The 71,574-nt window shown below is 43.8% G+C and overlaps 2 protein-coding genes and 1 non-coding gene across 6 annotated transcripts in view; 2 read left to right on the top strand and 1 right to left on the bottom strand.

The window, feature by feature from the left end:
• Positions 1-24,519: 24,519 nt before the first annotated feature.
• On the bottom strand, positions 24,520-37,747 carry Znf286a (zinc finger protein 286A). 4 transcript variants are annotated; one of them, XM_004663105.2, is made up of 6 exons: positions 37,672-37,747; positions 37,174-37,380; positions 35,774-35,862; positions 31,808-31,922; positions 29,478-29,570; positions 24,520-25,789 (listed from the first exon to the last, which is right to left on the bottom strand). In XM_004663105.2, exons 2-6 carry the CDS (start codon positions 37,226-37,228, stop codon positions 24,558-24,560), a joined length of 1,584 nt encoding a protein of 527 aa, XP_004663162.2. In that variant the 5' UTR covers positions 37,229-37,380; positions 37,672-37,747; the 3' UTR covers positions 24,520-24,557. The 4 variants fall into 4 exon arrangements, with proteins under 4 accessions (XP_004663162.2, XP_044986629.1, XP_044986628.1 ...); XM_045130694.1 differs by having other exon boundaries at positions 37,288-37,522; positions 37,672-37,726; XM_045130693.1 differs by having other exon boundaries at positions 37,174-37,522; positions 37,672-37,726.
• LOC123453864 lies at positions 32,800-32,911 on the top strand. Its single transcript, XR_006633041.1, has one exon. It is a non-coding gene; the product is annotated as a U6 spliceosomal RNA (small nuclear RNA).
• An 18,433-nt stretch (positions 37,748-56,180) lies between the features above and the next one.
• Positions 56,181-71,574, top strand: part of Trim16 (tripartite motif containing 16) — a 22,618-nt gene continuing 7,224 nt past the window's right edge. The window contains exons 1-3 of the mRNA XM_004663068.2: positions 56,181-56,739; positions 63,308-63,403; positions 69,298-69,531. Coding sequence (XP_004663125.2) covers positions 56,233-56,739; positions 63,308-63,403; positions 69,298-69,531 — 837 coding nt within the window. The 5' untranslated portion in view covers positions 56,181-56,232. The remainder of the gene's footprint in view (positions 56,740-63,307; positions 63,404-69,297; positions 69,532-71,574) is intronic.

Consider the following 71,574-nt stretch of genomic DNA (forward strand, 5'->3'; position numbering starts at 1 on the left):
ACTCATCCTCACTGGAGGTCATTTCTGATGCATTAATACTCTTAGGTGGATTTATATTGTCTTGCTTTCTAGTGTTTCTGGTGTTATAATGTATATATTTTTGCATCTTGGATTAAGTTAATGCTTGGATTTTCTAGCTAGCTAGGTATTCTTAGCTGTATCAATTGATCTGATGTTATATATCTTCAGGGTAGGAGTTTAAGGTGTTGGGTATGGCTCTTAAGACTCTCAGAGTATCTACAAAGGTGTTCCTAGGGGTTGAGTTTGCCTGCTATGGAAGTATTCATGTAGGCTGAATGGAATAAAATATAGGTAGATTCTAAAATTTAACTAAACACTGTACACATTCAATCAAAAACAGCACCTAGTATTTATGTAAGAGTAGGTATTATAACAACCAGATCCTCTATCAACATAGAGGTTAAGATTTTTGGTCTGTTGAGGGATCCAAGTCAGCTTGCGACCAAGTGAGACCCTTCCCTGGTATAATCCCAGTTACCTTTTTGGATGATTTTGGTCTCAGTCAAGTTGCTGGCTGGGTCATTGGGATGCTGTTCTGATTTCTGTAGCTGGACACTGGCTTTTCATGTGGGGCAAACTGAGCTTGGCAACTGTGGCCCTGAAGATCGGCACCCCTGCTGCTGGAACTGCTACTGCTGCTGCCGCTGTTGCTGCTGCTGTAGCTGCCACTGCTGGATCCCCTGCTGCTCCCTCTGAAGCTGCTGCTGCTGGAACCTCCACTGCTGCCGCTGAAGCTGCTGCTGCTGCATCTGCTGTCTGGGCCGCCGTTTCTGGTGCTGGAGCCGCTGATGTTGCTGCTGGACTCTGCTCCTGCTTGGGTCCTGCTGTCGGCTCACGTTGGTGTGGCTGGGTCCCAGGAACGCTGCTCTGTTTGCTGGAGCTGGCCACAGGCAGTGGGGGAGGGGAGGGAGCTGATGCTGCTCTAGTTCTCTTGCTGTTCCACGTGTTCTTCTACCTTGTGATCTGCTCCTCCATTGTTCACTGTCACTCTCCCTTCACATTTCTAGAGTTTGCAGAGGGTTCCAGTGCAAGTGGAAGCTCCCCTCTCCTGGCTTTTCCTGCTGCTCAAGCCAAGCCTGGCAGCTTTCTGGTGCGCTGCCGTCACCATGGTTGGTGGACCTGCCGGGGCCACTTTTGCCGGCCTGTGTGGGCACTGGATGCTCTGGATCTCTTCTACTTCTCTGCTGCTGTTTCAATTTCCTATATGCCTTGCTTTTTAGTATAAGTGTGTATTTTGTTGAGGGTTTTTTTTTTTTTTTTTTTGTCTTTTACCCCCTAGGCTGCTTTGGCATGGTACCTATGCTGCCATCTTAACCGGAAGTCCCTCTAATTTCTTAATATAGGCACATAAAGCTATAAATTTCCCTCTTAGGACTGCCTCCATTGTGTCCCAAAGGTTTTGTTCACATTATCATTTGACTCTATGAATTTTTTGATTCCTTCTTGATTTCTTCGTTGACCCATTAATCATTTAGTGGTGTATTGTTTAGTTTCCATGACTTTGTGTATGCTCTATAGCTTTTCTTGCTATTGATTTGTAGTTTAACCCCATTGTGATCAGATACAGTGCAAGGAATTATTTCAATTTTCCTCTATTTGTTAAGATTTGCTTTGTGTCCTGATACACGGTCTATTTTAGAGAATGCTCCATGTGCTGCTGAAAAGAATGTGTATTCTGCAGCATTTGTATGAAATGTCCTGTAGATATCTGTTAGGTCCATTTGTTCTATGAACTAATTTAATTCAGATGCATCTCTGTATGTTTTTTGCTGGCATGCCTGTCAATTGATGAGAGTGGGGTGTTGAAGTCAGGCACTACAACTATGTTTGGTGTTATCTGTGACCTTAGTTCTAATAGGGTTTGTTTGATGAAACTGGGAGCCCCCATATTAGGTACATATATGTTTAGGTTTGAAATGGCCTTGTGTTGGAGTGTTCCTTTAATCAATATAAAGTGACCTCCCTTATCCTTCTTAACTAATGTTGGTCTGAAGTCTATCCTCTTAGATATTAGGATCGTGACACCTGATTAGTTTCCCATTTGCTTGAAATACCGTTTCATAACCTTTCACCCTAAGATAGTGTCCATCCTTTGTAGAAGGTGAGTTTCTTGGAGGTAACAAATTGAAGCATCCTTGTTTTTGTTTTTTATTTTCTTTAATTAATTAATTAATTAATTATTTTGAGAGAGCAAGAGAGAAAGAGGGAGAGAGACAGAAAGATTTTGTCTTCAAATATTCCTTTAGCCTGATTTTGTTGTGGAATGTCCTTATTTCTCCATCTTTTTGAATGGATAGCTTTGCTGGATAAAGTAACCTTGCTTGACAGTTATCTTTCAGAACTCAGAATACGTCATTCCAAGCCCTTCTGGATTAAGAAGTTTGTGTTGAGTAATCTGATGTGATCCTGACAGGCTTGCCTGTGTATATGTGTCTTGATTTTTCCTTCTAACTGCTTTCAATATATTTTCTTTGAATTGTGTCTTTGGTAGTTTAGTTATAATATGGTGAGGAGAGGTTCTTTCTGGGTTTTGTCTGTTTCATATTTGAAAGGCTTTCTGTATCTTCATTGTCATCCCTTTCCCAATTTGGGGGAAGTTTTCTTCTATGATTTTGTTGAAAATGCCTACTATGCCTTTGGAATGAAATTCTTCTTCTACTATACCCTGAATGTTATGTTTGATCTTTTCATTGTGTCCAAAATACCTTGAAATTCCCATTCATACCTTCCTATTAGTTTGTCTTTCTCTTTGTTGGATTGTATTAGATCTGCCATCTGGTCTTCTAGTTTAGATATTCTGTCCTCTCCTTCACCCCTTCTAATGATGAGATTTTTCTACAGAGGTTTTTATTTGACTTACTGGTTTTTCTTTATTTTTCCTAGTTCCTTACTCATGTCTTGTACTAACCTCCTTATTTCATTAAATTGGTTTCCTGTGTATTCTTTGATTTCCTTTGTTTTCTTTGAGCATATTTATAATCATTCTTTTGAAATCTTTCTCAGGCATTTCCTCTAAATCAGTCTCACTGGAGGTCATTTCTGATGGATTTATAACTTTTTTTTTTTTTTTTGTTTCTTGAGGTCGGGTCTCATTCTAGCTCAGGCTGACCTGGAATTCCCTACCTTGGCCTCCTGAGTGCTGGTATTAAAGGGGTGCGCCACCATGCCCAGCTTTTGGATTTATAATTTTTGGTGGATTTATATATATTTTTTGTTTCTTGCATTATAATGCAGAGAGATTTTTGCATCTTAGATTAATTTAATACGTGGGTTTTCTAATTATCTGCAGTATTATTAGATGTATCAGTTAATCTGATGTTATATATCTTTATAGTAGTAGCTTAAAGTGCTAGGTGTGGCTCTTAAAAGACTCAGAGTAATTACTAAAGTGACCCTAGGTGTTGAGTTTGCCTGCTATGAGAGTATTTTAGTAGGCTGGTTGGAACAAAATACAGGCAAATTCTAAAATTTAACTGAACAATACACATATTCAATGAAAACCAGCAGAGTATTTATGCAAGGGTAGGTATTATGATGAACGGATCCTCTATCAAAGTCAAAGTCCCCAAGGATGTGTGTTGCCCCACACCCTCAATCCTGTCAACTGGGAGGCTGAGATTTCTGGTCTGTATGGGTTCCAAGTCAGTCTGTGACTGAATGAGACCCTGCCACAAGGAATGTCAGAAGAGGAGACAAAGGCATTATAAATCAGGAGGCAACAAATAACAAACCCCAAAAATAGCTTATTTAAGAATGGCAAATCTGACTGCTGCAGTCAGGTTTGCATTGCTGGTAGACATCACCTAACCAAGAGCAGCTTGTGAGAAAGAGAGGTTTATTTTGGGAAAGCTCCACAATAGCAAGGGAAAATGATGGCATGAGTAGAGGGTAGACATCACCCCTTGGCCTACATAAGGTGGACAGTAACAACAGGAAAGTGTGTCAAACACTGGCATGGGGAAACTGGCTATAACACCCATAAGCCCACCCCCAACAGTACACCCCCTCCAGGAGGCGTTAATTCCCAAATCTCCATCAGCTGGGAACCTAGCATTCAGAACACCTAAGTTTATGGGGGACACCTGAAATCAAACCACCACACTGACCATCTATTGGATTTAACGTATAACTTACCCTGACATGGAAGGTGCAATTAGCACTTCCAGTGCAAGCCTTCATACCAGGCTTTTTTGGGGGGGGGTACTGACCTGGTGTAATCCCAGTTACCTTTTGGGATAGCTCTGATCTCAGTTATGCTGTGTGTATGCTTGGGTCCCTCTTTGCTGTGCTGTGGGCTCAGGTAGGCCCGCTGGGTCAGTGGATCACTGCTCTGATAGCCTGTGCTAGGTGCTGTGGAAATGCATTCCCTTCCCCTGGTCTCTGGTGCTTGCTGGCGCTTGCACTGGTGGTGGGGTAGGGGAGGTTGTGGATGTTGGCTGAAGTTCTCCCACTGGTCCTCATGATCCTCTTCCTCATGAGCTGCTCTGCTGGTCTCTGCTATCCTCCCCTTCATGTTTCTTGAGTTCGCAAGGAGGCTGGTGTGAATGGAAAAATCCCATCATCTGGCTTTTCCTGTGGCTCAGACCGAGCCTGGAGACCATGGCTGCAGGGATCTGGTGCTGCTGCTGGAGCCGCTTCTGTCTGCTTCTGTGGTCTCTAGATGCTCTGGGTCTCTCCTACTTCTCTGCTGTTGTTGATAGTTTATTATATACCTTCACTTTTCAGTAGAAGATAGTGTTTTTTTTCTCCCCTAGGCTGCTTTTGGTGTGGTTCCTATGCCACCATCTTTATTTAAAAATTTTTTTTTTGTTCATTTTTATTTATTTATTTGAGAGCGACAGACAGATAAAGAAGCAGATATATATAGAGAGAATGGGCGCGCCAGGGCCTCCAGCCACTGCAAACGAACTCCAGACGCGTGCGCCCCCTTGTGCATCTGGCTAACGTGGGTCCTGGGGAATTGAGCCTAAAGCCGGGGTCCTTAGGCTCCACAGGCAAGCGCTTAACCGCTAAGCCATCTCTCCAGCCCCCTATACCACCATCTTAATTGGAAGTCCTCCTACTTCTCGTGATAGCCCTGGCCAATGTAAAAACAGATATTCTGGTGGTTTCTGTCTGGGTGTTTCCAGGTTCTTGGCGTCTTACTTAAAGGAGTGAAGCACACACAAAGAGCAACAAAGCAACTGTGCAAACAGCGTTGTAGAGTCTTCTGCAAGGGAGCAGCAGGCTCCCCGAGTGGTGAGGACACCCATGAGCAGATGACTGCCTGGGGTGGTGTGTGTGTGTGTGTGTGTGTGTGTGTGTGTGTGTGTGGTTTTGCTTTTGCTTTATAAGGCTGTATTTTAAAAATTCCAAGTCTTTCTGGTATATATATATATATATATATATATATATATATATGTATTTTTTTTTTTTTTGCACCAGCAAAAGGCATCGATGCTTTTATTCTATTCTTGCCAACTTTAGCCCAAGCCTTCTGAGCTGCAGTCATTTGGCTGTTTTCCTTTACCACCTCCAAATCTTTAGTGATTAACTGAGTGGAATCTTTGCCTGTATGGCAAGTTTAGCTTCTTTGATGGAGGATTTGGCAATGAAGCCAAAGGTTCTGGAATTCATTAATAATGAAATTCATTAGTGATGTTATTAAAGACCCTGACCTAATGAATATAATATTCCTTATTACTTAAAACCTGTTCATCAGAGGAAAATGTGGCTGACTGTACCCAGGCTCAAATAACTGATATTATTGGCTGTTTAATAGTGCAACAGTTTGACCTTTTTTCCCCCCAAGCCATGTAATGTCTCTGCTTTGCTTTATTTATAATTTCCTGTTGACTACTTCTTTTTCCTCCATCACATTCTTTCTCTCTCTCTCCCTTTCTTTCTTTCTTTCTTTCTTTCTTTCTTTCTTTCTTTCTTTCTCTCTCTCTCTCTCTCTCTCTCTCTCTCTCTCTCTCTCTCTCTCTCTCTCTCTCTTCCTCCCCCCCTCCCTACCTCTCTCTCTCTCTCTCTTTCTTTCTTTCAAGGTAGGGTCTCACTCTAGCTCAGGCTGACCTGGAATTCACACTGTAGTCTCAGGGTGGCCTTGAACTCATAGTGATCCTCCTACATATGCCTCCTGAGTGCTGGGATTAAAAGTGTGTGCCACCACACCCAGCCCTGGAGAACTTTCATTTCAAACAGTTGCTGTAGTAAATAATTCCTCTACACGAACAGGAACAAACTGATATTAGAAACATAAGGACACTTTCATCTTCTTTGAAACATGCTGTAACTATTCTGGGAGCAGGAACATGTGTTCCTGGGAATGGGCTGAATCCCTGAAGTCCACACCCAAGGCCATGTCCCAGAGGCAGCTTCTGGGTCTAAGACAGGTGGCCATCTGCTGGACCAGGGCTTCCTTTTATGGCATCTAGGAGGATAAAGTTAGTTGCCAGGGGCAGTGGAGAGGTAGTCTTTCTGCTTGGATCAACAGGTTTGCACTATTTAAACTTTTCTCCAGTGTCATTTCCTTTCCCAAGATGCATCTGAGTTTAATCACTTGTATGCCCAATCATGTTTAGGCAAAGGATGGTGACTGTGACATCCTCCCTGAAAGTTTATGAGAGGCCAAAGTATCCCTTTCAGTACATTTACCCACAACTGTTTCAGGCTGGATTGCGCCCCCACCAACTTTAATACCCATATATACTATAATATATTTGAATGGTAACTAACCTCAAAAATGCTTTATTTTATGAAATTGGTGCAATTGTCTTGGGTGCATACATTATTTGAATTATAATTTCTTCTTTTTCTTTTTTGAAGTTGGGTCTTGCTGTAGCCCAGGCTGACCTGGAATTCACTCTGTAGTCTGAGAGTGGCCTCAAACTCACAGCGATCCTCCCACTTCTGACTCTCAAGTGCTAAGACTAAAGGCGTGCACCACCATGCTTGGCTATAATGTCTTCTTGCTTGTCTGTGCCCTTAAACAGTATCATGAGATCTTGCTTATCTCTTTTTAATAGATTTGGTTTAAGGTTGATATTGTCAGATCTTAGAATCTCAACAACCTGATATTTTCTAGTCCATTTACTTGGAAAACACTTTTATCATCCTTCCACACTAAGCTAATGTCTGTCATTAATAGGGAAGTGGATTTTGGAACATACAAATAGATGGATCTTACCTTTTCATCCACTTTGCTAGTCTATTTTTTTTTTTTTTAAAGGTAGGGTCTCCCTCTAGCCCAGGCTGACCTGGAATGTACAATGTACTTTCAGTGTAGCTTTGAACTCATGGTGATTCTCCTTCCTCTGCTTCCCAAGTGCTAGGATTGAAGGTGTGTGCCACCATACCCAGCTATGTCCCCCCCCCTTTTTATTGAGAGAGAGAGAGGGAGTGGGGGGAGAGAACAGGTGCTCCAGGACTTCATTGTGCACACCCTTGTATGCATGTGTGCATTGCATGCTTGTGTCACTATGCAGCTGGTTATGTGGGACCTGGAGATTTGAACATGCCTTCTTAGGCTTCGCCAGGAAGCACCTTAATCACTAAGCCATCTCTCCAGGCCAGCTATGTCTTTTTAAAAAATATTTGTTTATTTATTTGAGAGGGAGGGAGGTGGAGAAGGAAAGGAAAGGGAAGGGAAAGGGAGAGAAGAAAGAAGAGAGAGAGAGAGAGAGAGAGAGAGAGAGAGAGAGAGAGACAGAAAGACAGAGAATGAGAATATGGGTGTACCAGGGCCTCCTGTCACTGATGCATGTACTACTGTGCATCTGGCTTTATGTGGGTACTGGGGAATTGAACCCAGGCCATGAGGCTTTGTAAGTAAATGCCTTTAACCACTGAACCATCTCTCCAGCCCTAACCTAAGTCTTTTTTTGAGGCAAACCCAACAGACTGGCCATTTTTGTATGAGAAATGAGAGAGAGAGAGAGAGAGAGAGAGAGCGAGCGCATGCCAGAACCTCCATCCACTGCAATTGAACTCCAGATGCATGTAGCACTTAGTGGGCATGTGCCACCTAGTGGGCATGTGCAACCTTGCACATTTTGTGCATCTTGTTTGCGTGGGACCTGGAGAGTTGAGCATCATCCTTAGGCTTCGCAGGCAAGTGCCTTAACTGCTAAGTCATTTCTCCAGCCCTAGTCTATGTCTCCTGATTGTTGATTTGAAATTACTATTCATTTACTGTTGAATGAGTAAAGTATGAATTAATTCCCGTCACTTGGTTGATTTTGTAGTGTCTGGTGTTTTCCTATTCTCTTCCTTAACTGTTATTCAAGCATGTCTTACTCATTCCTGTGGCCTTATAGATGTGTTTGTCTTTCTCCTCACTCTAAAGAATTTCTGTAGGGTTGGCTTAATGGTCAAGAATTCTTTTAGCCCATTTTAATCAGTTTTTCCATTCAATTATGACAGAGATGTCTTAAATAGTCTATGTTGGCAGTTGTATTCAGATATTGAAACACATTATTCAAAGCTCTCCTCAATTTTATACTTTCTGTTGAGAAAACTACTATTATTGTGATAGTACTGCCTTTGTATACAACTCTCTTACTGCTTTCAATATAATTTATTTTTCTGTATATTTCCTGGTCTAGTTATAATATGGCAAAGGGAGGCTCTTTTTCTGGTCTTAACTGATGTTGTAAATGCTTCCTGCATTGGCAATATCTTACCTTAATTTTTGTAAATTTTCCATTATTATTTTGTTGAAATCGAACCCCAGATGTTTGTGCCACCTAGTGGGCATGTGCCACCTTGCACTTGTCTCACCCTTGTGCATCTGGCTAATGTGGGATCTGGAGAATTGAACATGGGCCCTTAGGTTTCACAGGCAAGCGTCTTAACCACTAAGCCATCTCTCCAGCCCAAGGTTAGATGTTCCGTCCTCTCCTTGACCCATTCCACTGGTAAGGCTTTCCAGTGTGCTTTTTATATGACTTATGGTGTTTTAAGTGTGTGTATATACATACATACACACACACACACATACACACACACACGCATATATGGTTCCACTTTGTGCATCTGGCTTTATGTGGGTACTGAGGAGTTGCCCACAGGCCATCAGGATTGGCAAGCAAGCATCTTTAACCACTGAGCCATCTCTCCAGCCCTGATTTACGGTGTTTTTCATTTCCACTATTTCAGTTTAGTTTTTTTTTTTTTCAGTATTTCAATCTCTTCGTCTTTCCTATCTCATATCAACTTTCTCATTTCATTCAGTTGTTGTGTTATGTGCCCTGTCAGCACTGTGCACCTCTGTGACCTCTAGTCATGATTGTCCAGTGTTCCTAATAATTTTGATAACGTAACGTGAAAAATGAAAAATTTGAGTTTGCAGTGTATAAAATACAACAATTGTGAACCAGTGGAAATTGAATAGAAATTGTGAGCATCTGAAGATGCTTGTATACAAGACCCCTTAAGGAAAAATGCCTCCAAGATTGAAGCTGGGCATCCCTGGAATAACTTCTAAAGAAACAATAAATGGTCTTGGGCTGGAGAGATGGCTTAGCGGGTAAGCGCTTGCCTGTGAAGCCTAAGGACCCCGGTTCGAGGCTCGGTTCCCCAGGACCCATGTTAGCCAGATGCACAAGGGGGTGCACACATCTGGAGTTCGTTTGCAGTGGCTGGAAGCCCTGGCGCGCCCGTTCTCAATCTCTCTCTCTCTCTCTGTCACTCTCAAATAAATAAATAAAAAATGAACAAAAAAAATTAAAAAAAATAAATGGTCTTTAATTTTTGGTACACATGTTAAGTCTTGTGTACAACTGAAATGTCTGTGTACTGTTTCTCAGCACCAATAAAATTATAAAAGAATTTAAAAAGTCCAATATGATGAAAACATCTGATTAAAAATTTATTATTTGCAAGTAGGGAGAGATGGAGGAGGGGGAGAGAGAGAAGGAAGGAGAGGGAGGGAGACTGTGGGTCCACTGGGGTCTCTTGCTGCTGAAAATAAACTCCAGATGCATACATACACTACTTTGTGTATATGGCTTTATGTGGCTACTGGGAAATCGAACCTAAGCCCTCAGGCTTTGCAAGCAAGCACCTTTTAACTGCTGATCCATCTCTCCATCCCAAAATAATCTAATTTTTTTTTGAGTGAGTGAGGATACCACACTTTAATGAAGAAAAGTAGTTTTAAACCTAGGTCTGATTTATGAATGATATCTATTAAGCCATGAATCCATAGGGAACAGGCTCCGGCAGCTCAGGTTCCTTTCCACTAGTTCTCACAAAGTGCGCTGCTCTGGGTGGAGCAGGCTGCCGCTTCAGCTGCACCCAGGTTCCTTTCTCTTTGGCCTTCTCCTCCTCCTTCTTCTTTTTAAATTTTTGATTTTTTGAGGTAGGGTCTCACTCTAGCTCAGGCTGACCTGGAATTCACTATGTAGTCTCAGGGTGGCCTCGAACTCATGGCAATCCTTCTACCTCTGCCTCCCAGGTGGTGGGATTAAAGGCGTGTGTCACCACACCCGGCAACTTCCTTCTTCTTCTGATCATTTTTCTTCACCTGTTTCAGGAAGCTGTCTCGGCTCATAGAGTGCTTAATATGCTCAATGTGCACATTAATTCTCTTGGCAAGAATATTGCCCTTGACTTTTGTGTTCACAACAATGCCAACAGCATGCTGAGTGACACTGTAGACTCTTCCAGTCTTCCCATGGTAACATTTATGAGGCATTCCTTTGCCCATTCCCTTGATGTCTACAATATCACCCTTCTTGTAGATTTGCATACACGTGGCCAATGGAACAATCCATGTTTTCTGAAAGGCCTGGAGAACATGTGCCGGGTGCCTCTCCTCGTCCCCTTTGTGTTTGTCATTTTGGCAAATTACTGGAAAACGGCGGCTCCGGCCAAAAAGCCCAAAATATTTAATTTTTTGATAGAATTAACTACCCTTGGAGTATAAGCCCTTCTCTTGGCAATAAAACTTACGGTGGGGGGCAGCACGTGTGGCACTGGGTCCCGAGATGGTCTAGTTGGATTCTTTTTTTTAAAAATATTTTTTATCTATTTATCTATTTGACAGGGAGAGAGGGAGAGACAGAATGGACACACCAGGGCCTCCAGCCACTGCAGACAAACTCCAGACATGTGCACCCCCTTGTGCATCTGGCTAATGTGGGTCCTGGGGAATCAAACCTGGGTCCTTTCTTTGCAGGCAAATGCCTTAACCACTAAGCAATCCCTCCAGCCCTCTAGTTGGATTCTTTTTAAATTTTTTTTTTGGTTCATTTTTTATTTATTTATTTGAGAGCGACAGACATAGAGAGAAAGACAGATAGAGGGAGAGAGAGAGAATGGGCGCGCCAGGGCTTCCAGCCTCTGCAAACGAACTCCAGATGCGTGTGCCCCCTTGTGCATCTGGCTAACGTGGGACCTGGGGAACCGAGCCTCGAACCGGGGTCCTTAGGCTTCACAGGCGAGCGCTTAACTGCTAAGCCATCTCTCCAGCCCTCTAGTTGGATTCTTGAAAGAAGAATTTAGATAAGAAAGAGCAAGGAGACAGACTCAAATGTCTTTTTATGGTATTAAAAACTTTTATTCTATTTTGAGTTTTAAAAAATTTATTTGCAAACAGAGAATGATAGAAGAGAGATAGAGAGAATGAGCATGCCAGGACCTCCAGTCATTGCTAACAAATTCCAGATGCATTTGCTACTTTGTGCATCTGGCTTTACATGGGTACTAGGGAACTGGACCTGGGTTGTTAGGCTTTGCAGGCATGTGCCTTAACCACTGAGAAATGTTGAGACTTTTATGATATCCGAGCTAGCTAACTGATAACATATTTGAATGTTTATAATTCTTGATTTTTTTCATTTTAGGGTGTTGTAGCATTGGATTCCCTCAAATCAGATGTAACTTAAAACTTACATTAAATCACTCATATCATATTATGCATAGATTTAACATGTTTTTTGGTTTGTGTAGTAATAGTATGTGTGGTGTGTGCTAGATGCTCAAGTATATGCAGATACACATGCCCTGTGCATGTGCAGTGCATCAGAGGAAGACACTGGATGTACTCCTCCACTGCTCTTCTGCCTTATTTCCATGAGACAGTCTCTCTAAATCTGGAGCTCCCCACTCTTTGGTTAGATCAGCTAACCAGAGCCCCAGAAAATCTTCCTATGTCTGCTCCCCTCAGTGCTGAGGTAACAAGCATGGACAGCCATGCTTGGCTTTTTATGTGGGTACAGGGGATCAAACTCAGGTCCTCATGGCTGCAAAAATGTTTTTTAATCATTGAGCCATCTCCCTTCCCACAGTGATACTTTTTTGTGTGTTTCTTTTTTCCAGGTAGGGTCTTGCTCTAGCCTGGGCTGACCTGGAATTCACTATGTAGTCTCAAGGTGGCCTTGAACTCACAGTGATCCTCCTACCTCTGCCTCCCGAGTGCTGGGATTAAAGGCATGTGCCACCATTCCTGGAACATTGATGCTTTAAATTTTTTAAAAAAATTATTAATTTAGAAGCCGAGACAGCGAGAGTAATAGACAGAGACACAGAGAGAATGGGCACACTAGCTGCTGCAAATGAACTCCAAATGCATGTACCACTTTGTGCATCTGGCTTTACATGGATACTGTGAAATCAAACTGTTGAGCCATCTCTACACTCCCACAATGATGCTTTTTATACAGACTTCTTCCCTCTCCATTACCCCTTCTGAGTGGTGCTGTATGTGGCCTGAAGACTCAGCCCTGCCTGGAGAAACTACTTCCCTCCACTACATAATCTTCATGCATGGGCTGGTAAAGAATATCACCACTCAACAACTCCAGCAGCTGCAAAGCCCAAATGAACAATCACCAATGTAACTGGCTTCCAGAATGATCCAGAGATATTTATGCTTCATCTTTCTTTATATCTCAAAATATGTTCAGGTGCTGGAGAGATGGCTTAGAGGTTAAGTGTAGGGAGCCAATGCAAATGCCATTACAAGATGGCACTGGCTTCCTGCCAGTCTTGAGGTAATCAATTCCTTATTTAGGCAGCGCCTTGGCACCAACCTCACTTGAGGTTGCACATGCGCTTGACGCACCTTGTCCCGAGCCTATCCCGTGGCTCCGGTGGGCAGGTGAGCCTGTGGCAGCCAACCAACAGGCGCCCTATAGTATTCTGCCCTATAAAAGCAGCTACACTCCTGCGCCCCTCGCCCCTCGCCATCAGCTTTCCTGTTAACCAAGAGGCTCTCCAATAAAGTGTGATCAAGAAGGATCTTCGTTTGCTGGTCGTTCTTCTCCTGCTGGTCAGGGGGTTCGCTACAAAGTGGTGCCGCAATCCCGGGACGCCGGGTGCTTTGTGGTCACTGGGCGAGGGGCCGAAGAGGATCCAGAACTTGACACACGGAGAGGAAGATGTCGGTAAGTCATCACCAGTCATAATGTTTTTTCACTTAGATCCCTACCTGATCCTTCTTATTTTCATTCCTGTGTGGTTTATTGTCCTTGTCATTTGCTGTGAGCGCAACATGGGCAATTCTCAGGGTGCGAGTTTTGTGACTGTTGACTTTGTCCAGCCGATAAAGGAATTGCTTAAGCAGAGGGACATTAGGGTCTCCTCTGCAACAATTAAAAAGATTGTTAAAGACCTAGATACAATTGCGCCCTGGTTTGCAGTCTCGGGGGAACTTTCTTTCCCTACTTGGGAGAAATTAGGTAGAGAATTGGAGGCAGCAAAACAAGAGGACAGAATTGGTAAGGGTACACTGCCGTTTTGGTGGCTGATTCACTCTTGCTTAAGTAAAAAAAAACACATGGAACTTATTAGAAGGGGACGGGAAGTTCTCGCAAGGCATCAGGATAGCCTTTCTGAGTCAGATTCAAATGGGGAGTCAAAAACTAGGCCTAGAAAAAGAAAAAAAATAAAAAAGAAGGGATTAAACAAAGATAAAAGTTTAAAAGATGAGCTCAGAGAAACAGGTGAAATCTATAATTCCCCCCCCCCCACCAGGGGGAAAAAGGAGCCTTTGACAGGCTCTACCCTCCCATTGAGGAGCTTACACATTTAAATGTACTTGACACAGATGAGGAGGCTAGCTCCGATTCTGCAGAGGAGGAAGAAAAAAAAATTATTTAAAGGGGAAGAGGAAAGACAAAAGGAGGCCACCGCCTGTTATAAAAGGGAACAATATAGGTCCCCGCCTAGGCGCCCTCTGCTAACAAAGGGGCCTCAAGGCCAAGGGTGTGGTCCTTTACAGTCGATAGAGCCTTCCGCACCCCCACCCTATAACTCCCCTGGGGACACATGCCACTTCATTAAAACAAAAACCTGGTCTCGGCTGGCCTCCGCTTTTCCCGTTTTTGAGGACCCAGTAACTCAACAAAGGAGACATGAACCAGTTCCCTATAAACAACTAAAGGATTTGGAACAGGCTGTCAAGGATTTTGGACCAGGTGCAGATTATTCCGTTGCGCTATTGCGCAGAATCATTACAGCTCCTTTGACTCCTACAGATTGGACAGAGTTGGCAAAGGCTTGTCTTTCAAAAGGCCAGTTCCTTGAGTGGAAATCTTTGGTTACAGATAATGCTCAGACACAGGCTAGACAAAATATCCAGAATGGCCATCCGGGATGGACAGCCGACATGCTCCTGGGGCTCGGCCCTCACATGGGTGACCAAGTAAATTTTCCCATAGAGGTATATCAACAGGTTAATGACATTCACTATCGAGCATGGAGAGATGTCCCCAATAAGGGGGAAATAGCTGGCAACCTGACAAAAATTATACAAGGCTCAACAGAACCTTTTGCAGATTTCGCTGCCAGATTGATGGAGGCTGCTGAGAAAACTATAGGTACTGCAGATCATACCATGCCCTTTGTGCTCCAATTGATATATGAGCAAAGCACAAAGGAATGTCAGAGAGCTATAAACCCAGTCAGAAAAAAGGGAATTGAGGCCTGGATCAAAGCATGTCACGAAATTGGCGGGCCACTGTCTAATGCAGGCCTGGCCGCGGCAGTTCTTGCTGCCACAAAGTCTCAACAGACTCAAAATTCAAAAGGATGTTTTAAATGTGGACAGCTTGGGCATTTTAAGCGTCAGTGCCCTCAGGCCAGGGAATCTGTCCCCCTAGTCAGGGAGGGACCAAAGCAGCGACCACCTGGTACTTGCCCAAGATGTAAGAAGGGTAATCATTGGGCTAATGAGTGTAGGTCAGTGAAAGATATTAATGGTCTACCTATACCTCCCCTTCAACGTGTTCAGGAGTCAAAAAACGGAATGAGGGGCCCCCGTCCCCAGGGCCCACAAATTTATGGGGCACTCCAGGCGCCAGTCCCAACATTGGGCCCGCCGCCATCCTCCCACTCAGAAGAGCCACATCAGGCTCCGCAGGGTTGGACCTCTGTGCCGCCTCCGGACTGGTCCTGACCCCTGAGATGGGTATACTAGCCATAGAGACTGATGTCCGCGGACCTATACAAAAGGATACCGTGGGCCTCCTCTTAGGATGTTCATCATAAACTTTAAAAGGATTGCTTGTTTTCCCTGGAGTCATTGATCCTGATTATATGGGCACAATTAAGATTCTCTGTCATTCCCCTTATGGGGCTGTGTCTATTGCACCAGGAGATTGTATTGCTCAATTGTTGATTTTGCCTTCTACTCATTCCTCATTCCCGGCCCAGCAGAGAGAGAGGGGAGATGGATGTCTTGGGTCTACTGGGATAGACTTGGCTTGTTTATCGCTAGAATTAGATCAGAGACCACTTTTACAGTTGACCATAGAGGGAAAGACATTTTCAGGCCTGGTTGATACAGGTGCAGATAGAAGTATAATTCAAATGAATTCTTGGCCCAAGTCTTGGCCCCTGCAGAAATCTTCTCAGACCCTTCAAGGACTGGGATATGCAGAAACACCCCAGATGAGCGCAAAAGAACTAACCTGGTACACCGATGAGGGACAGAAGGGAAAAATACAGCCTTTTGTATTGGCAGTACCAATCAATTTGTGGGGTTGGGACATTCAGTCCCAGTTGCGCCTCCATCTGACTAATGACTATTCGGAGGCTAGTAAAAATATGATGAAAATACAAGGCTTTGTCCCAGAACAGGGACTGGGAAAATTCCTCCAGGGACGTCCAGACCCAATCATCCCAAAAGAAAAGTTGGGCCGCTCTGGATTGGGTTTTTCCTAGGGGCTGTTGAAAACGCCGCTTCCAAGAGAGTCCAGGTGCCCATTCCTTGGTTAACTAACAAAGCCATATGGGTCCCTCAATGGCCCCTATCACAGGAAAAACTGGAAGCAGCAAGAATCTTAGTCCAAGAACAGTTGAATCTTGGCCATCTAGAGCCTTCTGTGTCCCCCTGGAACACCCCAATATTTGTGATTAAAAAACAATCAGGCAAATGGAGATTGCTCCATGATTTGAGAGCGGTTAATGCCCAAATGCAGATTCTGGGGCCTGTTCAAAGAGGCCTCCCAGCCCTTTCTGCCCTGCCCAAGGGATGGCCTATCATAGTTTTAGATGTTAAGGACTGTTTTTTCTCTATACCGCTTTGTCCCCAAGATAGGGAACGTTTCGCTTTTACCCTTCCTTCAGTCAATCATGAGAGACCGGACGCACGTTTTCAGTGGCGTGTGCTACCGCAAGGAATGGCTAACAGCCCTACTATCTGTCAGCTTTTTGTAGATGCTGCGTTGGCCTCTGTCTGCCAGGAGTTCCCTTCTCTTCGCATGATTCATTATATGGATGACATTTTGTTAACAGCCCCCATATTGGCTAGCCTACATTCCTCTTTTCAAAGAGTTATTCAGGCCTTAGAGAATTATGGCTTGACCATTGCCCCTGAAAAGATTCAACAGACAGATACTGTTACTTTTCTGGGGTCTGTCATTAGCCCTTGTTCTGTGAGGCCACAAAAGATGTGCATTCGCACCTCCCATTTACATACTCTCAATGATTTTCAAAGGCTACTGGGAGATATTAATTGGTTATGAGGATTCCTTCATGTGCCTCGATCAGAGCTGTTGCCGCTCTTCTCCATCCTTGAAGGCAACCCTGATGTTTCGTCTCCTCACATGCTTACACAATCAGCCCGCGAGGCGCTTAATAAGATCGAAGAGGCACTTAATAAAGCACACCTTGATTGGTTTGATCCTTCAAAACTGCTTTTTCTATGTATTTTAAAAACTAAGGATGTCCCTACAGGAGTGATCTGGCAGGAGGGGCCCCTGTTGTGGCTTCATGGAAACTCCTTGGGAGCCCGCACTCTTCAGTACTTTCCACAACTGGTAGCTCGACAGGCTTTTTTTGGGGCTTAAGTATTGTTTATTACACTTTGCAAAGCTGCCTGACAAACTCATCATCCCCTATACTAAGGAACAGGTAGAAGTTTTGTCTGGCACTGTGGATGATTGGAGCATTCTCATGTGTGCTTTCCCAAATGTCATAGATAATCATTATCCAAAGAGCCCTATTTTGTCTTTTGTTGAAAATAATTTAGTGTATTTTCCTAAAATCACTGCTCAAGAGCCTATTACATCAGCCCTTGCCATCTTTACTGATGGTTCAAAGTCTGGTCGTGGGGCCTACTTGGTACAGGGCTCGGAGCCTATTGTAAGAATGTTTAGACCTGATTCCCCTCAAATTATTAAATGCCTAATTGTTTTGGAGGTCTTTCGGACATTCTCTACTTCTTTTAACTCGTTCACAGATTCCCTATATGTAGCTAATGCGGTTGCTGGCCTAGAGATTGCCGCTTCGGTTCGCTCTACTAGTCTAGTGTCTAATATTCTTTTACAACTTCAGTCTTTAATTTTGCAGCGAACTTGCCCTTTTTATGTAACTCATATTCGGGCGCATTCGTTGCTGCCTGGCCCCTTATCACAGGCTAATGACCTCGTGGACCGGGCCACTAGGCTCGCCATGATTTCTCTGAAAGATACAAAAGCTTCAGCTACTAAATTCCATAGATTATATCATGTTCCTACAAACACCTTGAGAAAAAAATTCTCCATTTCCAGAGATGAGGCATGAGACATTATAAAATCTTGTCAGTCTTGTGTCACCTTTTTACCCTCACCACATGTGGGCGTTAACCCCTGGGGCCTATGTCCTGGAGACCTTTGGCAAATGGATGTGACACATCTTCCAGAGTTTGGAAGATTAAAATACCTACATGTCTCAGTGGACACTTGTTCAGGCGTTATTTTCGCCTCTCCATTGGCAGGTGAAAAGGTCTCTCATGTCAAAACTCACTGCCTAGAGGCCTGGGCTGCTTGGGGAAAGCCACACCGCCTAAAAACTGATAATGGCCCAGCGTACTCATCTGGTGGCTTTCGAGCCTTCTGTGCCCAAATGCAGGTTGCTCATACCACTGGCCTTCCTTACAACCCACAAGGTCAAGGTATAGTAGAAAGAGCCAATAAAAGTCTAAAAGCTCTTTTATTTAAACAAAAAGGGGGTATAGCAGAAAATGCAACTCCCAAGGAAAGAGTATCTTTAGCTCTCTTTACCCTTAATTTTTTAATCTTGGATAATAATAATAAATCTGCAGCTGACAGGCACAGTCAACATGTGATTCAATCATCCAGTGAGATGGTGATGTGGAAGGATGTCTTAGATAATAAATGGAAAGGACCGGATCTTGTTGTAATAAGATCCAGGGGAGCTGTTTGTGTTTTTCCACAGGAACAGGATTCCCCTCATTGGGTTCCAGCCCGGCTGGTGAGGACAGTCAAGCGATCTCCGGAGGAGGGTCCAGAAGACAGTAAGGTCCATCAGGGCGGAGATGATAAAGGTCTTGTGGACAATCTTCCTCCTGTGCCTGGAATCCATTAAAGGAGAGCCACGTTGGGGTATTCTGTCAACCTTTCCCAAACCTATGCCGGTGTTCCATTCTGCCACAGTCTTCCCTCGCTTCTTTACAACTCCATTTTCAAAGTGGATTTTATGTGGAACAAATGGCAGCTGCACAGACTTTACACCCTTTGTACTGTTACAAGGAGGACTTGTAGCTTGCAATAATGTGCCCGGGACCCTCCATACGGAGAATCAAGTAGAAGAGGATGTTAATGACATTGGACGTGGCTGTGGGAGGAATACTTCTTTTGCCCCTGCGCCGGCATGTGTTCATCCACCGTTTCTGTTCGTTCTTAGTAACTTCTTTTTCAGTAATTGTACCAATGATTCCTGTTACTTGTCTCAATGCTGGAATGCCAAGGTATTCAAGAATGCTATGGTCCTTAGGGTGCCCCGGTGGGTCCCCGTGCCTGTAGAGGCCCCCAGCACGCTATCGCTATTCAGACAAAAAAGAGATTTTGGTATCACGGCAGTGGTGATAGTGGCTGTGGCCGCAATAGCAGCTGCTGCCACAGCAGCCGGTGTGGCCATGGCCACTTCGGTACAGACTGCTGAAACTTTGAATAGTTTGGCCTCCTCCACTACCGTGGCCCTGGAGACTCAGACAGCCCTAAATTCCCATCTAAAGAGTGTTCTCTTATTTTAAGAAATGGATAGGAGTGGGAATGTTCCTGGTGTGCTGCCTGGGAGGATGCGTACTTTGCCTAGAGTCTCAAAATAGTTTGGTTTGCCACTTGCGAGCCCAGACCAGGAGGGACAAGATGGTCATTTCTCAAGCGCTCGTTGCCTTGGAAAGTGGTTCCTCCCCCCAAATTTGGCTGTCAGCTTTAAAAGGCAAATAGCTCCCCTGGCCCTTGCACCCTCAGGGTCTCAGAGTACCCATTGCACGAGGATGGGCAGGGATCTGGTAGCTTTCGTTTGACCGCCACCTTTGCACTCTCAGGGGATCTGTCCCATTGCACTGAGGAAGGGGAGGTTGAACTTCTTCCCTTGAGCGGTCAACACATCATGAGGTGCAGACCTGATCAGGAAGGTGGCTATTTTTTCCTGAGCTATGTCATAAGTTAATAAAAAAGGGGGAACTGTAGGGAGCCAATGCAAATGCCATTACAAGATGGCACTGGCTTCCTGCCAGTCTTGAGGTAATCAATTCCTTATTTAGGCAGCGCCTTGGCACCAACCTCACTTGAGGTTGCGCATGCGCTTGACGCACCTTGTCCCGAGCCTATCCCGTGGCTCTGGTGGGCGGGTGAGCCTGTGGCAGCCAACCAACAGGCGCCCCATAGTATTCTGCCCTATAAAAGCAGCTACACTCCTGCGCCCCTTGCCCCTCGCCATCAGCTTTCCTGTTAACCAAGAGGCTCTCCAATAAAGTGTGATCAAGAAGGATCTTCGTTTGCTGGTCATTCTTCTCCTGCTGGTCAGGGGGTTCGCCGCAGTTAAGGTGCTTGCCTGTGAAGTCTAATGACCCACGTTTGGCTCCCCAGATCCCACATAAGCCAGATGCATAAGGTGATGCATGTGCAACGTCATGCATACGCACAAGGTGGCACAAGTGTCTAGAGCTTGATTTTAGTGGCTAGAGGCCTTGTTGTACCAATTTTCTCTCTATCTCTTGCTCTCTCATAAAAATATGTTCAGATTACAATTTTAAAAGCAATGTACAAAGGCTTCCGACATATCCAAATTATTTTTATTGACAGCTGACCTTAGACAGTCAATTTAGTTCGCAGGTTCCAAACAGCATTAAAATGACAAATCATTGAAAAACCCCAAGATTTGTGTTGGAATACAAATAGGCAGTTAGGTTGAATTCAGGCATATAATGGATGAGCACTGCAATACAAAGGGCCAGAGTTCCTCATGAAACTATCTCAGAGCAAACCTTTTGAGACTCTAGAACAGTAGACTGTCCCCACTTAAATGACATTCAGGGGGAAAACAGTCAAATTTCCAAGAAAACGGAAAGGAACAGCATGGATGGAAGCACAAGCAGAGAGAAGTTGAAGCATGTTTCTAAGATAGGCCAGAGAATATCTCTAATCAGTAAACCAAAGATGGGGGATAAACACTCACTCCTAAATAATTTCTGCTGACTGATGCTTAACCACTGATGCCTTTATGTGTGTGTGTGTGTATATGTGTGTGTGTGTGATGCATATATTTAAAAGACATAATAACTTCTCCCTATTTAAGAAGATAGAGAGTAAAAGCAAATAAGAGCTCACATGAGCATGTGGGAAGGCATGGGTGGATGGATCAGGCTGTGTGTACAAAATCCTTTATAAACATTTATTTACTAACACAGTGTAAGCAGCTTTTCAAGGTGAAGTAAGTGCTAAGTGCACATGGAAGAAATCAAACTCAATTTGAAAAGCCCATGGTTTTACTTCATTAGTCAAATTCTTGCTTCTAAATGAATTTTGTTTCATCCAGGCTTTGGGCATACTCAAAAAGTTAATAACTGCAGAATTTTCTTGGTGATGTAGAGTGACATCTAAGGTTACAAATACTTTGATACATCATTGGTTTTCAATTTTTTTTTTTTGACCCCATTTCTCTCAATATTCTGTAACCTTAAAAATAGAGGATTATTAGCCGGGCATGGTGGTGCACGCCTTTAATCCCAGCACTCGGGAGGCAGAGGTAGGAGGATCACCGTGAATTTGAGGCCACCCTGAGACTACATAGTTAGTTCCAGGTCAGCCTGGATTAGAGTGAGACCCTACCTCGAAAAAGAAAAAAAAAAAAAAAAAAAGAGGATTATTGAGCTCCCGAACAGTCCCACTTGGTGTGTTCATCTACCCTGCTCTGCTTACAAGTTTGGCCTCAGAAGCAACAAGAACAGTTTTGGTACCTGGTGAAGAGGAAGTTTACCATCCTATTTAATTTCTTACTAGTTTTTAAAAAGATTTTATTATTATTTATTTGCAAGCAGAGAGAGACAGAGAAAGAAAGAATGGGTGCAAGAGGGCCTCTAGCTGCTGCAAATGAACTCCAGATGCATGTGCCACTTTGTGCATCTGGCTTTATGTGGCTATTGGGGAACCAAGCTTGGGTTATTAGATTTTGCAGGCAACAACTTGAGCTGCTGAGCTGTCCCTCCAGCCCGCTTACTGGTTTTATCTCGTTACCTCACCCTTTAACATGGGTGTTCTAGCTCAAGGGCCAGCAAACATATTCACTGAAGAGCCATAGAGTAAATATTTAAGAGTTTAGGGGGTGATCCTCTCTTGGCCAAATGTATCCTTCCAAAGTTCCAATGCTGAAACTTCATCACCATGTGATGATAATAAGTGTGACTTGGGGAGTGATTAGATCATGAGTAGAGTCTCCATGTAAGGGATAAGTATGTTTAGAAGTGGCTGAAGAGACTAGAGTTTTCCCCCTCTCCCATGATGACAGAGCTACCTTCTATAAACAAGGAAACAGCCAGTCACCAGACCGTGAATTTGCTGGTCCCTTGATTTCTAAGACAAAGTTGACTTTCCTGGATTTGAATTTTTCCCTCCTATTGAGCATTTGGACCCTAGATATAAATTTCTCTTGTTTATAAGCCACTCATCAAACTCGTGAAATCTGTTTGTAGCAGCCACAATCTCTGCAGTAGCTATTCATTCTGATGTTGCACACAGAAGCAGGTGGGTAATACGCAAATGCATGAGTGTAGGTAAGTTTCAATACTACTTATAGAAAACGTTGCTGCCCTGACTTGATCCAAATCCAGAGCCTAGTTTGTTGAATCCTGCTCTCTTCCATTAATTCTTAGGCAGTGAAGGAGTTGAGCTCTGTCTCTTGAGTCAGAGTCTTGACCTCTGACCGCTAAGCTTTTCTACCCAAATTCATCTCCTTTGCTGAATTTCTCTATTCACTCTAAAATCTCTTTGAGAAGGATCCTGTCTCTCTAGTTTCCCATCATTGCTGGATTAAAAATCCATTCACTCTTTAAGAGTGTGTGCTCCAGTGCCATCATGTCTTTAAATGCTATACCTCTGATTTTCTTCAGTCACAATGTTCAAAGGTCTACTACTTAGAGGGAATTGTAAGAAACAACAGGGATAGAAAGGGCAAGAATATGAACTGGCTTGACAGAATTTAAGTGAGTAGAAATAAGAAATACATGATTATCCTTTCTTATCACTTTCTATAGTTTCATATTACTTGTAATTTGGCATAGAATAACAATGAAAAAATTGACACTTGCAGCAACATACTAAATACTTATTTGAACTTTTGTTTTTTGTGCTAACAGATCACTGTGGTTTCACACCTGGTCCACTTTCTTAAGAAGTCTGGGATAAAGAACTGACCTATGGAGAGTAAAAACAACAAAACAATGTGAGCAGATATGAAGACCAGAGAAACTTGAGAAGAAAAGTTGCTTGTCCTCAGCTAAGGCACCAGAAGACCGTCCTGTGAGCTTTATCCATACATGACAGGGCAGAATACCAGGATTCTTCACAGTTGTTCCAGTTTTCTCCTTTACTGGGACTCTAAATAAAGTAATGCATTGAACCTGCCAATTTTTCATATCTGTACTATTCCTAGGGATTTTTCTAAAAGTGACAAAGCATAGCTTATAGAAATCTAATTAATGTAGAGAAATGAACTTTCCCTGTTAGCCAATGATTCAGTCAATGCTAAGAATAGGAAAAGACTTGATTAAAAATTGCAGTTGAGGGCTGGAGAGATGGCTTAGCGGTTAAGCGCTTGCCTGTGAAGCCTAAGGACCCCGGTTCGAGGCTCGGTTACCCAGGTCCCACGTTAGCCAGATGCACAAGGGGGCGCACGCGTCTGGAGTTCGTTTGCAGAGGCTGGAAGCCCTGGCGCGCCCATTCTCTCTCTCTCCCTCTATCTGTCTTTCTCTCTGTGTCTGTCACTCTCAAATAAATAAATAAAAAATTAAAAAAAAAATTGCAGTTGAGACTGACCAATTATGCAAATCCCAGAGAACTGGAAAATGAAATATCCACAACAGAGGGTAACAATTATTTAAATCTAAGGCCAATATAATCCATATAAACCTAACTTAGAACATGTTATAAATACATTTTCATTATGTTCATCTAGTCAGACATCATCCTTTGTAGATGAATTCTAAGCAACTTTCAACTCCAGCCTTTAGTTTCTATGGATAATATGAAAGAAATTACTCTTTCAAGAAATGAAACCATATGTAATGGATAATTAAATAAAATTTCCTTACAAAATGAAAAGCTGCAATAGGCTGTGATATGACCAGGAGTAAAAGCATTTGGATTTCAATGTTTATAATTCTAGTATTTACAAAACATTTTTAAATTTCTGACAATGGGTATTTGGAGTGTTAGAGATAAGTATTTTGAGATTTGCAGGTAGGAACTTTCATAATTATCAAGTCAAAAGACATAAGCAAGCCGGGCGTGTCATCCCAGCACTCAGGAGGCAGAGGTAGGAAGATCGCCATGAGTTCGAGGCCACCCTGAGATGACATAGTGAATTCCAGGTCAGCCTGGGCCAGAGTGAGACCCTACCTTGAAAAACCAAAAAAAAAAAAAAAAAAAAAAGAAAGAAATATGTAAGCAATATTCTATCTTGCTTCAAAACTATGTTTTAGGCAAGTGAAATGAGATTTATATACAACTGGTCCCCAAGGGCACAATATGTACTTTCTATTTAAACATAGAAGTATTAAATACAGTGATAAATCCAACTTGCTTTTATTCACATTCACTAATTTTTCAGGGCAGTTCTTCACTGTGAATTCTTTGATGTCTGATGAGGGATGAACTGCACTTAAAGCATTTCCCACACTGACTACATCTAAAGGGTTTCTCTCCAGTATGAGTTCTCTGGTGTTGAATAAGAGCTGATGAATGAATGAAGGCTTTTCCACATTCACCACATTTGTAGGGTTTCTTTCCAATATGAATTCTTTGATGTTTAGCAAAATTTGAACTCCGGCTAAAAGTTTTTCCACATTCATTACATTTATAGGGCTTTTCTCCAGTATGAATCCTCTGATGCTGAACCAGGTGTGTGCTCTGGCTGAAAGATTTTCCACATTCACTACATTCATATGGTTTTTCTCCAGTGTGAACTCTTTGATGCTTAGTAAGAGATGAGCAATGGCTGAAGGCTTTCTCACATTCTTGACATTTATAGGGTTTCTCTCCAGTATGAGTTCTTTGATGTTTAATGAGTGCTGATGAATGAATAAAAGCTTTATCACATTCATTACATTCATAAGGCTTCACTCCAGTATGGATTAACTGATGTTGTGCAAGATGTGTACTTCGGTTAAAACCTTTCCCACACTCGTTGCACTCATAAGGTCTCTCTCCAATGTGAATTCTTTGATGTGTCGCAAGAGCTGAACTTTCTGTGAAGGCTTTCTTGCAATCCTTACACTCAAAGAGAATTCTTGTATGAGTTCTTTGATGTTTAGTTAAATTAGCTCTGTGGCTAAAAGATTTCCCACATTCCTTGCAGGTATAGGGTTTCTCTCCAGTATGGACTCTCTGATGTCGAATCAGCACTGAATGATAAGTGAAGAGTTCACCACAATCATCACATTTATGAGGTTTTTTCTCTTTATAGGTTCTCTGTTTTTTCATTAAGTTTGACTTCTGCTTCAGTCTTTTTCCCAGTGGATGAAAAGTACAGGATCCTTTGGGAACTCTGTCTTGAGTCATAAGGAGAGATTTCTGGCCAAAGTTTTTCCAGTATATGTCATACTCACAATCCCTTTCCACAGGGAGTGAATTTATGTGGGTGAACATCTCTCTCAAGTGTCTCTCCTGATTTCCTTGCTGATTCTCTAACCAATTTTCACATTCAAGAGCTGTTTCCAAGTTGGAGTCATAGACATTATTTCTTGTCAGTTTGTCTATTATTGTGACTTGGTGTGATTCTTCATTGGAAAATTCTTGTACTGAAGTTGAATCTTTACTTTCAGGTCTAGTCTCCATGTCTGAAAGACATTGCAAATGCAAATTTTCTTCATTTTCAGTGTTCAAGAAAAAGGTAGTTCTGTAAGTGGTAAGAGTTATTGAAGATGAAAAGCATGCTTTTATGGAGTTAGTGGATTTGACTCTTATTAGATGATTTGCCAATGAGAAGCAAGTAAAGAGAAATAAAATGCTCACTATATGCAAACAAAATGAGTATAATCTCTTTAAGACAATCAGAAGAGGGGAAAAATGACCAGAAATATAAGTGAAGAAGGAATACAGATGAAAAAAAGTCAGTGGATCAGTAGGCAATAATATACTAGACCTGGATAGAAGACAATCACACACACAGATGAAACATATTTAGAGTACCTACTGGTATAAAAAATATCCAGGTAGTTATCATCTTAGTGATTATATATATTTGTACATATTTGTATAATTAATATATATGTAATATATATGTGGTATGTATCATTAAGAATAGTAATTCAAATAATATGGTATTGGAACAAAGACACAAAAGTAGGCCTAGAAAGAAACTTAAGGATATAGGATGTGGTTAGCATTACAAACCAATGATACAAGATTGCTTAATAAATTATGCCAGATTACAGGGGGTAAGCATGGGAAAAATCAAAATTAGCTTCCTATTTCAGATCATATACAAAGTTTGGATATTTCAGAATAAAATTCAGATTACTTTTCTGACACTGAAATAACAAAGACAATTCCCCAAAAGTAAACAAACAAAGAAAAAAAACCTGTAAAGGATGAGCACATAGCTCAATAGTAGAGTGCTTGCCTAGCATGGGATCCAACCAATAAATCTAACCTGAAAAGCTACAATCTACCAAAGATGTTACAAAATACACCTAAGATAGCTGTGGTGGCTGACAACTATAATCCTAACACTGGGGAGGCTGAGGTAGAAGGATCATTATATGTTTGATGCCAGGCTGGGTTAGCATAGGCTAGAGTGAGACTTTGCCTTCAATAAATAAATAAATAAATAAATAAATAAATAAATAAATAAATAAATAAATTTAAAAAAATCAATTCAGTTCAAAACTGGCAGAATAAATTTGCCCTCACTAATTTACAATACTGCCTCTATCGCATATTAGACTCTAATTTTACAAGTAACCCCAACAGATCAGGAAAACCTGAATAGGCAAATACTCAACTGACTCATATCTATCATTCATGAAATGAAAAACATACACCACCACCATTTTACCAGCAAATGGATAAAAACTAACAAGTCTGCTAACATTATCTGGTGGCTAGGATTAAGGAAAGGACTTTGATAATTCTAATAAAACTAGCATGCGAGACTCAGTAGATATCATATTCATATATATATATATATATATATATATATATATATATATATATATGCAAGAGCAAGAGAGACAGAGAGAAAAAGAATTGGCATGCCTGGACCTCAGCCACTGCATTCGAATTCCAGACGCTTATGCCACCTAGTGGGCATGTGAAACCTTGTGCTTGCCTCATTTTTGTGCATCTGGCTTACATGGGATCTGGAGAAAGATTGAACATGGGTGTTTAGGCTTTGCAGGCAAGCACCTTAACTGCTAAGCCATCTCTCCAGACCCCTTTTTAGTTTTTTTGAGATATGGTCTCACTCTAGCCCAGTATGACACCTGAAATTCATTATGTATCCTCAGGGTGGTCTTGAGCTCATGGTGATTCTCCTACCCTTTGCTGCCCAAGTGCTAGGAATAAAGGTGTATGTCACCGTGCTTGCTCTCTAATATTTCTTTTTTCTTTCTTTCTTTTTTTTCTAGGTAGGGTTTCACTCTAGTCCAAGCTGACTTGGAATTCACTTTGTAGTCTCAGGGTAGCCTAGAACTCATGGTGATCCTCTACCTCTGCCTCCCAAGTGCTGGGATTAAAGGCACGTGCCACCATATTTCTTTTTCTTTCTTGTGTGTGTACAGTATTTGTGGTGGTGGTGGTAGTGGTGTGTGTGTAGTATGTGTTGGCAGAAGCACATACCCTGTGTATATGCCAGAGGAGAATGTTGAGTCTTCCTCCATCCAAATCTGCATGTCTCATCTGCATGTTTCTTGAGATGGAGTCTCTCACTGAAGCCAGAGATGCTTTCAGTTGGCCAGTCAGACTGGCCAACCAGCGAGCCCCATGGACTCTCTGTTTTCCACAGAACTAGGGTTACATGCATTTGTGGACATGCTTAGCTTTTACATGGGTGTTGGGGAATCAAATTCAGTGCAAATCAGGCCCTTATGCTTGCATGAAAAATATTCTTACTTGTGAACCATTTTCTCAGCTCAAATTCTTTTTGTCTTAAAAAAAAAGTTAAAAGACATCACATATTCATTAAAAATGGCTAAGATGATATCAAGTGCTGATAAACACATGGAACAACCAGAACTCCAAGCTGCTGTTGGGAATGTAACTGGAAAAATGATTCTGGAGACCTCTATGGCAATGTCTACATAAATGAACACGCCCTAACATATGGCTCAATAAGTTTACCTGTATGTGTATATCCAACATAATTGCCTATCATCAATAAACATGTGAAAGAATGCATGTACAGCACTATTCAAATATCTCATAACTAGAAACTATCCAAATGCCTGTCTTCAGGAGACTGGATAAATTGGAATACTTATATAATGAAGGATCATACAACCTAATGAGTGTGAATGAACCATAACAGTATACCACAGCATGGACCTCACCATCCATGTTTGGTGAAGGAAGCCAGGCACAAGATAATACACAATTTAGATCAGGTTCAAAAACAGTTAAAACTAATCTATGGCACTGGAGAGATGGCTCAGCAGTTAAGTCACTTGCCTGACAAGCTGAAGGACCTGGTTTTGATTCCCCAATACCCATGTAAAGCCAGATGTACAAAGTGGTACATGCATCTGAGTTTGTTTACAGCAGCTGGAGGCCCTGGCACTTCCATTCTCTGTCTTTTTTCTATCTTTCTCTGCTTGCAAACAAACAAAAAGGATTTTAAAAAGGGCTGGAGAGATAGCTTAGTGGTTAAGGTGCTTGCCTGTGAATCCTAAGAACTCATGCTCGAATCTCCAGGTCCCACATAGTTAGATGCAGTGATGCAAGTACGCAACGTCACACATGTGCCACAAGGGGCCATCTGGAGTTGGTTTGCAGTGTCTGACGGCCCTGGCACACTCATTCCCTCCCCCTTTCTCTCCCTCTCTCTGCCTCTTTCTCTCTCAAAAAAATAAAAAAATAAAAAATAAAAAAACAAACAAACCCTAATCTATGGTGTTACAAGTCAGGGTAAGATTTCCCTTGGGAGGAGGTGGTTGAGTGAGAACATGAGGGTACTCCTAGGGGTCCTGATAAAGCTGTTTGTTTTCATCTAGATAATAGTTAAAATGAATATATCTGATGTGTAACATTTCACAGAAAAAGCTGTACTGCTTGTATGCATTTTATATTGACAAAAATAGAAAGGAAAAAATAAGAGAGGCAAATGAGGTAAAACAGCATGAGATTAATTTTGGTGATGGCTATATTACTTTATTTTCTTGACTTATTTATTTAAAATGCATTAAATTTAAAATATTAAAAAAATAAACATACATAGGTACTTCTAATATTCTTTCCCAAGCATTGAAAACTGTAACTTATTTACTGTCTTGCTGGACATTCCTGAAGAGTCCCATTTATTTGACTCACCTGAGTAACTATATTTGGGGGCTTTTTTCTCAAGCTTCAATAGTTCTTTTTCATTGTCCAAGTTGCAGTTCTCAGGTTTGGAAATGGGAAGCCCTGTTCATTTAAAAAGGAAGGAAGAATGGATCAGCTATTTATGATGGGCATAAAGATGTGAAGTGGAATACAGTCCCATGCCCTTGATCTACAAATTAGACCACTACTCAAAGACCATATATGGGGTGAGGGAAGATGAGTCTCTAAATACTTGTAGCAAGAGTCTAGATCTAGTGAAGAGCTAATCTGGGTTTCTTAAGACAAGGTATTTGTGGGAGGAATTATATAGAGTGATAATACAAATTAATATTCCAGGGAAGAGAATGAAAACACCAGACCTTACTGGTATCCCCAAATTATGACTGTAGTAATAAGAGTTTTTGTTTTCTAATCCTTTTACCTTTTGTCCCTTTTCAATTACTAGAAGACATTTCCTTTGAGCAATTGATATATGAGATTTGAAAGGGGCTAGACAGTGTCCTCCACACTAAGGTAAACATATGTACACATAAGATAAACATGAGCATGCATGCATGCATACACACACACACACACACACACACACACACACACACACACACACACGAGCTAAGACAGGCCACTGAGTACTTTACTTCTCTGGCTCTAAAGTCTTTCTCTTATGAATTTAAGACTGGTTAAATTCCCAAGATAGAATTACTTCCTTTTTCTGCTCAGCTTTCTATATGGAAGAGAAAGTAATCCTAGAACTGCCAATGGCCAGCTCTACCTCTAATGGAGACCCTAAGGAAAAAGCTAATGCAGGGCCAAGCCACACCAATTACTAAGTAAATAAGTAAATAAGCTTTCTAATGAACATTTGATTACGAATATTCTTCCCACCCTTTAAGCTAGTGTGAATTATACTGCTACTTGAATAAACATCCACTATATATATATATATATATATATATATATATATATATGAATGAATATACACACATACATATACATATAATTTATTTATTTACTTCTTTGAGAGAGAAAGAGATATATAGAGAAATAATGGGCATGCTAGGACCTCCAGCCACTGCAAATAAACTCCAGATGCATGTACCACCTTACGCAGCTGGCTTATGTGGGTACTGTGGAATTGAACTTGGGTCCTTAGGCTTAGCAGCAAGCACTTTAACCACTGAACCATCTCTCCAGCCCCTGAATGTTTTTAATAATTATTTTTATTTATTTATTTGAAAGAGAAAGAAGAAAGGGACAGAGATGGTGGGGGGGAGAGTATGCACACACCACGGCCTCTAGCCCCTGCAAACAACTCCAGCCACATGTGCGACCTTGTGCATCTGGTTTACGTGGGTCCTGCTTCCCCAGAAACCTGGGGAAGTCCTTTGGCTACTTAACTGCTATGCCATCTCTCCAGCCTGAATTTTTTTTTTTTTTTTTTTTTCCGAGGTAGGGTCTCACTCTAGCTCAGGCTGACTTGGAATTTACTAGGTAGTCAAATTCACCACGATTCTCCTACCTCTGCCTTCTGAGTGCTGGGATTCAAGTCGTGCGCCATCACACCTGGCCAGACTGAATATTTTTTAAAGGTATTTTTATTATATTGATTTGAGAGAGAGAGAGACAGACAAAAGAAGGAGAAGAAGCAGGAAGGGAGAGAGAATGGATATGTCAGAGCCTCTCACTAGAAACAAACTCCAGATGCATGTAGTACTTTGTGCATCTGGATATAGTGGGTACTGGGAAATTGAACCTAGGCCAGCATGCTTTGCAAGCACGTACTTTTAACCACTGAGCCATCACGCCAACCTGCCACTCAAATCTTGACAGACAATAAGCACAGACATTTTACCAAGAACCTGGAGCAGAAGCATATTTCTCCAGTGGGGGCCATTGCTCAGTGGTAGAGTATGTGACCTCACTGGTAGCCTTATTGTTTACAAGGAGTATCATAAGGGTATATCTCTATGAGACAAAAAATATATGTGTAAAGCCCAGCATTAAGCAAAACAAAACAAAACTGGTTTTTTTCTACTCCTCCAAAGAAATACTTTATGATTTCTGAATGCAAAAGTAAAAGCTTGACTGGGTGTGTTGCTGCATGACTTTAATCCCAGCTCCTGGGAGGCAGAGGTAGGAAGACTGCTGTGAGTTCAAGGCCAGCCTAAAACTACAGTGAATTCCAGGTCAGCCTGAACTAGTGTGAGACCCAAGAGTGGGGGGGGGGGGGGCGGCAGTGACAGTTTAAGGTATTTAATTTTCAATGAAGTAATGACAGCCCATGTGCAGATTTCTCAGTCACAGCAAGAATCGATTCTTACAAAGCGAGACTAGGTTCCTATAGTTCTTCAGCATCATATCCCTCTGTGCAGGATCCAACTTCCCCCATTCCTCTGGAGTAAAGTCAATTGCCACATCCTTGAATGTCACTGATTCCTACAACACAAACACACTTTTGTTTACCATCTTTCATTTCATACCGTTTCTTTTGTCCCCTGTTCCTATTGATACTGGAAAAAAGGCCCGAGATACATGTGATGAGGGTAGTAGCAGGTATTCTAATAGTGTTCAGATTCCAAAAAGTCTATGTTGTCACTGAGTATCAGACATCCTGTGAAGATTCAACATGAAGTAAGATCAGGGTTGTTCACTGAGAGACCACAATTTTCCATGGGAAAAGTATTGAAAGTTGGACAAATGAATTTTATTTGACAGAGAGAAAGAGGGAGAAAGGGGGGGGGGGGAGAGAAAGAGAGAGAAAGTGAGCATGGGTGCGCCAGAGCTCCAGCCACTGCAAATGAACTCCAGACACGTGCGCCCCCTTGTGCATCTGGCTAACATGGGTCCTGGGGAATTGAACCTGGGTCCTTTGGCTTTGCAGACAAATGCCTTAAATGCTAAGTCATCTCTCCAGTCCTGTTTTTTTTTTTGAGACAGTCTGGTCTCACTGTACCTGGAGCTCACTGATTCAATTAAGCTAGACTAGCTAGCTAGCCCTGTTTTCACCTTCTTAGTGCTTGGATTCCAGGTGCACACTACCATGCTCAGTTTTTACATGGATGCTCAAGATCCAAACTCATGCTGTGTGGTAGGCACATTACCAACTAAGCCATCTTCCCCACCCCACAAAGTCAATTTTAACAACTTCCCAAACAAAAATAGAATAAAGCAACGACTGATGATAATTGAAAAAACACACTGGAATATAAAAATATCAATAAAATGAAATGCACATCCCACTGTTAAGTGGTTAAAACTGTGTTTTGGAAACTTCATAGATTTGCTTTCATTTTATTAAAAAATTATACAGAGAGTGCTCACTTCAGCAGCATATATACTAAAATTTGGAATGCTACGGAGAAGATTAGCATGACCCCTGCACAAGGATGACATACATGCTAACTCATCAAGTGTTCCATAATTTTTTAAAATTATGTAGATAAATGAGCAGAGCATATAAATCAAATTAAAGAATGTAAATAAGCCAGGTGTGATGGTGTACTCCTTTAATCCCAGCACTCGGGAGGCAGAGGTAGGAGGATGGCTGTGAGTTTGAGGCCACCCTAAGACTACATAGTGAGTTGTAGATCAGCCTGGACCAGAATAAGACCCTACCTCTAAAAACTAACCACAACAACAAACTCAGGAAAAGAATTACAAAATGAAATCAGGAATTTTGTAAATGGGAAAATATGACAGATGGGAAATCTGACTAAAGTCACAGGCTACTGTATTATACCAATGTTAATGTCCTGATTTTGGAAAAAGAGAACAAAACAAAGTAACATGTTAAATTTTATATATAGTTGGATGAAGAGTTTACAACAGATCTCTCCACTATCTGTAACATTTCATATGCCTAATATTTTTTTTCACAGTAAAATTTACAAAGTAGAAATAATCTGGAGTTTAGAAATTTAGTGAGTTATCTTTCAAAAACAAAGGAACATACAGCTATAAGTAGAAAAGACATCATGAGGGAAAACGACTTTGATTCTAGAATGGGTATGTACAAAAAGCTAAAATAGCACTCAGTGGGAATTAGTGGCTAATTAATCAAAGGAGAAAACAACCTAGAACAACCGAAATGCATACTTGCACAGAAGGTAGAAAACATACAAAGGGAGAAACAACATAAGCACAGGAAACAGAATTATAGATACATGGCATGAAACAGTTAAAGCATATATATGAAGTGGGAATGAGCACATTCCCTGCTAAAAATGTTTTCCAAGAGCCACATCCAATTTACAGAATAAGCTACCCAAAATATGCCAAGGCTGGAGATGGGAGGGCAATGGAAGGGAATATAAATACCACATGTCTGGAAGCAGTCCTGCAAGCTCACCCAAAGCATGGAAAAACATGCATTGCTGAATTTGAGGAATTTACCTGTATATTTCTATACCACATACTATTTATTAAACTAGTAAGGACCAAAATGCATATTTAAAAAAATCTAAGCCTGGTATGTGGAGCACGCCTTTAATTCCAGCACTCGGGAGGCAGAGGTAGGAGGATTGCCCTGAGTTCAAGGCCACCCTGAGACTACATAGTGAATACCAGGTCAGCCTGAGTTAGAGTGAGACCCTACCTCAAAAAAAAAAAAAAAAAAATCTAGTAAGTGAAAGATTTTTTTCAAAGCCCAGATAAGTTCTCATATAAACTTCTAATATTAGCAAAGTAAATCTAATGAAATTTAAAAGGGACAGCTTTAAAAAATTTCCACAAAAGATTCAATCCATCTTTAGAACAGTCTTGAGTCTAGTATCAAAGTATTGAAATATATAAAATATTCATCCTTCTTTTGGTACCTGTATCCTGTTTTTCCTCAGGCTGCTGTACCTGGCCACTTAGCTTGTGTGTTATCAGTTCATACTGATTTCCATCTTAGAGTGATGGGTGGACTGTGTCTGCATATACGTGCACAGGTGTATGCCACAAAGAAGTACTGTTAGCTAAGGCCAATAACAGTGTAGGAAATAGGCATGGTATGTTGGTGGAATTCATCTCAGTACTTCTGCTTGAGTGACTAGGAGAGAAGCTATCCCTTTCCTTTGGTCTTCAACATGGAAGATGAAAGCCTGCATTTATGGCCAGCACTAGAAGAAAGCTTACTTGAGAGTTTTAGAAAGGGTTAAGTGAGACCCACAGAATAGGGCTCAACTTTACTGCTTACTCAGTCTGACTTGTATTTTCAATTATATTGCTTAATAAATACCTCTTGTTGTATAAGACAATTTGAGTTTCTTCAGATGCAGTTTAAATCCTCTCGAAGAGCTGGGCATGGTTTTTTGAGGTAGGGTCTCTCTCTAGCTCAGGATGACGTGGAATTCACTATAGTCTCAGGATGGCCTTAAACTCACAGCAATCTTCCTACCTCTGCCTCCCAATTTCTGGGATTAAAGGTGTGTGCTACCACACCCGGTGCCTAGCTGTAAATATTTAAGCCTTCCCAGGCTTTCCTTTTCCAGCATTTGTTTCATCTGAGTATGTATTTTCTTCTAAGCACTTCAGCACTTAAGGTGCTTTCTTAAATTTCTACTTAGACTGGTGGCATGCAGCCATTTCTTCCTTCTCTGCGCCCTTCATAGAGCTCCCAAAGGCTTCGTCTTGGCCCAGGGCATCTGGAGGTTCACAACCTCTGTGGTCCGCTCTGGCCACTAGAGGTGAGGCTGGGGAAGACCTTGCAGTTTTAGTGGAAAACAAGCAGCGGTTACTGGCCATGATGGCTGTCTGGATTTAAAGCACCTCTCTCTCTCTCTCTCTTTTTTTTTTTTAATATAGAAAGACACCAATTGTTTAAGAAATAAGGATGTTCTAATTCACCCATCTAACAAATATGAAGACCGTTTAAGAGGTACAATCTCAGAAATGGATTAGACTCTTAAATTCCTACAAAATATGCTTGCAAACTAATGACATAAAAAATTCTACTTATAGTCACAACTGTGTTGTTTTCCCTAAACATGTAGGTTTTATGTACACACCTTATTATCTTTGAAAATGTTCCCCACATCAGGAAGCACAGAAATTAGCAGAGTGGGAAAAAGAAGAGAAATGCTGCTTACCTGCCTGTAGAGAGACAATAAATACTAGATGGAGAAGAGAAGTACTATGAATCAGCAGAAAATACTTCCTACTGAATCCATTAGTCTCTTAGAATTATTACTCAGGTCTCTAGATGGGCTCTGTGGACACAGAAATCCCACATAAAAAGAAGGGAGCGTGACTGTGCTCGGAGAAGTAAGGTGGAACTTGATTTTAAGCACTGTGGAGACACTCACCTGGAATGGGGCTGAGAAGGGCAGGGCAGTCGTTTCTCCCTCTTCTTTGTTCTTCTCTTGGGAAAGGAGAGAATCCTGGGAAGACAGAGCTAGGGGCAAGAAAGCAGTCATGATGCAGCCTAGACCTATTTTGCTACACAGACTGTAAGTTTAAAATTTCCTTTAGCCGACTGGAGAGATGGCTTAGCGGTTAAGCGCTTGCCTGTGAAGCCTAAGGATCCCGGTTCTCAGCTTGGTTCTCCAGGACCCACTTTAGCTAGATGCACAAGGGGCGCACGCATCTGGAATTCATCTGCAGTGGCTGGAAGCCCTGGTGCGCCCATTCTGCCTCTTTCTCTGTGTGTCGCTCTCAAATAAATAAAAATAAACCAACAAAAATTTAAAAATTCCCTTACCACATTATATGTGCTCCATGTTAACACAGACTGAAGGGAACCCCCAAACAACCTACCACCTCCAGGCATAGTAGAATATACCCAGCAATGTTGCTTCTCTGAGTTTATATTCAGCTGCTATAATAATAACACACCCTAGAAAATGGCAATCTCTAGTCTAAAGAAATTAGAGTAACTCAGTTAATCTACAAAAAGTATGTTAGAAGCATATTTAATGACTTTTTTTTTTTTTAACTCTGCTGACAGTTTAGTTGAGATGCAGCTTGCTGGACCTCTCTTCCAAGGAACTCTTCTTGGTTTAGTTTGGAGTGCAATCTAGAAAACTAACGAGAATCCTTGGAGGGAATTCTGATGGAGAACACGGATCAAAATCCAAGAAACACTGGTGCAGCAGTACTGACATTCTATACCTGTTTAAAACAACACTGTTTGGAATTCATAGGGTAATTGTAAAGATGGTCAACAGGTGTGGAAAAAATATTTTTGTCAGCCATAAAGCTGAATTCTTATGACCACTGATGGAGCCTAGAATGGGTTAATCATTCTATTTTATTTTATGAGGGAGAGGGAAAGGGAGAGGGAGAGGGAGAGGGAGAGGGAGAGAATGGGCGTGCCAGGGCCTGTAGCCACTGCAAACAAACTCCATATGCATGTGCCACCTTGTGCATCTGGCTTACGTGGGCACTAGAGAATCAAATCTGGGTCCTTAGGTTTCGCAGGCAAGCGCCTTAGCAGCCATTAAGCCAACTCTTCACCCCTGGGTTAATCATTTGGAAGAAAGAACATGTGAGAATAGTAGCTGTGATTATGCTCCTGTTTAGGGGCCCACTATGCAGCACGCTGGAGTGGAAGGGGGTTGACCCCGAACCTTCATAATCATTCAACAGCTCGTGCACCCACCAGACAACAGTGACAAGCATCCCTGTCTCCCATGAGCCATCCATCCGCAGGTCACAGATCTTCCTGTAAGAAGGAAGAAATCTGCCCAGCCACAAGTAATTCTACCTCTTTTCTGGGGCACTTGGGCCAAATCCGTGTCCATAATGACCGCTTCCTCCATGTCCTGTGGAGTCGGTTCTTCACCCAGTCCCGACAGCTTTGGACTGCAACTTTACCCACCCGAGATCTCGGGGTGCTCTTTCTTTGGGGGCGGGGGCTGCGGAAAGCTCTGCTCAGGTCAGGTCAGATCGGGTTTCTTCCAAACGGTGGCGCCTAGAAACCGGGACAGGCATCCTGAGTCTGGGTCCTCACATGTCTGTCCGTGGGGATCGAGCACGGGAGATGATGCCAGGCTGCTGCCAAGTCGCTCGGAGCCGTCCCAGGACATCCCTTGCCAGCGCCGCGCTCGAACGCGCTACCCGGGGAGATCGAGGGATGGAGGTCAAGGTCTGCGCTCCCGCCCGACTCCATCGGTATGACCTCTCCAACCCCCCCTGCCCTCCCCCGCCTCCAGGACCGTAGCCGCGGCGAGCGGACAGACCCAGCATCCCACCAACAACTCACCTCCCTCCCATCCTGGCCTGACAAAGGCTAAGAACTTCTGAAGCCAAGCTCTGAGGCGCGCATGCGTGAGCAGCCTCCGGGCAAGGCCGACCTGCCTCTTCCCGCGCAGAACTACAATTCCCAGAAGTCCCTGCGCGGTGGCCAGCCTGCGTTCCTCAGCAGGTGGGAGAATGCGTGGCGCGGTGGGCCAAGAGAGCGCCTTCCCTCTCGCGATAGTTGAGCCCAGCATCTCAGATCTGGTGGGACTTGGGAGATGCGTACCCGCGTGTGGGGCGCTACCGTGCTTTTGTAGACTGCAAGGTGCTTAGGACTTCTGGGTTCAAGCCAGGTTACCCCTCTGTAGGTATAAGAGCACGTGGCTTTTATCCATGGTCTTGTCCTCTCTTTCATCTTTTGCCTTCAAAATACGAAAGGTGTGCTTTTAGAAAGAACAGGTTCCTGGTTATGCACTCATTCGTTCATCCCAAGGCTCCTAAATTCGTAGGCTACTTGTAGTCCTAAAAAAAAAAAATCGCATATAAGAGCAGGGTTGAAAAGATAGTGTCGTTTTCAACAAATTTGTGAGCAGTAATTCTTTGTAAGCAGAAATTTTGAAAGTCTACACATATATAGCGCTTTCAAATTCCAAACGGTTCAGTCACTCCAATAAGGGACTGACCCACCCATCTTGAACTCAGCGTATCTAAACTGGCCCTCCTCATTGAACATTACCACCAGCGTACTATTTACTTAAGTCAGAACCAGAATAGTCTCAATTTTTCTCCACCACCTAATCACCCAGTCCTATTTGTTTATCAGTTGGTTGATCAATCGATTCTTTTCTTAGTCCAAGTCACCACTACTTAGCTAGGGTCATAGTAAGAGTCTCCTAACTGGATTCCATAACTCAGGCTTTCTGTCCCATTAATTCATACTTTCTGGCCATGGCCATTTTACAAGAAAGGGTTATTATTTTACTGCTTAAAGCCCTCCAGTAGCTTTCAAAACTTTGCAGAAAGAGGATTTTCAGTCCCACAAGAAGAGAGTGCAACACACATTATTTGAGCTTCATACCAGCCACACCTTTGTGTGGCTCCTCCCTTTAGATATCAATGTGATTTGCTTCTAATCAATAGAATACAATTAAGATGATATAGGACTTTAACATGATAATTGAAAAAATAAACCTGATTTGTTGATAACAGCACTGACCACAAAAATAAAATACAATGGAAAAAAAAACAAAATACAATGTTATTTTCAAATTCAAAAATATAAAACACTAAATGCAGAATTTTATATTTAAGTGTTATTTAAATGAAATAAGATGATCATATGGGGCTGAAGTGCATGAGGTGTTTGCAATAGCTAGAGGCCCAGGCACGCCCATTCATATTCTCTCTCTATGTCTTGTTTGCTTTGCTTGCAAATGAATAAATAAAAACATCTTAAAAAAATTTACAGGCTGGGGCTGGAGAGATGGCTTAGTGGTTAAGTGCTTGCACAAAGTGGCGCATGTGTCTGGAGCTCATTTGCAGTGGCAGGAGGCCCTGGTGCACCCATACTCACTCTATTTCTGTCTGCCCCTTTCTCTCTCTCTTTAATGTAAATAAAACAAAATAAATTTTTTTTTCAAGATAGGTTCTCACTCTAGCCCAGCCTGACCTGGAATTCACTATGTAGTCTCAGAGTGGCCTTGAACTCATGGCGATCCTCCTACCTCTGCCTCCTGAGTGCTGGGATTAAAGGCGTGCGCCACCACACCCGGCCCCCCAAAATAATTTTTTTTTAAAAAGAACTATGAGCATGGTTCTGAAGCCACCTGTTGTTCACTGCTGTATCTTCTCTTCTGGAGAAATGTGAACATAGGTCTGTTTATCCCAGATAGGGCACTGATGACAGGCCAAAGAAACTACTCCACCCAAGTCCAGTTTAGTTTAGAGCTTGCTGGGGTTACTTGCAGGAGCATGGGTGAAGGGCTGCTTATGGAAAACATGGGTAACCCAAAGGAAGCTGCCTTACTTAGAGCCCACCCAGCATGAGTGACAACTGAAAACTGTGTCCCTGGAACATCCTGCACAACTTGCAGGATTGTCACAAGTTATGGGGTCTCTGCTGTCCAACAGTGGTTATTGCTTATATGCCCCTGGGCAAGGGCCTTAAGAATCTTGTAATTTTTTGAGCTTCCTCAACCTTGTAAATTTTGTGAGCTTCCCGATTCTTTCTCTTCTCTCCAGGAGGTAATGTTAAAATTCAGAGAAATCAGCTACATAACACCCTACCCTTTCCTCTGGCGCTTTCAACTTTCTGTCCCCTTTTCCATGGTGTTCCCTGAGCCTTGAGGAGGTGATGTTGATGTATGATTATTTTCCTCCATCTACGTGTGAGCACTGGGCCAGGAGAAACACAGCAACAGTCACTTATTTTCAGTGATTTGATCAGTTATGAGTTTGCAGTATATGGCCCATCCCCCCAAAAAAACCCAGATTTCCTCTAACACAGAGGCTAACAGCAGCAGTAACTGTAGATGTAAATACAATTGTTTGACAGTCACATCCTATTTGTTGATCAAAACAATAGTAATAGCTAGGTGTGGTGGCGCACATCTCTAATCCCAGCACCTTCATTTTTCGGTAGAAGTGTATTTTGCTGTTTTTCTGTTTATTTCTCCCTCTAGGCTGCTTTGCTGTGGCTACTACATTGCCGTCTCACTGGAAGTCAGCACTTACCCAAATATTTCTTTTTCTTTTTCCAGGTAGGGTCTCACTCTAGCTCAGGCTGACCTGGAAGTAACTCTGTAGTCTCAGGGTGGCCTTGAACTCACGGTGCTCCTCCTACCTTTACCTCCCAAGTGCTGGGATTAAAGGTGTGTGTCTCCACGCCTGGCAAATATTTCTTTTTTCAAAAAGAGAAAAGCAGGAAAGGCAGCAGCGAATTGGGGCTGTGGCAGCAGGAGCTTAACTGTATTCAGGCAGCAGAGAACTCTAGCTGGAGTGAACTTGGCTATATCTTATAAGGCTTACCTTCTTCCTCCAGTAAGGCCTTACCTCCAAAAGGCTTCACAATGTCCCCACACAGTACCACTAACTGGAGACCAAGTGTTCAAACACTTGGGGAACATTTCAAGTTTAAAACATAGTAGGCATAGAGCCAAAATCTACTCAGCCTCTCGTGAGGAGCTTGTGAGAGGACCCTGTTGCATCCTCCCATGGCACAAAAGAGAAGAGCAAGCCCTCTTTGGGGATAGAGAGGGGATGGGTGCTAAACTCTCCCAGATTTTCATCAGGAACCCATTTCTGTGATAACCATCTTACTCTCCCACAATAATAACCTAATCACCTCTTCCATGCCCCACCCTTTAATACAACCATTATGGCATTTAAATTTAAGACTGAGTTTTGGAGGTCACATTCAAATCATAGGGACGGCCCTAGGGTTACCTTGGGCCTATAGGACTCAGGTTGTAGTAGCTAGAGGCATCTGTGTCCTTATCTTAGTATGAAGCCCGTCAGCGCCATTAGCCGCTGTACTTACAACATGTGGGATCAAGCTGGGCGTGGTGGGTGGTGGCAGCGCCTTTAATCCCAGCACTTTGGAGGCCTAGGTAGGAGGATCACAGTGAGTTTGAGGCCAGCCTGAGACTACATAGTGAATTCAAGGTCAGCCTGGAAACATTTTTGATTATCACAACTTGAGAAAAGGATATTACTGGAATCTAGGGTCTAAAGCCCAGGGATACCGCCAAATTACCCTCCCAATGAAGAATTGCTGACCCCATAGTCATAGCCCTAAGGGTGTAATGTCTGCTGGCATCTGGATAAATGTACACACTATGCTCGCCAAACTGCCCAGTAAGCACGTCTTTTAATGTTCATACCATATATTAATGCTACTCTCACTTTTTCATTAGAGAATCTTCTTTTTTCAGATGGCAGTGACCTTGGGAAGACTCAGAAGTTGCCATAGTACTGAGAAGAAGTGACAGAGGAGTGCTTAGCACTGAAGCATCTCTATCACATCTGTCAAGTCAGGGTCCATTGCAGAAGAGGTGGCGAAAAGAATGTAAGAGCCAAAGGAAGGGTAGGACTCCTTACAAAGTGCTCCTCCAGACACAAAATGGCCCGGATATCCATGACCTCACAGTGCCTGACACTACCTACACAAGACCATCATAATAGGAGGAAAAGATCATGACATCAAAATAAGAGACTGATTGAGAGGAGGAGGGCATATAATAGAGAGTGGAGTTTCAAAGGGGAAAGTGGGGGGAGGGAGGGAATTACCATGGGATATTGTCTACAATTATGGAGGTTGTCAATGAAAAAAAAAAAAAAAGAAAACGAATCCTGACCCTAGATGTCAGTAGTGCTGAGGTGGAGAAATCTTTAGGTAACAAATTTTCCATGGCACTATGCCACCAGCAGGTGGAAGTAATGACTCTTGCTGAGATATTAGCACGAGACCATTTAATTTCACTTGAATAGGAAGAAATGCTAATGGTTACTCTGTGCATTTAAAACACATACTATTAAATGTTTTTAATTATAAAAGAAAACAGACTTTTTAACATAATTTAAAATAATATGGAAAATTAAATTAAAAAATATAGAAAGTAGCTGGGCATGGTGGCACATGCCTTTAATCCCAGCACTGGGGAGGCAGAGGTAGGATGGTTGCCGTGAGTTCAAGGTCACACTGAGACTACATAGTGAATTCCAGGTCAGCCTGAGCTAGAGACCCTACCTCGAACCCCCCCCCCCATATAGAAGATATAGAGTGAAAAATAAATGTTCCACTGTTTCCCTTTTTAAATCCTACATTTAGAATTTGATGCTCAAATTCTTCTTCTTCTTCTTCTCTCTCTCTCTGTGTGAAACATACATAACCAGGATTGTACCATTTCATTTAAACTCCCAGCTCTCAAAATTTATATGACATATATTGAAAGGTAGCACAGAGCTATCTAATTTTTTAAATGGATTCCTAGCTTTTTTGATCATGTGGATATGCTATATAACTTATATACTCTGATGAGCACTGGATTCCTGCCTCTTGTTAAATATTTTTATTCATTTATTTGAAAAAAAGTGAGAAAGAGACATAGGTACACAGAGAGAGAGAGAGAGAGAGAGAGAGACAAAGAGAAGGTGAGTTTGGGAACACTAGGGCCTCCTGCTACTGAAAATGAGCTCCAGACACATGCACCAATTTGTGCGCCTGGCTTTACATGGGTACTGGGGAACTGAAACCAGCCCAGCAGGCCTTATAAGCAAGTACCTTTAAATACTGAGCCCGGGGCTGGAGAAGATGACTGAGCGGTTAAGGCATTTGCCTGCAAAGCCAAAGGATCCTGGTTCAATTCCCCAGGACCCACGTAAGCAAGATGCACAAGAAAAAGCATGAATCTGGAGTTCATTTACAGTGGCTGGAGGCCCTGGTGTGCCCATTGTCTCTCTCTCTCTCTCTACCCCTTTCTCTCTCTCTCTCAAATAACTCAATAAATAAAATATATTAAACAAAATACCAAGCCAGTTCCCCAACCCACTTATGGGGATTTAATTTTGTTTTTGAGACAGGGTTTCATGTAGCCCAGGTTAACCTCATACTCACTATGTAGCTGAGGATGACCTTGAACTCCTGATCCTCCTTCTTTTACTTCCCAAGTATTGGAATTACAGGCATGCACTACCATGCCTGGCTTGCTTGTATTTAATTATTTATGGTTTTCTTCAAGGTAGGATCTCACTCTAGTCCGGGCTGACCTGAAATTCACTTTGTAGCCTATGCTGGCCTAGAAATCTTAGCAATCCTCCTTTCTCTGCCTCCCAGGTGCTGGGATGAAAGGCATGTGCCACCACACCTACCTTGCTTATACATTTTAAGTGTATATAAAATCCAACCCAGCTTTCATATTTCCAGGAATTTATACTGCAGAAGTAACAGCATGACCATAGAATTACATGTACTAGAAAAAATAAACACCAGGGGATAGAGACTTGGCTCAGCAGCTAAAGGTGCTTGCTTGCAAAGGGTGATGGTCTGGGTTTGATTCCCCAGTACCCACGTAAAGCAAGATGTTCAGAGTGGTGCCTGCGTTCTGAGTTTGTCTGCAGTGGTAGTGTCCTGGCACACCCATATTTTCCCTCCCTCTTTCGGTCTCTGTTCCCAAATAAATAATTAAAAAAATAAACCTTTTAAACCATATATATGTAAAATATCTCAAGAGATATAATAGATTTATAAAAAAAGAAAGTAACCTAACATAAAAATGAAAAGACATGAAAACATCTTGGTTTGCAATGCCAAGGTGCTTTAGAGAATCAACCGGGGCAGAGGATTCACGTGACCAGCATGGAGTATATTACAGTTCTCAGGGTGATAAGGGTCCAGGAAAAAGTCCTTGCACCCCAAACCCTGGGTTCATTTCTAATTTTAGTCAAAGAACTGAATAGAAAAGAAAACTGAGAAGGATAATTATTAAATCATTATATTTATTGAGGGAAGTACAGAGCCAAGGAAAGGCACCCATGTGGCTGGAGATCCCACGTGGAAGGCCTGGAAAGAATCATGGAAAGAAAAGATAAAAGAAAGTTCAAGGAGCTCCTGCCATGTGGGGAGCTGGAGGAGACAAAGAACCTATGTGGACAGTAAGTTCTAGGGGGCCCTCCTGGCTGGGCCTGGGCAGGCTCAGCTGAGAGCTGGAAGTTCCCAAGTGATCAGAAAGACAGAAAGCCTTGCCTCTCCTTGCAAAGGTATTTATAACCTTGTGGGGGTGGGCTGTCTTTTGGCTCAGGTGAACCACAGGGACAGCTAGTTGGTTAGGGCTAGGGGCTGTCTCAGGAAGAGATTAGTCCAGGCACCAAGTTCCAGGGGCTGAACTTGACCAACCAAAATGTTTAAATCCTATGAAAGACCTCCCTCCCAGGAACTACAGAACTATAGAACTAGGCAAGAGAGATAAGAAGTCAGATCATCTTTGATTTCTAGCAAGTGTCAACTTTTCTGCCCTTTTAACCTTCAGGGGTCCAGGTACCCTAACTCTATCCTCCCTCTCAATAATATATCAATACTGATTGTGACAAATTTTCATAATGTAAGATGTACCTCAAATGCTGACCCATCGTCTATAACTTCTTCTATGCTGATGAACAGAATCCTTGTGTAAGAGAGAGAGAGAGAGAGAGACCATGAAACTAGAGTTCTCAGGTCATGCTGGGGAGGTTGCAAGACAGTCTAAGTAACAAAGGGAGGATGAGGCCTGAAGTCCTGGTAGACCCTGCTATGTCTTGATCTGCATTGCTTCAGGATTCTGTCCTCTGTTGTCATTCTCACTTTCTCCTTATCCAGGCTTATTCCTTGCTCTCTTGCAACTCTCATGCTTTACAAATTCTCTAGCCATTCGTGGCCACATCTAATGGTGAATTTCCTTTTCCTGCTTAGTCCAAGCCTGGGCTCCTAAGGTTACACCCACCTCTGGGCCAGTGCTTCTTTATGGCATCACCTGTCCCCACTTCTGTCCCACTGGAAAGAAGATGGTATCATCCATGTTGTCTTTTCAATACTACAACACCTTACCCCAGTGTTTAGTGATATATTAGTCTACCTGCACCACCCTCTCTGGATTACAGCTGCCATTGCACGTGATACCCAGAACCCATTTTGCTTTCCTAGGCCATCTCAGAAAAGGTGTTCAAATTTTCTTAAGTCTAAGTTTTGTAGGTATGTGCACTGGCCAGTGGCTTGTGTTCATGATGGAGGCATGTCTAGGTGCTTATTTTTTAAAAAAGAAATATTTATTTATTAGAGAGAGAGAATGAATGGGTATGCTTGGGCCTTTTGTTGCTGCAAATTAATTCCAGACACATGCACCATTTTGTGCGTCTGGTCTTATATGGGTATTGGGGAATTGAACTTGGACCTCTAGGCAAGCCAGCACCTTTAATTAATTACTGAGTCATTTCTCCATCCCCTATAGTTTTCTTTTTTTTTCCTTTTTCATTTTTTTTTGAGACAGACAGACAGAGAGAGAGAGAAAGAGAGAGAGAGAGAGAGAGAGAGAGAGAGAGAGAGAAAGGGACCCTGGGATACATATTCAATACATGTGATATATAAAAGGAATAAAAGATGAATATGAACCTGAAGTTCAAAGAAACTCCAACAAGGTCATGCCAAGTAGTTTGAGATTCTTGTGAAAACTGAAGGGAATTAACCCAAATGGAAACCTGATTTTGATGTGTAGCCATACCTGAATTCATGTTTGGCTTTGGACGTGGCCCCTCACAACCAAGCCTCAGTCAGACTCATTTATTAGGCACCAACTATGTGCTTTATGTACCTTACAAAATACCACACAACACTATGCATTATGCATAATTCTCTGTCCACTGACAACAGCCAACCTGTTGGAAAGAAGTTCTGCATATGAACATGTATGATGCGAGTAAATTCTATGGTGGCTGAATCTTGGGGAAAGCAGAGTCAGAACAAGCATGACCAGACTACAAAAGAGGGAGGAAGATTTCCTACATGCAGCAGGTGCAGTTATTTCTGAAGCAATGGCCCCCCACCTGCCAACAAAGGAAGTGTGGGGATCTTATTCTGGGAGCCAACACACACTTCAGGGAGTGGGCACATGTCTGGGTGTGCTCAGCTAAGGAGTAAATTTCCAAGCATGATCAGTTCAAGGTCGTAATTTAAGAAGATGGCTGATGCATTTTGGGGCCTGCTTAGTGCAAGGTCGTGAAGCACATGTTTGAAAGGTTAAAATCGTGGACAGGAATGTTGGTGGGCATGCTTAGCTTTCGTCATAGGTCAGCTGAGGACAAAGGAAAGAACACTGAAGGTGCATTCACACAGGAATTTTCCTGCCTCACTCAGCACTTCTGTGAGGCCAGGGCCTCTATGTTATCTCTGGAAAACAGAAAAGTCAAGAAATGAGACCAAGGTGACTGCTGGAACTTTCAACCCAACGAGTCTGATTCCAAAGCGGCATAGATTTCCAGGCTTCTTACTGAGAAAAGCCCTGTTTGGAAAAAAAAACCCTGGGTATGAAAATCCAGCTACCAAAGGCAAAAAGGGCCAGAGGACCAAAGATAAATTCATCCTTGTAGCTGGCTTGCAGTTCCCTGTGGACGGGATCCATTGACACCTGAAATCTAGCTCAACCAGCCAAGTACATGTCCGCGCAACTGCTGCTGCGCACAGCGCTGCCATTCCGGACTACCTCACCGCAGAGGTCCTGGAATCGGCAGAAAATGCCTCAAAAGACTTGAAGGTAAAGTGTATTACCCCACGTCACTTGCAACTTGCTATGGAGATGAAGAATTGGACTCGGATCGAGGTTACAATTGCTCATGGTGGTGTTCTTCCACACGTCCACAAATCTCACTGGGAAGAAAGGACAACAGAAGACTGTCCGAAGCATGCCCTCATGATTTCAGGACTCTGAATGCTATTAACAGATAACTGGTGTTGGTGATTCCAGTGGGCTGTGTCTGTGAAAAACACAATTTTGCCTTTTTGTAATTCTATTCAAGCAAGTTGGAAGCTTATTTAGCTTTTCAACCAACCAAATGTCTGCATTCAAGGCTTAACCATATTTAAGTGCTACTGTGGCTTCAAACAAGCTATTGATTCTGAAGTAGTGGGTTTTGATTGATTGAGTGCTCTTTTTTTTAATTTATGAGGAGAGAGAGAGAGAGGGAGGTTGAGAGAGAAAAGGAGAGAGAGGGAATGGGAGCACCATGACCTCTAGCCACTGCAAACAAACTCCAGGCGCATGTGCCCCCTTGTGCATCTGGCTTATGTGGGTCCTGGGAAACCGAACCGAGGTCCTTTGGCTTTGCAGGCAAACACCTTAACTACTAAGCCATCTTTCCAGCCCTGTTTTTTTTTTTTTTTAAACCTGTTTGGATTTAATTGTGATGCACAAGTTATAGCAACAAACATTTGGTTTTGTACGAACATTTCCCCCCATCCTGGTGGATAAGCTCAATAAAGATCATATCCCAAATGAAAAAAAAAAAGTGCATAGAGAGTGGGTATGACTGTGCACACCTGTGATTCCAGCACTGAGGAAGCTGAGGCAGGAGACTGAGAGGTCAAAGCCAGCCTGGACTGCATTGTGTCACCCTGTTTTGAAAATGTTTAGCTCATGCATTGAGCTAATTGTACAGCTCAGTGATGTCAAGAGCAGGGTCCTTACAGACTGGGCTTGGTTATCCCCTGGGCAGGCTGATGACCATGCTCATTTGTCCACCTCCAGAGGGGAAAGAGGCCAGGTTCCCATGTGTTTATCTTAACAGCCAAGAACAGCCTAGAACATTTCTCCTATTGATACGAGAGTTTTGGAGTTGTGGGAGGGCTGATGAATCCCAACTTATAGGCTTTTGCCTATTTTAACAAGGAACTGAAATAGACTGATAAAGCTAAATTATAAGTCATTAAATTTATTAACAGGAAGATTATGAATACAGAGAGGAAGCCAGACCAGGTGGGTGCCCCATGTGGAGGCAAGACCTTGGAGGCCATGCAGGAAGCTGGGTCAGATGCTTGCTTGTGGGCGTTCACCCAAACATACTGGAAATGGCAATGATGTCCCATCTGCACTACGGGTTCTGTGTGTGTGTGTGTGTGTGTGTGTGTGTGTGTGTGTGTGTGTGTGACCCAGGGTCACACTCTTGGGGGATGTCAAGAGCTATTTGAGACTCCAGCTAGCCTCACCTATCCCCATGTGGTCGACTTGGCCAGAGCTAATTTCCTTAACATTTTCCCGGAGCTTGGTTGGTCAGAGGTTAGGACCTGTGCTGGGTGTCTCAGATACTCCCCACACTCCATGGTGGCAATCTGCTGATTTCTCCTCAAGACCTCCTTACTCTCCCAGTCCACACTCCGATCTGCAACATTATCTAATTCAAAACTAAACCTGGTTCTCCAGGCAAGCCCCATGCCTCACCCAGATCGTCAGGTAAGGACTGCCGATGAGTGCACATCTACCCAGGCAGCCTCTTCCCACAGTGCGGGATGGCGACTGACTGTTTCCTGCACAGTCCCAGTTCTAAACTGGAAACTTCCTTAAAACCTGCCTGTAACTAACTGCTCCTAAAAATCTTCTCTGTCCCGTATGAAAGTCCCAGGCCAGGTGACCCAAAGGACAAATGACAGGCCACTGCCCCACTCTGGGACATGCTGAGCCACCTCAAAGCAAACCTCTGGAGATGGCTTGAGGTTAAAGGAGCTTGCTTGCAAAGCCTTCTAACTGGTGTTCGAGGTCCCCGTTCCCACATAAAGCTAGACCCTCAGAGTGGTGCATGCGTCTGGAGCTCCTTTGCAGCACCAGGAGGTCCTGGTGCACCCATCGTCTCACAACACTCTCTCTAATAAATTAATTAATAAAAACTAATAAAAAACCCTAAGCAAATCCCCAAAGTAACCCGAGCAGCCGCTGCTGCACCGCACCCGCCTGGTGTCAGCATGCTAAAAAATCAGACTGCCTATGTCTGTTTTTAAAGTTCCAAACACTTTAAGGATGCATATATTCCTCTATATTGGTTTATAAATGGCACTCACATAGATCAAAAATGTTAAATTAGCTCCAATTCCTTTTCAAGTTACAGTGTAATTGAAATTCTAAAGAAAAAGACCTTTCCTTTTTCTGTCATTCTGTGACATGGTTGTGTTACAGGTCCAAGGCTGGCCTGTGGCTGTCATGTGTTCCTGTTCTATCTATGTAATGTCTGTGTTTCATTGCCAGAGCTGCTGATCTAAATCTATGACTATTAAGTGTTCTAATTGTCATGTGTAACTAGATGTATTTTAAAATGCCCCTGAATTGCAAAACAAACCCTATAAAAACAACACCCCCCCCACCAAAACCAACAGGCTTACAATGTGTTTTAAAAATTAATCACTCTACTTTGGTTTTGAAATATGCCTCTGGGGGCTGGAGAGATGGCTTAGTGGTTAAGGCGCTGCTTGCCTGCAAAGCCTAAGGACCCAGGTTCAATTTTCCAGAGCCCATGTAAGCCAGATGCACAAGGTGGTACATGCATCTGGAGTTGATTTGCAATGGCTGGAGGTCCTGGTGTGCCCATTCTATCTCTATATTTGCCTCTCTTTCTCCCTATGGTTAAACAAACAAATGACAAGAATAAATTGTTATGATTAATCAAAGCTTTCAGCTTTTTTAGCCTGGAACACTTTCATTCTAAATCTTAGACCTTTTGTCTGTACCAAGACAGTAGAAAACTTTTGCCTAAATGCTAGTTCCATATGCATCCAACCTTACCTCAACCAGATCCTTATATTTCTGGACGCCTGCTTCCCTTTTATAGACTTTTATGCTATTTTAACCTTTGATATGATACTTCTATTGTGTGTCACATGTAAATGTCAAGCCACATAAAAATTATATATAGTTATATAAAAAATGATGGCTTGTAATGGCTACTAGACTTAACATGATGCAGAAGTTTCTTTCCTAATGGCTCAGCTAGCTGTTTCCTCAGGGCTGCCTTCTTGCCTACTCAGCATCATCTATAACAGGCCCTAGGAGAACGCCTTCTAGCCACGTGGGACAACAGCCTGCCAAATGTGTCCAAACAGCAACATGATGTGAAGATCCCCAAAGCCGCACCCATGTTAGTAGAATTGCACCACAGCAGTGGTGACATTTAAGTGTTACAGGCCCAGAGCCAAAATTACTTTGGGGCTGTATTAGCTTTTTAAAATTGCCAGCTTATTATCTTCTGTGACAGCTGAGACATCCTTTCTTCTGCGTTATAGTTCTCCAGTCCTACCCCTTTCAGCTGCACCAATGCACGACACTGCTTATTTCTCCCTGAGGTACAACTCATTCTCTCATAAGCTAGGACTTTTGCATGTTCACGAGATGTTTTTTTCTGCTTTCCAGTGTCATAAGTACAAACACCTCTCTGAGGATGACAGTCAGTCTCCTATTTGCCTGCCCACCCCCCAAGCTGCACCTCCAAAAGTATAATCCAGCTGGGCTACTGGCACTGGCTGTGTGGCTGCTGCCAGCAGCTGCTATGGCTGGGTCCAGAACTCCAAAACCTGCTCCCTTCCCTCCTGAACCACCTGCTCTGAGCCCATAAACTCCTCTACCACCAGGAAAGTGTCTCAGCACCTCTGTTTCAAACCCTAACACAACCATCTTGGCAAGAGCAAAGGTACTCTAAAGAGAGACACTTGTGCCCCTTCCTTTGACTATCAGACCATTGAAAAAACTATGCACCTAAAAAGCTGGTATTTCCCCAGGAATCTCATCTTGGGGAGGGAAAAGTTAATCCAGAGGAATAACTTGTCTCCCAAGAAGATATGACACAGTTGTGACAATTTGTCAGAACACCTTGCGGGACAGACCAGAGCCAAGACAATGTTGGGTCAACGATGGGTGGGACCGCTCATTGACCAGGAAGGCTTAGCTAAGCCTACCCCTTGTCCTGTGGTCAAACCTACATCTCCTGTATGGACCAGATAGGCGGAGGGTCACTGTAACTCTTTGTTATTCTTGCCAGTATGGCTACACTGAAGAAAGCCCCTTCTTTGCTTCTCATGAGTTCTTGCCTCTTTAGTTGCCAGGCTTCCCAGGGCTGCCTGGGCTCTGACCCTGGTAACTCCTGGAGCATTTCTAGTCCCGCCTCAACCTGGGACTGAGTCTTAGTCTGTAGGGGAGAAGCTGGGGAATGTGAACATTCATGGCACATGCAATCTTGATTTTATCCCCAGGCATCTGTGACATGAGACCATTAGGGCTCGTAAGTGTAAAGAGGGTTGCCGTTGACCAGTTTCTTGTTTCACAGCTCAAGCTTCAGCTCATCAAATCATGCTGGGTTTATGACTGTAATATGCACATTCACTTTGTGTTTTTAAAAATTATTTTTATTTGTTTATTTGAGAGAGAGAGAGAGAGAGAGAGAGAGAGAGAGAGAGAGAGAGAGAAAGAGAGGGAGAGAGAGAGAATGGGCACTCCAGGGCCTACAGCCACTGCAAATGTTCAGCAGATGCATGCACCACCTTGTGCATCTGGCTTATGTGGGTCCTGGGAAATCGAACTGAAGTCCTTTGGCTTGGCAGGCAAGCACCTAAATGGCTAAGCCATCTCTCTAGGCCATTTCTTTCTTCTTTTTTCACTTTGCATTTATTATTATTTGTGTTGTTGTTATTTTTTATTGATTTATTTGAGACCGACAGACAGAGAAAGAGGCAGGTATATAGAGAGAATGGGCATGCTAGGGCCTCCAGCCACTGCAAACAAACTCCAGACGCATGTGCCCCCTTGTGCATCTGGCTAATGTGGGTTCTGGGGAATTGAGCCTTGAACGGGGGTTCTTAGGCTTCACAGGCAAGTGCTTAACCTCTAAGCCATCTCTCTAGCCCTCACTTTGCATTTTCATGATGTCTTCAGTACTGTTTTCTCACAAATCCTATGGTAAGACAACTGCAGTATATGCTATATCCCCATTTGGCAGGCAAGAAAACTGAGGCTCACACACCAAAATATGAAAAACTAAGGTCACATATCTGGTAGGTGCTGGGATCAGGACTGGTCACGTACCATTGCTAACTCCGTATTTTCTTTTTGCTTTTCTTTTCTGTATTCGAGGTAGGGTTTCATTCTAGCTCAGGCTGACCTGGAATTCACTGTGCAGTCTCAGGGTGGCCTTGAACTCATGATGATCGCCCTACCTCTGCCTCCTGAATGCTGGGATTAAAGGCATGTACCACCACACCAGGCTTAACTCCATTTTTCTTTCTGACTGTTTCTGGAGTACTCTCATAACATATACAGTTAAGTTTCCTGATTACAAGCCTGTTTCCTTCCTACTTAAATGTTCTTGGTGAGACAGTGATTATTTCTCCCTCACTGAGGTAATAGCTCCTCTGTCTTCTGTCTACTAACAGCCAGCACTGGCTCATGAAAACTGGCCAGCAAAGGCAGAAGGGACTCAGAAAAGGAAGAGGGAAGTAGACTGAGCCAGAATTTCCTGGAGTGCAATTTATTGCAGACTTACAGACAGAAGTGCATCTTGGACAGTGGGACGATCCCCAAGGCAGGAAGGAGAGGTTTATATACTGAAATAGACAAAAGTAAGCCATGGCCAACTGAAATGTACCTGATTTTTTTTCTCAAGACTTATGAATATATTATATGTCAGTTAAGAAACAGTCCATCATTGGGCTGCGCAACACACGTGTCTATTTTAATGACTTAGATATTCCTATGTGGCTTGGGATGCATGCTGGGGTGGCCTGGTGGAAAAAAAAATGGTAGCTACAAACAAGATGGATATAGCCTCCTCAAGTTGATTCCTACAGCTTCTTTTTAGCACATTTAGTGTCGTGTGTAGCCTAAAAATATACAACTGTGTGTAGTAGGCGGGCTGCCCTCATTCCAGGAAACCCATACATTGTTGCTCCACCCAGACAAGCAGAAGAACAAAAATACAGATGGTGGTTTGGAGAGCTGGCTTAGTGGTTAAAGAGCCTTCTGGCAAAGCCAAGGGACTCAGTACCCACATAAAGCCAGATGCACAAGGTGGCACACATACCTGGAGTTTGTTTGTAGTGGCTAGAAGCCCTGGTATGCCCATTCTTTCCCTCTACTTGCCTTTCTCTCAAATCAATCAATCAATCAATCAATCAGATCATTCTTTAAATATTTGGCATTCAACAATGAAGCAGGAGTGGAACCTAGGGGATGTGGAAGTAAAAACCGAGTGTCTGTGGTTCTTGAGACATAAGCCATCCTTGGGGGGCTTTGTTGAGGCAGATAATATTTTCCTTATATGGGAAATGATGTACTATATGTGATCCTGATCATAGGGCTCCTGGGGGGAGAGGTGTTTTTGCCCTACAATAAGAAAGGGTATTTTTTCCTTTCTTTGTCCAGGGCTCTAAGTCTGTAGTCCTTACTTAATGTTAAAAACTTGTCTGAGTTTTCTTTATTGTAATTTCTGGGAAAGGTGATCATTCTCAGACTCCTTCCTACTCTGAAGGTCTATATCTGACTAGTAAAATCAAGAGGTCCCTTACTCTGGTCCTGTCGCCAGATGCTCCATGAAGGTACTGTACTCAGGCCCAACTGTGGGCTTCTGCCCAGCGAGACTGGCCTGCTCTGACCATTAGCTTGCTGAGTTGTTGACACACCTCTTTTTGGTGAGCACACCCCACCTGGCCTGAGCTAATTCTGCCCTCAGATGAATGCAGGTATGTATACAAGGAAGTTGGTATGAAGGTTGAAGGAAGTAAGCCAAAAAGAGGTCTCAGAAAAAAGAAAGAAAGAAATCAACCCTCATCTTAATGCGTTAGTCTCATACTGAAGAACTGTCAGGAAGTTCATGTCTGTTTTTGAAGCCTGCCTGCCTGTGGAACTTTGTTTTGACAACCTACGCAGATGAGCGCGCCCTGTTACTGTGCTGGGGGTGGTACATGTCTAAGCACTTGTCCTTCCCCGAGAATCACAGGGCAGGATGCGTCACCCGGAAAGGATGCGCAGAGCAGTCTGTGGGAGGCAGAGTCTTTTCTGTCCCATCTGAACCCTCCACACCCCTAATGCCCAAGGAACACCTCTTGGAATGTACAAGGTGACATAAGAAGGTCAAGGTCAGAAATAGCCATCATGTTTCTGGGGTGATGGAACCAGGTCCATTTGACTATGGCACTGTAGGGCAATCTCTGAAATGATGAAATGGGCAAAAGAGAAAAAAATGTGTTTTCTTTTTTAAAAAAATTATTTATTTGTTTGTTTGAGACAACACGAGAGAGAAAGAGGCAGACAGAGATAGAGAAAGAGAATGGGCACGCAAGGGCCTCCAGCCACTGCACATGCACTCCAGACATGTGCACCACCTTATGTACTGGCTTATGTGGGTCCTGGGGAGTCGAACCAAGGTCCTTTGGCTTTGCGGGCAAGCACCTTAACTGCTAAGCCATCTCTCCAGCCCCCTAAAAATGTATTTTCAAACAGCTAAGCATGGAAGAGAAGACCCAAGGCTCAGATCCACTTCCCTGAGCACAGAGTTTGGGCATATTTATGGGATAAAGAGGCAGGGTGGTGTGGAGATGGAAAAGGGTGATTGGAGCGACACAAGTGGTCCACGCATGTGTAACCAGTCTTCATGGCTCTTTGTGTGTAGTATGAAGTGTGAAGTATGTTTGGGACACGTCACTGTTAGCATTACTGAGAGTGAAGTTTTAGGCCTCTGATGTCAAAAGGTTGAACTTTTGAACACCTGCTCAAGTTCAAATGAAGACATTTTCAACAAAAAGGCCTTCACATCTCAGAGCAATGATTTAGGTAGCCATTTTCATAATTCAAATTTCAGAGGTGTTGTTTATAGCAGAACTAGCGAGAGTCAGTTATGAATTTTTAAATTTTTTTTGTTTGTTTTATTTTTATTTATTTGAGAGCAACAGAGAGAGAGAGAGAGAGAGAGAGAGAGAGAGAGAGAGGGAGGGAGGGAGGCAGAGAGCGAGAGAGAGAAGGGGCACGCCAGGGCTTCCAGCCACTGCAAACAAACTCCAGATGCATGCGCCCCCTTGTGCATCTGGCTAACGTGGGTCTTGGGGAATCGAGCCTTGAACCGGGGTCCTTAGGCTTCACAGGCAAGTGCTTAACTGCTAAGCCATCTCTCCAGCCCCAGTTATGATTTTTTTTAAAAACGAATTTTTAATTTTTATTTATTTGAGAGAAAGAGAGAGAGAGAGAGAATGGGTATGCCAGGCCATCTCTACAACTGTAAATGAACTCCAGACACATGTACTATTTTGTGCATCTGGCTTTACATGGGTGCTGGGGAATTGAACTTGGGCCATCAGGCTTTGCAAGCAAGTGCTTTGAACTGCTAAGCCATTTCTCCAGCCCTAGCTCCAAGATTTTTAAAGTCAGTAAAGGTAATTACAAGCAAGTGAAGCTAGAGGTTGCTCCTATCTCTATCTATCTATCCTTCTTTCTATCTATCTATCTACCTACCTACCTACTGTCTATCATCTATTTGTTTTGTTTCTGTGGTAGACTGAACACAGGGCCAAGCTGGGTGCTCAGTCAGAATTCCCATTGGTTTCATTAGTTGCATGTGTCTGGTTCTATGAGAAAAAAAGGGGGGGTGTGAATTGCTAAAGTCCTTGCATTTTGGATTCTTTTTAGAAATATGAACCAAAAACTTGGCTTGTGAGAGCACACAAGGCCACAAGCGTTTCTGCAGAGCTCAGGAATCTCTGCTCCTTTGCAGAGAGCCCCGGACACACGTGGTCTTCTGCAGAGCCTGCAGCGATTCGCGTAAGGATAGAAGTTTCAGGGCCTGGGCTGGGAATGGGAAGGAGGGGCCTGAGTCGGCCCGGAGACTTCTGAGTCTGAGTAATCTAGCCGCCTTGTCACTGGGGCTGGCGGCTGGCCAAGCCCCAGGCTGCCAATCCTGAGTAACTGAGCTCCCTCAGAAGGGAGGGAACAGTTAACATCTCTGGGCAGCTGTAGCTGTTTAGGCGTGGCTCTCTCTGACTTGGGCCGCACAGATCACCGGCCACAGTGCAGAGGAAGGACGGCTCGGTCCGCAGAGCTTCCAGATGGCTGAGTTGGATCTGATAACCCCAGGTCCACTGCCTGGGGTCACTGTTCACCCTATGGCCCATCTCAGCTCAGACTCTGGGTCAGCCAGCCCCGAAGAAGAGGAGGATGCGGGCTCCCCGGGAAGGCCAGTGGAGGAGGCTGAGGGCCAGGGCCAGGGAAGTGGCCAGGCAGAGCCAGGGGCTCCCGGTGGTGAGGGAGAGGAGGACATCCTGTGTGACTTCTGTCTTGGAGCCAGCAGAGTGAGGGCAGTGAAGTCCTGTCTGACTTGCATGGTGAATTACTGTGAGGAACACCTCCGGCCACACCAGGAGAACAGCAAACTGCACAGCCACCAACTAACTGAGCCGGCAAAGGACCGAGACCTGAGGACCTGCCCTAGCCACCGCAGCCCCCTGGTCGCCTTCTGTCATAATGACCAGCAGTGCACCTGCCAGGAATGCGACCAGGATGAGCACAGGGGCCACACTACTGTCTCCTTGGATGCTGCCCGCAGGGACAAGGAGGTGAGCATGTGGGGTCTGTCCATGTGGGAGAGGGTGGTGTGAGATGGCACTCCCACGGCTGGCTCTGGTGATGTCACTTTATGCTCAGAGTTCACAGGAAAGGACTTTAGCCTTCTTACCTGGGTGTTGGTCCAGGATAAATATCGATTGCCCTTGGCTTTAGAAACAAAAGCAGGCCAGTCCCATCTCTGCTGTCTGAATGCTGTGTAGTCTCTATCTACCCTCGCCTGCGAGTTTCTTCCTATTTCTCATTAGAGTTGGTGACATGTAGTCTGGGTGTGGGATGCCGAAGTTGTGAGGCTCAGGATGATGTCTCCCTTTGGTGGGTTTGGTGAGGTATATTCATCTCAACTTATGAAATGCAAACCTTGGCAGAAACCCAAGAGCAAAGAATAAATCTTTGCCCTCGTTTCTCCTTTTCCCTTTACCACAAAACAAGAGGCCACTGTGAAGTGTCCACTAGAGATAACCAGGGAAACCCAAGATCTTAATCAATGCTAAGATAACAGAAGCTGAAATGCACGCCCAGGTATAATGTCAACTTTCAGAAAACAGAAGTTCGGTTGCTGGGTAGGGCAGCTACCAGGAGTGATTGAGAAATACCACGCTCCAAGCCTGAAATTTTACTTCCATCAGATAAGGAAGCCGTTTTTAGAACGCTTAACTCACTTATGCCATGAAGCAGAGAGCCGGGATGAGCCCATGGGAACTGATTGAGCCACTTTGCCTGTTTTGCTTATCTTCCTTTGACTTTTTCCTGGTAGGAGGTGACTTTTGTCCCACTTGTGGCAGCTGGCTACTCACATTGTCCATGGTGGCCTGTTCACAGCCCATTCCTGGGCAGTAAAGGAAATAGGTTTCTGGACAGGAGATTTTCCTCATGGGGCCTCCTCTGTGTCTAGACACAGACTCCAGTGGAGTTGTTCTGGAAGGTTCTGCCTTCCAGATATTAGTGAGTCACCATTTCAAGCCTGGGAAGCTACTTGTCAACTGTTTCCAGTGTTTCCGGTGTCAGGAAGGTGATGTCCTGTCAGGAAAGTACATAAATCAACAGCAGAGGGGGTGGGGATCAAAGGAAAGGGCTCTATATAATAGAGGAAAACAGCCCTTGCTGAGTGTTGCTATTTGCAACATACTTCTTTTTTTGTGGATTTTCCTATCCAGTCTTCTAGTAACTGTGAGGTGAGGGTTCTGATCATCTTTGTCAGACTTGTTCAAGTTCACAGTTAACTAAGCCATGGAAACTTCTGGAAAGTTATCTTACTGGAGAAATATGAAAGAAGACCTGAAATCTAAGTATTATAAACTTACTTACTAAATTTTGTGCTAAAGAGCCAAGCACAGCTCTATACCCAGGGCTACGGTTCTGTGTCATGGACCCTCTACTTCCTGGGTAGCTTCAGACCGCATGTGTCCTTCCCATCCTGTGTCCTTGTTGTCGGCTCGGAGAGCGAGTTTACTCTAGATGCTGCTACTCTCTAAGTGGCCACACCAATCTTAAAAGAGTTCTTTCAAGGAGCTCAAGAGGCCAGCCCAGAAGACACGGTATCTCGAGGCTATCTGAGCCAGTAGGATTGTTTTGACAGCTATCAGATGTATCTAAGGTTCCCAGTGTTCTTTTCAGCTAGCCCAATCCTCCTGAAGTGACTTGCTGAAGGTCACTTTGGAGCTGGTTAAAGACTAATAGCTCGCGCGGGCACGCTGTGTCCTGGAAATGGCAAAGGTAGGGTTGGCTGGGAGGACGCAGAGCAGCTGAGATCCTTCGAGAGACATTTCTGTGAACCGAACGAGCCCTTTCTCTTGTTTTCTCCTTTTTGAAGCAGTGTCTCACTGTAGCCCAGGCTGACCTGGAGCTCCCTCGGTAGTCACAGGCAGGCCTCAAACTCACAGCCATCCTCCTGCCTCTGTCTCTCACTTGCTGGGATGAAAGGCATGCGCCACCATGCCCAGTTCAAACGAGCCCTTTTTGAAGCACTCGTGGTTACCATCGTGTAGGACAGTGGCACAAACTATGGCCTTCGAAAGGCGGGTGCACTTGACCATTTGTTCCCTCTCACTCAACTTGCAGAGCCCAGCTATCACTAATGGGAATCTTGGTGCCCTTTGCTCTAACTTGGCATCCTGACCCCAGTCTTGTCTGCCACCTGCTAATGTGTTACACCTTCTCGAAATCTCATGGAAACGAGACTGCTTGTTGCTTCTGTCTCTGGCCAATCTCTCCCCGCCTCTCTCTGTCTCTCTCATTCCATATATGAACATTTGGACTTCAGGTTTATTATTTGTTCTGTGTGTGGTTCTTCCTGTTCTTCAGGCTTGCTATACATAACTGAGTGCACCCTATGAGTTGTGTTAGGCTGTGTTGTGCCCTCCTCCCCCGCCAGAGCTCTGGAAGGGAGGGCATATACCATGGTTCCTTGGTGTGCCAAAGGGCTGGTGTAATTTTAACACTGTTAAGCATTCCAAGGAAGGAGCCAGCTTGGGATCATGGTCTGGCAAGGTTCAGGGAGGGCCTGAGATGAAAGCCTTGTCTTGGGTCTTTAGAGACAACTAGATCAGTAACTTTCAAACTCGGCAGTGGTTCTGTAAGGGTCAGGACTAGACCCTGACTGCACACACAGTCTCCATGCAGAGCAAGGACCAACCGTCTGAGAGCCAGAAGTCTTTGTGCTTGTCTAGAGAGCTGCTTAACCAGCATCACGCAGTGGTGGATAACATGCAGCCACTCAGGGTAAGAATGTCTTGGAGAAATTCCAGCGAATGCCTTGGACTCTGTATTACGTGACTTGTTTTCTCATTATCCGTCTACCAGACTTTAAGTCTTCCGAAAGCTGGAGTGTGTGTCTTTCTTGACTTGACTGGTAGGCAGTAGGTCCTGCCGCCCCCCACCCCCCAGACTGTGGAATGGAGTCAGGGTCCAGCTGAAACTCTTGACACCAAAAGCACAGTCTCCAGAGAGCTAACCTCATATGCTTCTGACACCATCTGAATTTCCTTCTCTCCCCCGTTCCTCACTTCTTCCAGTTTCTCCTCTTGAGTTAAGAGTCTCTCTGTGTAGCTTAGACTGTCCTTGAACTCACTGTCTTCTTGCCTCAGCCTCCTAAGAGCTAGGACTGTAAGTATGCACCACCACACTGGACTTCTCCCTTCTTAATCTTTCTGCTGCTCCTATTTGCATCTTGAATCCATTCCCAGCCTCTAAGCTCTGAATGCCCCCGTAGACAAAGGAAGGAACAATTCTATCAATAAATTCACTGGCCTTACAGCAGAGAAGCTAAATGACTTGACAAGATCATGCAGTCAGCAAGCTGTAGGCCTCCAGACCCCAACGATCTGTCCTAGCAGAATAGTTATCACTGCCTTGTTGAAGTGGGGCAGGCTACACTATGGCCTTTGCTAGAAAGCTGTCCATGCCCCCAGGCACCCTATCCTGTTCTCTGGTAGCGCCCACCCTGTCCCGAGATGTGTCATGGCTGCTGTCTTGGGAAACTCCAAAGCTAGGGTCTGAGGCAGAGCATTGATTTTGTCTGTACTGAGGTTGAACTCAGGGCTTCATACAAGCCCATCATTTTCTAGGAACAGGAATAACTGGTGAGACAAGGCTCCAAGTAACCCCACCTTTCATGGTAATTGGGAGTGTCTTCCTTTGTGGTGACTCACTTAGAGAGGCCCTCATTTCATGGTTAGGAATCCTTTTCTCCTTTTATGGCACACAGAGGAGAGAAGTTCCCTGCTGGGTACTCTGGGTATCTCCAAGGTCTTTACCGGGACAACTTCTTTAGCACATTCTTGCTGCACTGCTATTTTGATGCCTTTTGACAAGATCTGGTTGCTAGAATGTATTCTGTTGTGTTTTCTGTGACCTCAAACAAGCAGCTTATGTTTTCCTGTCTCCCATGGAGAGGGTCACTGCATAAAATTGACTCCAAGATTGCTCCCAGGAAGGCTACACTCTCCTCTCCCCTCCCTTTCCTCACTCCCCACTCCTGAGCATCAGGTCTCAGGGGTGAGAGGTCACGGAGGCTCCCTCAGCTTCACACCAGTCACCTAGAGCCTGATCAGAAGTTGCCTGCCTATCCTCCACAATGTCTCAGTTATGTGGCCACTCTGCCTGCTGGTGGCTCCTTACTGGGGGGCTTGGAACTCCCTCAGTATCATAAGGGAACAGCTACTTATGCCTTCTGAGGTCTATGAGGGCATAATGACTCATAGTTTTACGTGTAGATAGAAGCAACTAAAAGCAGCGATTTTCTTCTATTCTCTTCGCCCCTCCGCCCTTCCTTCTTTCCTTCCTTCCTTCCTTCCTTCCTTCCTTCCTTCCTTCCTTCCTTCCTTCCTTCCTTCCTTCTTTGTCTTTTGCTATCTCATGCCCCTGTGGAAGTAGGAAGGTGGCAGGGTCTTTGAAGGTCACAAAGGCTTAGGTTCACTGTGGTGATGGACTTCTTTTTTTTTTTTTTAAATTTTTATTAACATTTTTCATGATTATAAAATATATCCCATGGTAATTCCCTCCCTCCCCACCCCCACACTTTCCCGTTTGAAATTCCATTCTCCATCATATTACCTCCCCATTACAATCATTGTAATTACATATATACAATATCAACCTATTAAGTATCCTCCTCCCTTCCTTTCTCCACCCTTTATGTCTCCTTTTCAACTTACTGGCCTCTGCTACTAAGTATTTTCATTCTCACGCAGAAGCCCAGTCATCTGTAGCTAGGATACACATATGAGAGAGAACATGTGGCGCTTGGCTTTCTGGGCCTGGGTTACCTGACTTAGTATAATACTTTCCAGGTCCATCCATTTTTCTGCAAATTTCATAACTTCATTTTTCCTTACCGCTGAGTAGAACTCCATTGTATAAATGTACCACATCTTCATTATCCACTCGTGATGGACTTCTTGGTAGAAGAAAAGTGTTCTGAGACTCCCAGGAGACAAGAGTAAAGCTGGGGTCAAGGCAGGCAAACCTGAGGTCTTCACGCAGGCACTTGCCTTGGCTGGCAGGAGCGGGGGGGGGGGGGGGGGGTGATGAGTAAGGCTGTCTTTGTATGCCTCCAGGCACAGAGTATGAAAGGAAAGTTGCTAAGGCAGCAAATAGGGATGGTGCTTCTGGTGACGACATTGAGGAAGAAATCATTACATTTATGGTGAACTTGCTGTGTAGTTGGCACTGCAAAGTTCTTATTACCATACACTATTCAATCATCGTCTCATAACCCGAGGCAGTGACACATTATCATGATCTCCCAGGTGAAGAAGTGGATGTTTAGAGACATTAAGCTGTGAAATGGTGAGAAATACATGTGTGTTAGTTACTGTCTCTTTGCTGTGAACCAATACCTGACCAGAAGCAACTTCAGGGAGGAAGTTGGCTTACAGTTTCAGGGCATAGAGCCCATCATAGTAGAGAAGGCATGATAGCAGCAGTGTGAGGCAGCTGGTCACATTGTATCGAGAAGCAGAGAGTGGACAGGAAGCAGGGCCAGGCTGTAAAACTTCAAGGCCCAACCCTAATGATGCACTGCCTTTAGCAAGGCTCCACCTCCTAAGTGCTTTACAACCTGTTAAAACAGCGTCACTAGCTGAGGATCAAGGATTCGAGTGCATAAGCCTATGGGGGACATTTTGTATTCAAGCCCCTACATTCTGGCCCCCATAGACGCATGACCATCTCATAATACAAAATGCATGTATTCCAACTTCAAAAGTCCCTATAGTCTTTCACAATCCTAGCACTGTTCAAAAGTCCAAAGTCTTTTCTGAGACTCAAGGTGATCTCTTAACTGTGAGCCCTTGTACAATCAAAAATCAAGTTACATACTCCCAGCATGCAATGGCACAGAGTAAACACTCCCTTACCAAAAGGAAGGAGTAGGGTCATAGCAAGGAAAGATCAGACCAAAGCCAGCATGAAACCCAGCAGGGAAAACACTAAACTCTGCATCTCCATGTGCAGCATCTATGACTTATCATGGAACCTTCTGGGCTCCTGAGGGCTTTGGGGACTGTGCCTCTCCAGTTCTGCTGCCTACAGTACACGTGGCCGCCCTCTCAGGCAGGCTGCCTCCTGTACCTTGAGCTTTCCTCAGCAAATGTCCCATGGTCCCGACATGTCCTACTGAGGTTGCACCTTCCCACCTTAGCGCAGTGGCCTCTCAGTGCTTCCTCGACGGAACTCTGGCCCTGCCACACGTTGATCGCCTGGTCTCAGCGGCCTTCAAGAAACTTGGCACAAGGCAGATGACTCCCTCACTCTCGCATCTATTGTACCTTATATGGGTAGTAAACGTGAACAGGCAGTTCTCCTGTAGCTCAATGCCCAGTGCAGTGCTTGTGCTTAGCATTGTGTTAGCTGGTTCATGCTGGCTTCAGTCCCAGGAGAGCGCTGGTACCTATCCGACCCTTTGTGTTTCGAGGCTGGCCTCTCAGGTCAGCTTTAAAGGCCATACTCTCCCTGTCTGGGAAGAACACATGAACGTGACAGGTGGAACATGCCACTGCTCCTGGGGAGCATCAACGCGTGCAGCGTCTTCCTCCTTAACTCTTTCCTCCCCTTTTCCAGGCTGACCTTCGGCGTGTCCAGCTGGAACTGGAGCAGAAACTCAAGTTGAATGAACATGCCATTGCCAGGCTCCAAGCCAACCAGAAGTCTGTTTTGGTAAGACTGGTCTGGGTCACCTGTCAGGCTTCAGCACACCTGACTACCACTGCAGGCTCAGCCAAGCCCATCTGGGACTGTGGGACATGGTTGAAGGCCCAGTGTGACGTTCAGCAACTGAGAGTAGGCCAAGTTTGCCACAAGGCCTCACCCTGTCAGGAGTTGTTATAAAATTGACTCTATTTTTAAAACTGTCAAGTGATTTTCTATTTAAATTCTAATTAATTTCTATTTAATTACAAAATTTTTATTTAAAATGATTCTTCAGAGCGGAATCAATATGCAACCTGAAGTAACAACATTCTTATTTTTGTTTATGCCTTCTTTCTTTCCTTCTTCCTTTCTTTCTCTGTTTTTCTTTCTCACTCTTTTTTGCTTTCTTTTCCTTCCTCCTTCTTCTTTCTTTTCTTTTTCTCTTTTTGGTCTTTCAAAACTGGCCTGGCACTCACTATGTAGCCCAGGCTGGCTTCTATCTGTCAGCAATTCTACTGCTTCAGCCTCCTGAGCAGTGGGATTACAGCTGCGGCCATCACACCAGGCTCGCATATGCTTTCTTGACCTGGGAGCGGGAGAGGAGAGAGAGAGGAGAGAGAGGTATTTAGCCAGAGCTCTTGGCTTCTTCTGTCATAGAAGGGTGTTCTGTATGTGCAACTCACCAGGCATATGTCCTGGCAGCTGAGGAAAAACAAAGGGTTAAAAACTATCAGATTAAGCTGGGCGTGGTGGCGCACGCCTTTAATCTCAGCACTCGGGAGGCAGAGGTAGGAGGATTGCCGAGAGTTCGAGGCCACCCTGAGAATACATAGTGAATTCCAGGTCAGCCTGGGCTAGAGTGAGACCCTACCTTAGAAAACCAAAAAACAAAAAACAAAAAACAAACAAACAAAAAAACAACAAAATCTATCAGATTAATGAATAAATTAATGAGGCCATTGTTGTGCCAGGCTGGCCAGCTTTATGCTCTAGTTTATGTTCATCTTCCCAATAGACACTTAGTAGTTCCAAGGAATGCCACAGATACCTCCCATTGGTGGCAAGCCAAAAGCTCCCCCTCAGAAGAGAATGCAGGGCACCTACTCTAGGGCAGTGAGGGAGGAGTATTGTCTTGGGTGGTGAGAACGAATGATCCTGTCTATCCATTTACTTGACTGCCTATTCATCCATCTGTCACCCAACCATCTACCCACCCACCTAACTACACATCCCCTCGGCTACGCATTTATCTACTTGTCTCCATGTCTTCCCATCCATCTGTCCATCTATCCACCTGCTTGTGTGTTCATTCTAATCCAACATACATTTCAGTTTAATTTCTGTCCCTTGAGTGTTTACAACTAACTAGCTGCTGAAGAAAGAAACCTTTTCTACCCACAACACCTCACTGAAGAAAGAAAAATGGGCTGGAGGGATTGCCTAGTGGTTAAGGCATTTGCCTGTAAAGTCAAAGGACCCAGGTTTGAGTCCTCAGGACCCACGTTAGCCAGATGCACAAGGGGGCGCATGTGTTTGGAGTTTGTTTGCAGTGGCTGGAGGCCCTGGCATGTCCGTTCTCTCTCTAATTCTCCTCCCCTTTCTCTGTCAAATATATATATATAATATTTTTTAAAAAAGAAAGAAAACTAAGTGTCCCAAAGTCTTCAGAGGCTGCTGATTTCCAAACTCCAGATGTCTTTAGAACCACATGGAGCATCTTACCCTCTGGCTCTGTGACTTTCAGATGCTTTGATCCCTACTTAGTTCTCATGCCAACAACCCAGGGGATAACAACCCATGCTGTGATGGGCATCATATACTAACTGCAATGGGCAGAGATACCCAGAGAGATGCTGAGACTTGCCTCGAGCACCATATGTTGACTGGACAGGAGAACTTACCATTGTTGCCACGTTGACCTAAGAATGATTTGGTACACTGATAGACATCCTCACATCTTTAAACTATTAATTGTTGGCCATTTTGATATTTGTGGCTCCTCCTCTAGGCATAGTTTACTTGCCATTGTTTGGGTAATAATTGATATGCTCCACACACTCTATTTACTTGTGAATCGGCAGGGCTTCTCAATGGGGAAGGTTTAGGAAGGAGAGGCCAAAACCAGAGCCTGTCTACCCACCATCATCTGACACCTCTCTTCCTGAAGACACCACTCTTCCTGAAGAAAGCTTCTGGGGGGTGGGGAGGTGGGAAGGGACATGGTCCTGAATTTTGTCTTCAGACTCATTCCTCTTTGCCTTATAGAACTGTGTTTTTATGAGGAACCTAAATATTGAAGATTCATTATGAAGATTTAACTGGATTCTGCTCCTGTCCCTTGATGTCCCCATGTTAATTCTTAGGTCTTTTTCTGCTCCCCCTGCTTCTTTAGAGAGCTTTTTAGTCTGTTTGCAAAGTGGCCATAAACCAAAGGCTAAAGGTAACCAGGCTGGCACACCACTGGTCTCATCTACGACCTCCTACGAAACCTAGCAGTTCTGGACTCTTTGTTCCAGCTTCCAAGACATGAGACTGATGGGGTGTCCATGCAGACCACAAAAGGCCAAGGGCATACCATCCTTGGAGCTCTCACTAAATAGCACACGCACACACGTACACACGTGTGCTATTATACACAGAGTCTGCATACCTGGTCGCTGATGGGTGGGAAGGGTGAGTGAACCAGAGAGATGGAATGAGTTACTAACGTGGAGTGGGTGGAGACACCAACTACTCTACCTGCCTGCCTTCCACAAAGGCAATAAGAAAAACTGACCTGTATTTTGAGGTAGACTTCTCCATCTCATTTTTGTACTTACACATGAAAATATAACTCAACCTTTAGATTTAAATTCAGTTATGATTCGTTGCCCCAGAACTCACGGTATTGACGGTGATGCAGAGGCCATGTCTGGGAGCCTCTCTTTTGGTCACCTACTCAGCAGCAGCCTGTGCATTTAGAGTATTGGGGACATAAGTGGTGCCATTATCTGATGCCCATAGTGACTAAGTCCTGTCCATTGATGGGTCCTGGTAGGGTGTCAGTTTAATCATACTGAACTCCAGCGTCCTTTTTGGTAACCACACAGAACTATAGTCCATGGACTGAGAGCCTTCCTCCCTCACTTGTCATCATGCCAGAGAGAGGGTCAGGCTGTCTCTGCTGCAGGGAAGCTGTGTGGGATCCCCATGTCAGGCTCTATTTTGAGATGGCTTAGGGACTGGGGTGATGGCTCAGTGGATACAGTGGGTAAAAATCCTCATACCATACAGACATGAGGATCTGAGTTCAGATCCTCAGCACCCATGTGAATGCTGATTCTGTGTGGCATCCTGCCAGTAATTCTGGTGTTCAGGAGGTAGAGGTAGAGGATCCTTGGGGAAAACTGTCTGGGTAGGCTAGTATTTGAGAGACCTGTGTCACTATTAAATAAGGTGGAGAGCAAGAGGAAGACAGTTGGCATCAACCAGACATGTGTGAACACGCATACACACATACACATATCACACACACATATGCATACCACCCCCCAAAAACTTGAGATAGTGTAGAATGGTGAATGTTAGTTCATATAATATTGCATTAACAAAATGCTTGCATTTTATTAAAAGAAGAGAAGTATGTTTAGCTCACATTTCTGGAGGTTCAGGAACATGATGTGGGCATCAGCTGGCTTCTGGTCAGGACCATGTAGTGGATCCATTCCTGAGGCAAGACTGTGTGCAGGGGAAGAAAGAAGCCAAAGAGAGGTCTGGGAGGAACCAGGCTACTTTTATTTATTTGTTTGTAAGGAGAGAGAGAGAGGCGGGGACCGGGACAAGAAAGAGAATGGGCGTGCCGTGGCCTCTAGCTGCTGCAAATGAACTCCAGATGGAGGCTGTGCTCTGTGCATCTGGCTCTATGTGGGTACTGAGGAGTTGAACACAGATCTTTAGGCTTTATACGCCAGTGCTTTAACCACTGAACAATCCCTCCAGCCCCAGGCTCGCTCTTACAACAACCGTCCCCTGAGACCTAACTAGGGCTAGGTGCCAGAGAGCTAGCTCAATTTCTTCTGAAAGTACAGGCAGAATCTTCCATGACCCATTCCCTTCCCTCCAGGCCTCACTTCTTAATTACTTCACCACCTTTAAGTCTGACACACTGGGAACTAAGCTCCCAAACCATAGGACTGGTCAAAGACAGGGGCTCTGGTTTTAGCTGTGTGATTTTGGGCAAATTGTTTAATTTGTTACTGTCTCAGTTTCCTTATCTGTGAGGTAGGGAGCATAAAAGTGCCTGCTTCTAGGACCCTCTGCCACAGCATCAGTCTGCTTACTGCAGCGCCTGGAGCGCAGTCACACTTACACATCCTGGTTGTTGTGTGATTATAATTTCATGTCACTGAAAAGCAGTCAGAGAGGCAGTAGAGGGTCCTCATTCCTGCGTGAATGGGGAGCAAAGGGTAACGTCAGAGGGCTGCTGATCACGCACCTGGCGGAGCCCCTGGAGGTATGCTGCCTGGGTGTCCCACTTGCAGCCCAAGTGGCTTCCTTGGGCCTCAGGTCTTCATTCTGTAAACAGTGCTGTGATCTGTCACCCAAAGAACTCATTCTCTCCTCCATCGTCCTCACTCAGCCTCATCCCATCCCACAGCTCTGAGCTGCCCATTGAAGTTCTCCTTGGAGTGAGGGCCGTTCTTGAGAGTGCTTGGCTCCAAAAGCTTCCCAGATTTTCCCCCAGGGATATCCTCTCAGCTGTATGGGGTGGGGATAAATTGAACAAGAGCAATGGAAATTGTCTCCAAGATTTTCTTTTCCTTTTTTAACTTAAAAAAATATATATTTGCAATATATATATATATTTATTATATATATTATTGTATATATATTATATATATTTGCAATCAGAGACAGATGTGTGTGTGTGAGTGTGTATGATAGAGAGAGAGAGAGAGAGAGAGAGAAAGAGAGAGAAAGAGAGAGAGAGAGAGAGAGAGAGAGAGAGAGAGAGAATGAATGGTTATGCCAGGGCCTCTAGCTAATGAAAACAAACTCCAGATGCACGTGCCACTTTGTGCATCTGGCTTTATGTGGGTACTGGGGTATTGAACTTGGGACGTTAGGTTTTTTAGACAAGCACCTTAATCACTCAGCCATCTCTCCATCCCTGATTCTAAGACTTTCATGGAAATTCAGGCAACGTATATGTGGTAAGATCCACCTGGACGGTATCAGAAGAGCCATTAGCATACGTGAGAAGTACCAGGGAGATTAGGACAGCATACATAGGTTGATGGAAACATTTGTAAAGTATGCTTATACTATTTTATTTTATTTGAGGCTTGAACCTGTGGCCTTACACATGTTAGGCAGGCACTGTACCGTGGGACGACATCTGCAGCCCTTGCTTTGTTTCCTACTCTATCTGAATGCAGCATTCTGTTCTAGACGGACGGGCTACAGCAGTACGTTCCTGCTTGGGTGCCACAGTCCTCTACACACAGTGCAAAACTTTTGTGGGCCCTGTGTCTGGCGGAGACACTGCACTCTTAGATGTGCTTTTGGCTCAGACTGTCAGTGGTCACTTAAGCTGTAATGTAAAGCTGACTGGTTTGCACACACAAGTCAGAAATGTCCTTTGTTTCTTAGGTATGTGGAATGCAGGCACCGTCCTGGTAAGAGGTTTGAAATTTGATTAAAAGCTCCAGACTGCCAGAGCTGGAAGGCACCTGAGGGGTAGTAATTCTCACCAGGTGGATGAGGAGGCTGTTAGCAACCGGCGTGCACTTTGGAGAGAAATCTGTCCTTCCAGGAACCCGCAATTCCTGTGAGAACAAAAGCTTTCTACAGCAGGCATGTGGGTTTCTGTATGCTGGGCTTGGTCGGGTTGGATGCCTCCGTAATGGGGGCTTGGCTTCCTCCCATGCCACCCTCCCCAGGTGTCTGTGTCGGAGGTGAAGGTGGCGGCTGAGGAGCAGTTTGGAGAACTCCTTGCGGCCGTGAGGAAGGCCCAGGCCAACGTGATGCTCTTTCTGGAGGAGAAGGAGCAAGCTGCTTTGAGCCAGGTCAATGGTATCAAGACCCACCTGGAGCACAGGAACGCGGAGATGGAGAAGAGCAAACAGGAGCTGGAGAAGCTGGTGGCCATCAGCAACACTGTCCTCTTCCTGGAGGTACAGAGGTGGGGGCGGGAGGTAGGGCATCCACGTAGCTGTGCCATGGGGCACCCATGCCGCACCAGGCCCGAGACACAGCTATCATGGGACACTCTTCCATGAAGGGGTGCACAGGGAACTGTGGGAACAGGGTGAAACAGGTCTTGATTCAGCGGACTGCAGGAGTACAGGGGGCCTGGGGGGCACTGCTCAGAGCCAGGAAGAACCTGGAAGGTGAATCAGGTTCAAAATGTGCTATGTTCAGGTACAGGGAACAGCTTGGACAAAGGCAGAGAGGTGTGAGAAAGACTCTGGCTCAGGGGAACAAGACACACTCCCAAGGATGGGGCGTGGGATGGGAGGGGAGGTTGGCAGGACCAGGTAGATGTCCATGTGGGAAGGACTTAGACAGGGAAGCCATGGAGCCGAGCAGTATGTTTTGTCAAACACTGCAGTTGAGAGGAGGAAGGGTGAGGCTGGAGGCCTGTGGTGTTTCAGACAGGGCTGTGTCCACTGGGGTAAATGAGGTCGGCTCAGCACAGTGGAACTTTCCATGACAATGCATCATTATTCGCTAGAGGAGTATGCCTGAGAACCAGGCCTAAAGAACATATAATCTTGCAGGGAACACATACGGGGTTGGATGAACTCCATCACCCCGTATCCGTCACCAGATACAGCTGTATAGCTTTCAGCAAGTTTCCTGACCTCTCTGGATCTCAGATTCCTTAATCTTCCAGACCTACAGGTTGGAGTTAAAAAAAAAAAACTATTACAAAGTACAAATGATGTTCCTTGCTTTCATTTTTTGAAACAACTCCCTTTAAAGATACAACAAAGTGAACATTTACTGTTGTGGGAAAAAAAAAAGCCAGAAAATTATGAAAGAAAGAAATCACTCCTAGCACTCACAGACAATAGCTTTTTTTTTTTTGGTGAGTGAAAGAGACACACAAAAAAGAGACATACACAGATATGGACAATATCTCTCTTTCTGTCCATTCTTTTGCTATTCAACACCTAAACAACAACAAAAAAAAATATAAAAGATATGACTACTTGTGTAATGAATGTCTTCTAAATTCTCTTTCCCTAAAAGTATAAAAATATTTCAATTCCCTTTTTTTGTAACTTTATTTTCAAGGTAAAAGCTTTAATATGCATAAAATATATTTTGGGATAACTAAGTTATAAATTTTGGTAGAAGATAACTTATTTTTCCCCAAATTAATTAATTAGCTAGTTAATTAATTGGTTTAGACAGTCCTCCTATGTAGTCTAGGCTGGCTTTGAACTCAGGATCTTCCTGCCTCAGCCTCCTGAGTGTTGACTACTGGCATATGCTGTCTGCTGTGCTGACAGCATTGTCTTTCCCCTCATTGGTTTAAGATGCCACTTTTCTCTTGCATGGCACCAAATCAATACATAGTGTGAAGATGTTTGTCAAAGGTCAGGTAGGCGTTTCTTCCCTTCTAAGGTTCTGCTTAAGTGTTGGTATGATTGATGCTTTCATCTCTACCCTGTCTAGTCTTCTCTTTGATGCTTCATTTGCATGAGTTTTTTAAAAAACTTAATATTATTTTTGAGAGAGAGGAAGAGAGAAAGAGAGAAAATGGGTGTGCCAGGGCCTTTCAGCTGCTGTGAACAAACTCCAGACACATGTGACCCCTCGTGGCACATGTATGACATTGTGCACTTGCAACACTGTGCCTGGCTTACGTGGGACCTGGAGATTCAAACAGGCACTCTTAGGCTTTGCAGGCAAGTACCTTAACTGCTAAGCCATCTCTCCAGCCCCATTTGCATGAGTTTTTTTTTTAATATTTTTTTTGTTCATTTATTATTTATTTATTTGAGAGCGACAGACACAGAGAGAAAGACAGATAGAGGGAGAGAGAGAGAATGGGCGCGCCAGGGCTCCCAGCCACTGCAAACGAACTCCAGACGCGTGCGCCCCCTTGTGCATCTGGCTAACATGGGACCTGGGGAACCGAGCCTCGAACCGGGGTCCTTCGGCTTCACAGGCAAGCGCTTAACCGCTAAGCCATCTCTCCAGCCCAT

The sequence above is a fragment of the Jaculus jaculus genome, chromosome 12 (genome assembly GCF_020740685.1).
Source record: "Jaculus jaculus isolate mJacJac1 chromosome 12, mJacJac1.mat.Y.cur, whole genome shotgun sequence".
Lineage (NCBI taxonomy): Eukaryota > Metazoa > Chordata > Mammalia > Rodentia > Dipodidae > Jaculus > Jaculus jaculus.

What these genes read in the sequence shown, in the direction of transcription:
- Znf286a (XM_004663105.2), bottom strand. Translation starts at nt 37,228, where the DNA reads ATGGAGGAAGCGGTCATTATGGACACGGATTTGGCCCAAGTGCCCCAG. An exon ending in TAGGAACCTAGTCTCGCTTT is followed by an intron (nt 29,571 to 31,807) that starts GTAAGAATCGAT and finishes TTAAATGAACAG; the next exon opens with GGCTTCCCATTTCCAAACCT. An exon ending in CCCCAAATATAGTTACTCAG is followed by an intron (nt 25,790 to 29,477) that starts GTGAGTCAAATA and finishes AATGTCTTTCAG; the next exon opens with ACATGGAGACTAGACCTGAA.